Below are 72,089 nucleotides of genomic sequence, written 5' to 3' on the forward strand. Positions count from 1 at the left end.
GCTGAATAAGAGTAGAGGAGGTTGGATAATCTTAATTAATAATGTCACTCAAAGTCAATGTGGGAATCTATTTTTTTCCTTGACTAATACACATTTATTACAATGGTTTTGTTTCTTGTTTGGGGGTTTGTTTTCAATGAGATGGGAAGAGTTAGGGGAGGAGAGTGGAGAGCTAGAGTTAGTTGAACAAAAAAATTACAGGGAAAAAAAAGAAAAATGAGTCATTGAAGGATTTTTAATGCACAGAATAGAAAGGAAATCCGAAGCAAACACACACTAGCAAGACATCTTTGAAAGTTACATGTTGCATTTATTATATCCTTAAAAGGAAATGAAAGTTGTTCAAAATAGCAATTCATGGTTTCATACATAGTCTTTATCTGTTCTACTTTATATATGGAAATGTTCATTTTATTGGGTGTTTATTAAGTTCAAAATGAAAATTAAAAGAAAAGAAAAAAAGATAAAGAATATCACTAACTTATCTCCACTATTGAGACCTACTGGCTAGGGTTCCAGAATGCTCACCTCCATAGTCATAGCTTAAGGTAGGGTGGATGAGTGCACTGACATTTCTGTCCTGGGCTGCATTTCCCAGGGTTCTTAAGGGGATTAGTTAGAACATGGCTGGTATGGACTGGCTGGCTGGCATAACCAATTCTATGGTTTAAGGGCAAAGTGTAGACAAGGAATCAGTCAAGGAGCCAGATGTGTGTCTGAGCAACTGTATAGCTAGGCAGGTCTAAGTCTTCTTGCATGTGTTCCTCTCATCAGCATCTGTTGGCTCTGCTGACCAGCCTACCTTCTAAGGAAGGTAGTCGGGGGAATGTGGTGTCTGGGTTTCCTGGGTATTTTGTCAGTCTATAACACTATGGCATCACTGCCTATGTAATGACCCATATCTCCCATTCAGTGAATGGTTATCTCTGCCTGCAAAACTTGAGCCCCTTGTCCCAAGAAAACTGCCTTGTGTGGGGCCAAGGCAATGACAGCCAGCTCTCCCCAGAACAGTGCTAGAGAAACACTGGCCATTTTTTTTTGGCATGCTTTTTCCTAGGCAATATGCAGAATGCCACCCTTTTGTCTTGACAACATTACCTTAGACATGTTATAATTAATTGCATCACAGCTTATCTTACATTAGTTATATTCCAGTCTCCTTGATTAGGCTAGAGAGACACCTTAGTCTCAACCCATTTACAAACCATCTCTTAGGCTGAGTTATTTTTATAGCTGGCTAATTTTAGCCATTTTATGGAACAGCCTGCTATGAGGAGACTTTGAGGGCACCCTCCAGGAGACCCTGCAGATATTAGATCACTCACTCTTTCCTAAGACCACCAAACACGGTATCTAGACATAACCAGGACAGCTCTGGTTATGCTGTGGTTACCAGACCCCCAGAGCAATCACAGCATAGAACCAATAGCCAACCCTCTTTATCCTAGGCCTGAACCAACTCAGGAAGAGTCACAATCTTCACCAAGCTGGATCTCCATGGGGCATACAACTTAGACTGTATTCACAGAAAGGATGGATGGAAAGTCATACGTTATAGGCAGTTTCATTATATCGTTATCATCTTCGTGTTTTGCAGTGTCCCTCGTCACTTTGAAGTAATTTATTCATTCCTTCTTCTAAGACCTGATAGATTGCTATTTTGATCCCCTGAGGCCATGTGACATAATCAAGTAGGCCATCCATTCCTAGACCACCCCCTAAGTACCATCTCAGTAAGAGGCTGCAGGAGTACCAGTTGGGCAGGAGGGAGATGGCAGACTATTAACCAATTATTAGGTAGGACACAAAGTAGGTGGAATATGTCCTGACACGAAGAATCTCTGTAAGAGATAAAAATATGCATTGGTTCCTGATTTCTACGATGTCTTGTCCCCATGGTTTCTCTCTAATTATTCCTCTCACAGACCTGCTAAAACGTCCCAACGCATCTCCTTCTCCCAAACAGTACAGTTGTATTCAGTTGAGGATATCATTCATGAATAAGAGGAATACGGATAGAGGGGGAAGGCTGCTGCTGCCCAGTCTTTCCTGGCTCAGGCTCTTCTCTCCTTGGTCATCCAATAAGTCTGTGTTCTCCCCTTACTTCCATGCTGCTTATACCCAACCTCTGTCTCTCTCCTGAGCTCCAGTCTCACCGCCTTTTGGACGTCTCACACCGGATGTTCTGTGAGCATCTCAAACTCACCGTATCCAAAACAGAATTCATTATCTTCAACCTCCAAGCCCTCCTCTCTTCCCAATGTTTACATTACTGTAGAATACACCACCATCCTCTAAGTCACCCAAGCTTATTATAACCTTGGCATCATCCTCAGATCCTCACTCTCATTCATACATGTATCAAACTGTTGTCAAATCTTGAAAATTCTACCTCCACAGCATCTCTTACATAGGCTCCTTTCTGCTTTCACACGGCCCCCACCTCAGCAGAGGTCTCTTGCCTGGAAGGGTGCAATGGCCTTCTGATTGGTCTCCTTGCCCCAAGTTTCTCTCCACTCCAATCCATCCTCCATGGGATTTTCCTAAAGCTAAAGACTCACCAGGTCACTCCCTCCCCCCATTCAATAAACTCCAGTGGTTTCCTGTTACCTCCAGTATATAAAGTCCTCTGTTTGGCATTTAAAGTTCTTCATGACTTGGGCCCTTCCTACCTTTCCAATCTTCTTACTCCCCTCTACATGCTCTGATACAGTTACTTTGGCCTACGTGCTGTCCACCTACAAAACACAGTCTCCTGACCCTGTGCCTTTCTGTTGGTTGTCCTCCATGCTTGGAAGACTGTCCCTCTTCATCTCTACTTCCTGGCTTTTCTGTCTTCTTATAAGACTCTGACTAAATCACACCTTCTGCAAGATGTCTTCTCTGGTCCCCTTCCTCTGAGCCCTTCCTCAGGCCTTTCCTTCTGGGAGATTAACTTCCATCTACTCTCTCTCTCTCTCTCTCTCTCTCTCTCTCTCTCTCTCTCTCTCTCTCTCTCTCTCTCTCTCTCTCATATGCCTTACATGTGCAGTTATTCTCACGTTGTCTCCCACTTAGAATGTGAGCTCCTTGTGTGCAGGTACTATCTTTTTGCCTTTCTCTGTAGCCTCATCACTTAATACAGTGTTTGACATATACTATGTGTACTTGTTCATTTACTGACACCCCCACCCCCATATCCCATTTCAATCTCAGATTCCTACAGGCTTTCAGTTTGCTTTAATTGCTTCTTCAAGCCTTTCCCAGTTTATATTCAGCAGTTTTCTAACTTTCTCAGAAGAAACCTCATTCCTAGTCATTAAGGAATACAATCTTTCCCTTTAATGCATAGCAATTTAAGAAGCATTTATTAAGTATATGTTCTATGTAAAGCACCGTGAGAAGGATACAAAGGCCCTGCCTTCAAAGAGCTTATAGTCTTGTGAGGGTGAACTGTGGTGGCAAGATGTATGTACAAATAACTATAACACAGGAAGAGGGAGACACCTGCAAAGAAGTCCAGGCAAAGTGCTCTGAGAAATTGAGGAGAGAGATACCAAGGAGGAAACGAGGAAGTGGTCACTATGTTAGCTATTAAAGAAAGAGAAGAAACTGTATTCTAAAGTGGCAATCATCAAAACTATTAGGTACTGGCTAAGAAATGGAATGGTAGATCAGTGGAAGAGGTTAAGTACACAAGACACAGTAGTCAATGACTGTAGTAATCTACTGTTTGATAAAACCAAAGGCTCCAGCTTCTGGAATAAGAAATCACTACTTAACAAAAACTGCTGGGAAAACTGGAAAATAGTATGGCAGAAACTAGGCATGGACCAACATCTTATACTATATGCCAAGATAAGGTCAAAACGGGTACAAGATTTAGACACAAAAAGTGATAGCATAAGCAATTTATGAGAGCAAGGAATATTTTACCTGTCAGATCTATGGAGAAGGGAAGAATTTATGGCCAAACAGGAGATAGACAACATTATGAAATGCAAAATGGATAATTTTAATTACATTAAATTAAAAAGGTTTTGCACAAGCAAAGCCAAAGCAACCAATATTAGAAGGAAAGCAGAAAGCTGAGAAATAACTTTTACAGCCTGTGTCTCTGATAAAAGTCTCATCTCTAAAATGTATAGAGCTCTGAGTCGAATTTGTAAGATTGCAAGTCATTCCCCAATTGATAAATGGCCAAAGGATATGAACGGGCAGTTTACAGATGAAGAAATTAAGCTATCTATAGGCATATGAAAAAAATGTTTTAAATCACCATTGATTAGAGAAATGCAAGTTAAAAGAACTCTGAGGTACTACCTCACAGCTATCAGATTGGCTAATATGACAAAAAAGGAAAATGATAAATGTTGGAAATGCGGAAAAATCGGAACACTAATGCAGCATTGGTGGAATTGTGAACTAATCCAACCATTCTGGAGAGCAATTTGGAACTATGCCCAAAGGGGTATAAAACTATGCCTACTCTTTGATCCAGCAATAGCACTTCTAGTATCCTAAAGAGATCATAAAAAGGGAGAAGGACCCATATGTACAAAAATACGTATAGCAGTTCTTTTCGTGGTAGCAAAGAATTGGAAGTTGAGGGGATGCCCATCAAGTGGTTATGTAACAGAATATTATTGTTCTATAAGAAATGATAAGAAGGCAGATTTCAGAAAAACCTGTAGAGACTTACAGGAACTGCTGCTGAGTGAAGTGAGCAGAACCAGGAGAACATTGTACTCAGTAACAGCAACATTGTGTGATGACCAACTGTGATAGACTTAGCTCTTCTCAGCAATACAATGATCCAAGACAATTCCAAAAGACTCATGATGGAAAATACTATCCATATCCAGAGAAAGAGCTACAGAGTCTGAATGCAGATCGAAACATACTATTTTCTTTTTTTTTCTTTCCCATGGTTTTTCCCCTTTTGTTCTGATTCTTCTTTCACAACATGACTAATGTATAAATATGTTTAATATGATTGCACTTATAGGACCTATATCATATTGCATGCCATCTTGGGGAGAGGGAGGGGAGGGAAGGAGAAAAAAATTGGAACTCAAAATCTTGTAAAAGTGAATGTTGAAAACTATCTTTACATGTAATTGGAAAAAATGAAATACTACTAAATTGGGAAAAAAAGAAAGGGAAGAACCTGGTGAGCAAGTGATGTGGAGACACAGCATCAAAGCCAGGGATGAGAAACTATTTAAGTGAAGTCACAGAGATGTGACCAGGGCAGGATAAGAATAAAGGAATAATACCAAAATACTTATAGCAGCACTTTTTGTAGAATTGAAATTCTGGGGAAAAGTAAACATCTATGCCCATAGATTCTAACTGACTAAACAAATTGTGGTCTATGCATGTAATGGGATATTATTGTGCAGAAAGAAATAAGTATGAGGAATTTCAAGAAGCGTACTGGAAATGAGGTGAATCAAAGGAAGCAGAATGAAGAGAATAAGATACCCAGTGGCTGGGGTGATGCAAATGAAGATAACAGAATTCAGATCAAGTACAATGACCAATGTTGGTTCCAGATGTCTGATGTTAAAGCACACTTCCTTTTACTCTGTTAAGAAATAGTGAACTACAAGTATAAAATGTTATATGCTCTGTCAGACAATCACTATATCAGACAGTTTTGCTTAACTGTTTTCCTTTATTTATTTGTTTGTTTTGGGGAAAATCAGAAATTGAAGTTATAGGAGAAGAAGAAAGAGACTGTTGTGCAAAAAAAAAAATCTACCAAAATTTTTATAGAGTATGGAAGATGAATGAGGACAGAATTAAGAATTCTGATCTGTGAAACAGTCACAGTGCATTGGTGATGAAGTAAGCTACCCAGCTAGAGAAGAGGTATGCATTTTCAGACAAAGCCAAAGCATAGGACCTCATTGATCAGTTTATTAAGGGCCTACTATGTGCCAGGCACTGTGCTAAGTGCTAGAGGAAATCAACAAAGACAAAAAATAGTCCAGGTCTAAAGGAGCTCCCAGCCTAATGGATTGTCCATGATGCACAATTGAAACAAGTGTTTTGGTTTTCTTTCTTTGAGTTGGAGGAGTGAAATGAGGAAGTTGGTAGGTAAGAAAAAGAGGAGAAAGAGAAGGAGGAGGAAGAGGAGGAGGAGGAGGAGGAGGAGAAGGAAAAGGAAGAAGAAGAAGAAGAAGAAGAAGAAGAAGAAGAAGAAGAAGAAGAAGAAGAAGAAGAAGAAGAAGAAGAAAGCCATTGAAGTATTTTTTTAATCCAGAGACGAGAGCATAAGGAGGTTTAGTAGGAACTGCAGGTAAGCCAGGCAGCCTTGAAAATAATTCATTATGTAACTGAAGAAAGATACAAACAGTTTTTGATAGCAAGAGCAATCCTCTTTTTTTGTTTTGCTTCATATATCAAAATATTCATTCTATGCTAAATTCAGAATTTAAAAAAATTACAATTAATAAAATTAACCAAAAAAGTATGGAAAGTAATCTAGTTTGGCCATAGTACTTGAAGCAGAAATAAGGTTGTAGTCAGACTGTGGATGGTGTTGAATAACAGGATGACGAATTCCACCATTACTCAGTAGAGAATGGGGACCACTGAAAACTTTTGAATAGAGAAGCAGTATGATCAGAACACAGTATTAGAAAGATTACTGGGATAGTATTGTGAAAGGGAGATTGGAAGAAGGAACAGACTGGAAACAGAAAAATCAGCTAGGAGGCTGTTAAAATAGTTCTGAGGTGAGACGATGAGAGCCTGAACTCGTATGGTTATCATGGGAGTGGAAAGGTCGGGGGGGGGGGGGGGGGGGGACAGGTTCAAGAGATCTTACTATGGCAGAATTGACAGGACTTGGCAATTGAATTGATGTAAGAGTGCAGAAAGAGGGGAAAATCAAAAGTGATTGACTCTCAGGTTTCCAGCCTGAGTGTCTGGGAGGGTGATGGAACCACCAAGAGAAGTAAAGAAGTTAGGGGAAGGGTCCCCATTAAAGTCTGACTCTGATAGCTCATCATGTAGTGGAAGTCACTTTGATTCTTGAAGGTTATAACAGGACAGCACAAGCTCCAGCAGGTTCTAACAAGCTTTGAAAATGTTCCTAGTGGTGAACTTTCCATCTTTTGTCTAAGGACCAGACTTCCTAAGTTTGGTGGACTAATAATCACCAGATGGGTGATAGACATGAATTTTTTGGCCCTATCTGCTAAGGCATGGGACAGTTGAGATCTGCTGCAGGGGAGGTAGAACTCACACCATGAAAATCATGAACCCATTGATGTTGGAAATATGAAGGGGGTAGGAACAGGCTCACATGGAGGGGTGTGTGTGATAGGTTCAGTTTTAGACAAGATGAATTTGAGATGTTGCAGGGACATGCACAACGTAGTCTCCCTTCTCTTCTCCCTTTGTTCATTATTTTTCCTTCCAGCTGGGTCCCAATGGGCTTTTCCACTATTGTCAGCTCTGGCCAGAGCCAATGTGCCTGTGTTGCCTATCAACCTTCCTTCTGTTCTCTTTTGTGCATTTTTTTTTGGGCTAGGCAATGGGGTTAAGTGACTTGCCCAGGATCACACAGCTAGTAAATGTTATGTGTCTGAGGACAGATTTGAACTCAGGTCCTCCTGACCCCAGGGCCAGCACTGTACCCACTGTGCCACCTAGCTGCCCCAATCTTCTGTGCATCTTTAAAAATTCTTCAATGACATTTTTTCTTGCTTTTCTTTTTTTTATATCACTAGTTTCCCCTAATTCTCCTCATCAACTGAAAGAAAGAAAAACAAAATCCCTGTATTAAATATAGAATGGAAACAGGAGGAACCTGTTCATAGGGTCTCACAATAGTCTAAGCAAGTAGATGGACTTCCAAGCTTATCACTAAGCTGAAGTGTTCTCTGAAAAGTAGTCTAATTACCAAGACTATTAGCCCCTTTTCCATTATCATCCTCCTCGACCTATTTGCAGGTTTTGACAACATTGACCACCCTCTCTTCCTGAATATTCTCCCCTCTAGGTTATTACCAAACTTTCTCCTGGTTTGCCTCCTACATATCTGACCACTCCTCCTTAGTCTCCTTTGCTAATTCATCACCCATATCTCTCTAACTTCGGGTATCCCCCAAAGACCTGTCTTGAGCCCTTTTCTCTTTTCTCTCTATAGTTACTTGGTGATCTTATCAGCTCTCATTGTTTCAATGATCTCTGTATAGATGACTACCAGATCTGTAAAACCCAGCCCTAACTACCAGCTGATGTCCATTCTGCTTCACCTAGTAGATGTTTCAAAGTAGATGTCCTGATAGCACCTCAAAGTCAATATGTCCAACACAGAATTCATGATTATTCCTCCCAAACCCACCCCTCTTGTGAACCCCCCTTACTGTTGAGGGCATCACCATCCATAACTCAGGTTCATGACCTTGGTGTCATCACCAACAACTCACCCTCACTCACTTCACACATTCAATGAGTTGTCAAATCTTGTCATTTAAATCTCTATAACATCTCTCACATATGTCGTCTCCTTTCCACACACTGAGCTACCACCCTAAATCAGATCCATGTCATCCCTAGCCTGGACAATTTCAACAGCTTCTCACTTAATCTCACTACATCAAGCCTCTTTTCTCCAATCCATCCTCCACAGAGCCACAGATTTTTTTCAAAAGCACAGGTCCAATCACGTCAAGTTCCTATTCAACAAATTTCAGTGACTCCTTATTGTCTAAGGATCAAATATAAACTCTATTTGCAATCAAAGCCTTTCACAATCTGGCCCCTTCCTACCTTTCCAGTCTTCCTACACAATACTGCTCTCCCCATACTCTGGGATTCAGTCATATTGGCATACTCACTGTTCCACACTAAGGCATTCTGTCTCCTATCACCACACTTTTGCACTAACAGTCCCTCGTAACTATAATGCCCTCCTCCTTACCTCTGCTTCTTGGAATCTGTGGTTTTCATCAGGACTCAGCTCAAGTGTCTCCTAGCTGCTAGGTTAGCCATTTCTCCTGTAACCACCTTATGTTTGTGTTTGTGTAATATATATATACATACATATATGTATATATACATACACATATAATATACATATAACTTACCAGCTTGCCTGTCTTCTCCATTAGAATGTAAATGCAGTAAGACACTTTTATTTTTATATCCCCAGCATTTAGCAAATAAACAAAGTAAGTAAATAAGGTAAATAAAGTAAACATTTAATAAGTGTTTATTGATTGACTGACTGGAAGTATAAAGGAAGTGGCAGATACCAAGATGAAAACTGAACCAGATTTAGTTGATTGGATATGAGAACCAAAGGCTTGGGAAAAGTCAAAGATTACCCATGACATGGATGATTGAGTGAATGTTAGCATCATAGACAGAAATACTGACACTAGATAAAGTAGGAAGAAGACTTCGTAACCACTTCAAGGAGTATGTGGATGGATTTCAGAGTTTCTGTGAACTTGGATGGAAAAAAAGAAATTATATCTTTGTTTTCACTAACCTCCAACTGAAATTTAGCATTTCCTTCAATTATGAATTTTTTTAATTACTTAGAAGGGTGATTCCAGTCTACCAGAGGTATCTATGACATTAAAAAAAAAATTAAGAACTCTTTGTTTAGGGAAACGATCATAGGATCAGTTTTAAACTTGGTGAATTTGAGATGCCAGTGGGACACCCAGAAAGAGATGAACTGTAGGGATTTAAAAATGTGTATCTGGAGCTCTTCCAAGGTCAAACCTGGAGATTTGGATTTTGGAGTCATCAGCAAAGAAGGGGCAATTGAAGCCAAGGGAGAGAATGACAGTGTGGATGTGAAAACAGACGAGAGGAGAACCAAAGGCCACTTCCTAGTGAATCTCTACATTGAGGGAATGGGAAAAAGATGAAGAAGAAACCAAAGAAAGAATCCAAGAAGGAAGGTGGTTAGGGAGACAAGAGGAGACTCAGGGAACTACACTATTTCTTTGAATCTTTTTGATCCCAGAACGAACCTTCACAACTCCTTCCCAAGCTCAGAATTGGGATTTCTCTTTATTTCATCTGTCTCCCCTGAGGACAGCCTTTAGAGCATGATATGGTAACTCTCTGAATCCAAGCTACCCAGTGTGAATGACAGCAGAGACCCCAGGAGCAGCTTCCCCTCCCTCCCTTTCCCATTTGTGCCTGGGGCAGAGGCACCATGCATAGGCCACCTCCTAGGTAGTCTTGCACAATCTGAGCTACACACAAAGGAAGCAGTGTGGACCCCCTCTCCTAGGCACTACCCCAACCACAGAATTTCTCAAAGCCTCTTTCTCCAAACATTTGACCTTGAGGTCATTCTTTTCATGTTCTCTTCCCCCAGCCAAAAACCCCTGGGGCATAAAAGGGTATCAATCCTTCTCTTTATTTTCTATTTTTGGTGAGATTCTTCATGCCCCAGGGCATGAATTCTGCACCCAGCTGTGGATAAATATGGATTCTCCCTATACCCCTCCTCACTAGGGAAAGCACACTTAAACCTAAACTGAATGGATTTAACCTACAGGAAACTAGAAACTGTATTGATGACCTAAATTCTGTCCCTCAACAATTCCCTCCCTCTATCAGAAAGTTTGGTTCTGAACCCAAACCATAATTGTGCACTGAAGCCCATTAAACAGAGCAAAAGATAGTGCTACCAACAAAATGCCTTTGAGAATAGAGGAAAAGCCAAGAAAACTCAGTGACACAGTTTTGAAGAGACCATTCCCCACGCCTGGAATACGTTCCTTCTTCACATCCACTTCTTAGAATCCCCAGCTTTCTTCAAGGCTCAGCTCAGTAATCCCTGTTTAATATTCTCTTCCTCTTTAAGTTTTCTTGTAATCATTTACTGGGGTATATCCCCAAAGTTGATTTCAAGTTCCTTGAGGACAGTGGAGGTTTTTTCTTTCATTTTTTCTTTATTATCCCCCATCTAACACAGTGCTTCACACATAACGGTATTTAATACGTATTATGTGTAATCAGATGGGATGAGCTGGAATAGGATAGGAAGATCACAGAAATCTTTTCTCTTGTAACCTTTGTTGGTGTTATTATCCTTCATTTTCAAAGACAACCAATGACATCATCACAAATGAGTGACATCTTGACTTGCTCACGAATCAGATTTAAGTGAGGCGGAGTTGTGCAAATTGTCAGCCTCATTGTCTCTTCCAGAGTCATCAAAGTCAAAAGCCAGGAGGACTGGCAATGGCCTGGATGCAGTGATTCACCTTCTTTTAGCCCTTTTCAGTGAAGAAGGATCCCAGTTTCATCCAGCAGATGACAAAATAGGTAGCTTTGGGGCCTGAGTCCCACTTAGTCAAAGCTTCTGACAAGACCACACCAGAAGAGGTCAAATCCCCTGGGAGTTCCTTCTTTTCTTCTCTTGGAGCCCAATCTCTCCCCTGTCACATTCTGTGTAACATCACCTTTCCTTCCTGTGAGAAACAATTAAAGGAGCTGGCCTGGAACCGAGAAGGCTGAAGGACAACTTAATAACAGCCTTCAGAGGCAGGGTGGTAACAGAGGACAAAAAAGATAAAAGAGACTTGAATTTTCCTGCAATGGGAAGACTTTCAGTTGTAAAGACCTGGCATAAGGTTTATTCATATCTAGAATTAATCATCAGACCTTCATTTCCTAGACACCTTTAAGTTTAATTATCACCTATTTGCCTAGAGGGGCTTCTGTGATGTCTTTCTTGAAAGAAGGGGCATGGAATATAGCTTACCTTTTGAGGAAAGGGGCCATACTCTGCCCTTATGACTCCACGCCCTCTCTTCCATCCTCTACTCCCAAGACTACTCATTACCCTCATCTTCTTACTTCTGCAATTATCCCTTGGCCCTGTATGGCCCTGTAATAGGACATTCCAAAGTACCAGTGAGAACCTCCCTCATCCCTCCTCCCCTCCAATGGCCCCTCATCGCAGAAATAAGAATTCTACCCTTCCTGTAGGATGTGAGTTCTGGCTTCTGGCACACAGTTTGGCATCACAAGAGCAGCTGGGGAAAGGTTTGGAGAGCAAGTGAATTGAGAAGCAGCAAGTGGCAGGGACTGGGGCCCAGAGAAGGAAAACGTATGTCTGCGAACATTTATTATATGACAACAGTGAGTGAGCTAGAAGCTTACAGCCACCATTAGAGTGCAATGAAGCAACCCAGGGTTGATGTGTTTCAGCAATTTAGTATCTACAAAACCCCTCTGCCTGAGGGAAGCCATAATCTCACCAGTCTGTGTGACTGTGTGGTTTTTCAGGCTCTTCTCTCAAAAACTTTGACATCACCATAAACTCACCACTATCCTTTGAAACACCATGTGCCTCATAACCCCAGTGCTGAGCTCACCTGGCAGCCTTTAAAGAACTAGATTATTAAGGCTGTGTTCCTGGTTCCTGAATGTGATTGCTCTCTCCATGTTATCCTTTTGACAAAGGCCCATAGCAGGGGTATGCTGGAGTCAGTTCAGTTGAGCTCTCAGGAGTTGATTGTTAAATTTTGAGTGTAAGCACTTACACCTGAGAAATTGGCAAACACTAAAAATCTTGAGTTTGATTTGTTGCTTTGTTGATTTCTAGACTTAAGAAAATGATGGAAGAAATGTTAATAATTCAGATTAATCTTTAAAGTGTATCATAGATATATTTTTTCCTAGAAAGCTGGTTGTTAAATATTTTACAAGAACACTCCTGCCTGTAAGAGACTGGCACCATAGGAATAGAGAAGTGGAGAGGGCAAAAGCTCACAAAATACAGAGCTAAAAAGGGATGGGAATTTCAAAGTTGAGAACAAGACAGGGGAAGGGGCGCAGAGGAGAGCAGATAAATTCCCAAGCTATAAATATGAGAGAAACAGGGAATTCTTGGGAATAGTCGATGGGAAGGGGAAAGGGGAGTAAAAGAGGACAAGCAGAACACATGTGGAGATACCTAAAAGAGATAATAGAACTCTCCGAAAATTACTAATGCTGCTAACCCTATATTCAAACTCATAGGATCATGGTTGTTTGGTCCAATACCGTAATTATACAGATGAGGATTGGAGAACCAATGATTTATCCAATATCACACAGGTAGTAAATTATAGGATTATAGGAGAATAGATTTAGTCCAGGAAGGGACCTTAGAGGTCTTCAACCCCTTATTTTACAGTTGAGAAAAGTGAGGTCCAAAGAGATAAAGAGAATTTGTCCAAGGTCACATAAGTTGAAAGTGACAAGGCCAGGATTTGAATCCAAGTCCCCTGACCCCAAATTCAGCACTTCCCACTGTATCACATTACTCTGTTTAATTGATTTTTTTGCTTCCTATTTAATGTCTGACCTAGCTGTTGCATGGGCCCTGACCTGTACACAGCTTTAGTGTCCAATTTTAGACTCATACAAAGTTATTTTGATTCTCTTTGGATTAAATAATTAATTTGTGGTAAGCAGATGAGAGATGCTTCTCCTGTTACCAAGGAGAGCTGAATTGGTTTAAAGAACTATTGCCCTCTCCAAACAATGGTCTGAACAACCCTAGTAAAAGATTGCCCCAGGCAGTAGCCAAATCTATGGACCCAAAGGCAAATCAATCAATCAATATTTATTTATTGAACACCTACTATGTGCCTAGCACTGTGGTAAGCAACTTGGGCATACAAGTACAAAAAATGAACCAATCCCTACTTGTACAGGTTCTTGCCTGCAATTTGGGGTCTGATCTTTTACAGATCCCACTAAACTCAAGCTTCTTCTGTAACGGCTATCCCAGGAAAGTAGGTTGACATGTATTCTAAGTAAAGGAATTAATCCTTGGTAATAGCGAGAGAAATATGGTGAAGTGGTATGGAGGAAAGAAGTCAGAACAGCAGTGGTTTAGAAAGAAATATGTCCATTGCACTGTGTGGAAAGGAAAAGGGTCAGAAGTTCCCCCAACAAGCAGGAATATGGTTGTCATTCACGAAACATGAAAGTATCCAAAAACATCAGAGTACAGTGGGTTTAGTTGGGGTCTGGAGAGCCACAACCAGGATGCTTTGGACCCCAGGACAGGTTATGATGAGGTTAGTTTTTCACACCTGCCCCATTAGCCAGATGCTGGTCTGTTAACCAGCTTCAGTTGAGTGCTAACATCTCACTAGCCATCATTCCACTCCTACAGCACAATTCCTGAAGACCCAGTAGTGCCTATGAGATGTCTCAACAAGGGTTTCTTGTGTATCCCTGATTTCAGTAAGAGTGATGATCAAAGGATTTCAGACCAGAAGGGACCTGAAAGTTCACTTAGTCCAGCCCTCTCCCTTTACAGAGAAAGAAACTGAGGCCCAGAGAATGTAGTCACATGGGTAGTATCAGAGGGGGATTTGAACCCAAGTCCTCAGAACCTAGATCTAATATTCTTTTCACTACATTATATTATCACATCTGCAACTCATAAAGAGACCAATCTCAGAGAACAACTTCATTAGTTAATCATCATGACTTGAATAATTATTTCCCTAGAAGTACAATTAGATGATAATCCTCCGGGATTTTCTTTTTTTTTTTTTTAAGTGAATCCTTATAAAATAATTGCATTGTTGGTATGAAGATTTGGCAGAGAGATAGGAAATGAGAAAATATGGGTGAAAGATGGAGGCATGGGGAGAACGAAAAGAGAGAAAGAAATTCCTAGAAAGACACAGAAAAGAGAAAGCAAATTCAGAGCCATGGCCTGGGGTGAAGGGAGCAAATGAAAGGAAGAGAGAAAGAGAGTGAGCAACCAGGGGAAGTAGCCTAAAAAGAAAGAGCAGAGCAGATAGAATTTATGATCCCATGTCCTCCATGCATACACTTTGCACAAAGGAGGTGTTTGGAGAGCTTTTGTTAAAGCCCCTCAAAGCTACTTCCAGCCCTTAGCTATCTTACCCCAAGTTAAAAAAAAAAAGAAGAGGTTAAGTGACTTGGCCAAGATCACACAACTAGTTATCAGCTGCTAGATTTGAACTCAGATCTTTCTGACTCTAGGCTTAGCTCTGAATCCACTGGGCCACCTAGCTACACCCAGGGGTTTATGGGCTATTCAGGGAGGACTTGCACCTTTGATGTGAGGCCCTGTTGAGCCCTTTTCAGGGCTGCTCATCTACCTTTGTTGTCTGTCAGGCAGTCAACTCTCACCTGTGGCTCCAAGATACTGTAGCATGCACAGCCACCACACCACAGTAAACCATCTTAGCAGACAGGCTAAACCAGGCTGAGGGTAACTGACAAGCCTCAGACCCATTGGTGAGTTGGGGGAATGTCTGCCCCAAGCAAGTGGAGACTTCCCCTGGTAGAATGAGCAGATCAGAACAATTTGGTCCAGTGGCCACAAAGGCAACTGAAGCAGACACTGTGGAGCACTTAGAGCTTGGTCAGACATCAGAGATGCCAAAGTCATCCCCTGCATCCTGGGCCATCACCAGTCATCTTGACTTTTGTCATGCCACTGGACTTCGATGACTCTGGAAGAGAGAGTGAAGCTGATCACTTTGGGCTCCTCTGCCTCACTTTAATCCAATTCACTCCCAAGCCAAGACATCACCTGTGATGTCATCGGTCCTCTTCAAAAAAAAAGACAAGCAATATCTTCCCACATCATGGTACCCAATAGCTTCCCTAGGCCCTCGATTATGGAGTCATTCCTGGACAGTGCCCAACATTTCAGATCTTCCCTCAGACCCTTCACCCACTTTGTGTCTCATCGCCAAACACCCTGCTAGGAAATGAAACTAATAAGATAAACTAATTCCTGATGAATCCTTACTACTGCCACAACCACCACCATCCCAGCCCCAGCTTCGGCATTTTACTTTCAAAACTTTAACCCAATGTAAAGTAGGAATTCAGTCATTTCAGTAGAGAAAAAATTAAGAGGCAAAGAGACCTTTCAGATGCCTTCATGTCATTTCCCCATGTTCTCCTTCACCATTACTTGAGTAAAGTTAGTCTTACCCGTAGTTTTGTGGTCTATATAACACATCATCGTCATCATCACAGTCACCACTATTATCATCATCGATGTCATCATAGCGAACATTTCTCTGTCCGTTTAAGATTTTCAAGGTGCTTTACAAATGTTGTTTCTTTTTATCCTTATAACAGCCCTGTAAAGTAGGCATTATCATTATTATCCCCATTTTACAGATAAGGAAACTAAGGTAGGCAGGAGTTAAGTGACTGGCCCAGGGTCAAACAACTAGTAAGTGCCTGGGACTGGATTTGAACTCAGGTTTTTCCAACTCCAGGCCTAGTGGTCTCTCTACCATGCCACCTAGGCACTTTTCTTACACATCGCATTTTATGAGTGGAGCGTGTTAATCTCAAGTGTTAATCTAGGGTCTCTGTCTCTGAGTGCCGGAAGTAAGAAATTAAAATTAAAATTAAAAATAAAAAAGGAGAGGAGAGGGAGGTTGTTGACCAATACTTCCTCTCCCTCCCTTAGAGTGAATTTCCATTCATTGTATTCCTATGGGAACATCTGATCCCTGTTTTCCTTGGGTACCCCCACCGAATTTTAGCCAGTACCCATCATGACTGCCCTGTTTGTTCACATCTGCTCATTGTTTCATTCAAAAAGTATTTATTGAGGGGCATCTAGGTGGCACAGTCATGTGGAGGACCTGAGTTCAAAGCTGGCCTCGGACCAAACACTTGACACTTACTAGCTGTCTGACCTTGGGCAAGTCACTTAACCCCAATTGCCTTTAAAAAAAAAAAGTATTTATTGAGTACCTGTTGCTGTGTTACACAGGCTCTGAGGATTAGCTTTGCCCTTAAGGAACTCACAGTATAGTTAAGGTTGGGAAGGAGGAAGGAGAGGATAAGATAGACCCAGAAGAAGGAACTAGGAAATATAGTATGGTGTGAGCTACTTCAGCAAATAAATAGTACAGGGAGTAAAGGCTATGGGAAGCGTGAGACTATAAAGATGAGTGGGATCAGGGACTAGGATGGCTTCTCCAGCGGGGCTTGGGTAGACCAGAGGCACCTTCAGGTGTCACCTCATTTTCCACCTTGCTGCACCGACTTTGGACTTCTTTAGTTTCTCCATAACCCCCCTGGGCTGAGTACCTCCTCCACCTTTTTCAGCTATCTTTGGTGTGCCTTTCCCTCTTGGATTCCCACCTGCCCCCCCTTGAGGGCAGGCTACCTTTCTTTTTCATATTTGTATCCCCAGCCCTTAGCACAGTGCCTGGCACATAGTAGGCGTTTAATAAATGCTTACTGAAATGTTGAATTTAAATGAGAGGCAAAAGGGAGTAGGGGAAAACAAAATGAACACAGGTGAGGAGGCAAGAAGAAGCAAGGCCTATTTCAGAGGACTATAAGGGTACCTGACATGACTATAACAGAAGGTGTTTAATAGGTAGTAGTAGTATAAGCTAAGACTACGAAGATTGGGTAAGGAAAGGGAGTAAGCGTTTATTAAGCGCTTACTATGTGACAGGCACTGTGCTAAGTGATTTACAAATATTGTCTCATTTGATCCTCACAATAACTATAAGAGGTAGGTACTATTGGTAGCTCCAATTTACAGTTTAGACACACAGAGGTCAAGTGACTTGCCCAGGATCACATTGCTAGTAAGTGTCTGGGACTGGATTTGAATTCAGGTCTTTCTGACTCCAGGTCCACCACATTATCCATTGAGCCACCTAGAAGCCATTTTGTAGAGGGCCTGAGAAGTCAGTTGATGACCTTGGAGTTTTTAACCCTTTTAGAGACGAGGAAAGCTTGGAGGCAGCCATACTGACTTATGAAGCTGTATGACCAGTCTTCATGCCTTTCACTGATTGTCCCCTCCTGTGTTGAAAGTGCATCTTGTTATGGTCCCCCTGACCACCCCACCAGTTAGTATGGTCAGTAGGTATATAAGGTAAAGAAACAATCAATAGGAAACAGGAACTGAAAGTGTCAAGGAGCACATAGAAGCCACTTGCAAAAAACTGTCTCCTAGTCCAGACACCCTGTGCAAAGTTAGGAGAAGCCAGGTAGGCCCCAATAATGGCCCCTCAGTCTCTGAGAGGGGTAAACCAGAGAAACATTATGCTAATAAAGGAACCCTACCTGAAGTTGATAACTCTGAGATGTTGCTGATAAGCTGATGAGCCAGCCCCAAGGGGTTAGAGATGATAGTTTGTCCAACCCCATTCAAACCCAAGAATGGAACCCCAAAACCCTGCCCTTCAGGCGCTCTTCCAAGTGCTAGGTGGGAGCCTCGTTGAGAAGAGCCTTGAATGTCAGTCTAAATGAATGGCGCAATCATATTGGTAATGACCATCAACAAGGCTGCAATTTGATGGCGACCAGGACATTTGCTAGAAATTAATTTCTTGTGGCCCCTGCCCCCTTGATTCTGGCTGTTTCCTCACAACCTGGGGGGAACCATAGCTTTCTTCCACCTGTTCATAATGTTCCACCCTGGGCTAAGAGATGTGGCAGGTAAGAAAATGGCAGGCCTTTTAATTACAGGGAAGATGACAAGGCATGGGGGAGAAATCAGTATTTTTAGCTGAAGCAAGGAAAAAGGAGAACAGGAGAAAGAAATTTCTGACAGAACTTTCCTCCTCTCCCTTTCCTGATCTCAGCAGGATCCCTGGGGTCTTGAGTGTGAAAAGTTTCAGGAAAGGAGGAAGAGATAAAGAAGGGAGAGATGGAAGGAGAGGAAGGGAGAGACAGAGACAGAGACAGAGACGGAGGGAGAGAGAGAGACACAGAGAAAGGCTAAAAGGAGCTGTCAGAATATTTTTTGGAGAACATTGTAAAACAGTGAAATGTGTTTACTGTTCAATGTTGGGAAGCTAACGAGAAATAGATACTTGAGCGGGATGATGCTAACCGTTTTTGACACTGGTGACGGCCCTTTCGTGGGAACACATTCACCCAGTGCCGAAACAGATTATTCCATGTGTCCATTGTCTTGAGATCCACTCTTTGCAAATATTGTAATGCCAGAGTCGGCTCATCTGTCCACTTATTGATTAATTTGGAGGGCAGGTTGGCTTGTAGAGAAATCGGGCATGTTCTGGTTGTGCAGCAGGGAACCTCCCATGGGTACAGCCTGCTGGGGTTAGAAAAGACCTCTGTGTGGCTGGATAGAAATGTTAGGTACGTGGGGTCTCCAGAATTGAGTTGCAAATTGCCCTAATAGAGAGGTCCTGGGGATATTTTTGCAGCTGCTCCTCCTCCATTGTTCAATTCTGATTAAGGGGAGAAAAAACCCTGGGGAAGGATGCCTGAAGGCCTCATTCATTCAGCTTTTCTAATCCTACCTAGATGCTCTTCTTGTCTGGGTTCCAGCACAGTTCATCAGATCCATGAGAACACCATGCCTGGAAAGAGTAGGGGTCAGGCTGAGGGAGGAAAAGAAAGGGATTCAATTAAAGAATGCACAGGTGTCCAAACTAGAGGTATTAATGATGGCCATCACCCCAGTTCAACACTATTATTCAATAGTTTTCAGATCCCCAAAATGGATCCCCAAAACAGTCAAATCAAATTCAAATAAAGATTTATTAAGTGCCTACTATGTTGCTAGGCTTTGTGGCTGGGAATAAGTATAAGACAGAGAGGATCCCTGCCTTCAAGGGCTTACAGTCTAAAGGGGGAAGACAATAGACAAAAGGAAGGGAAAAAGGCTACCTAGGGCTACCTAGCACAGGGAGTGATACAATGTTCAGTAGATTCAAAGCCAAGCAAAGCTGCTAATAGGAAATGTGAGTCCTGTGAGGAAGTAATAATAATCATTCGTGATGTAGCATACTTTAAGATTTACAAAGTGCTTTGGTTACAGAGACCTTAGGAGGTGGGTGGAGCAAGTGCTGTCCAAATTTCACAGACACAATTGAAGAGAAGAAAGGAAATGAGAAGGCAACTAGGTGACACCATAGTACATAGAGAGCTGGGCCTGGAGTCAGGAAGACTCATCTTCCTGGGTTCAAATCTGGCCTCACACACTTACCAGCTGTGTGACCTTGGGCAAGTCACTGTTTGCCTCAGTTTCCTCATCTATAAAATGAGCTGGAGAAGGAAATGGCAAACCACTCCAATATCTTTGTCAAGATAACCCCAGATGGGGTCACAAAGAGTCAGATACAACTGAAAAGGAAATGAGAAGGTGGATTTCCTATCTCCTAATTGACTTTCTAGACCAGATCACCCAGTGGACCACCTCACACATAATAGAAAATTTCCTGCTACTGAGATAATAGAACGTAAGATCCTTGAAGAGAGGGACTTTATTTAGTTCTTTGTATCCCTAGCACCTAACACAGGAGCTAGCATAGAATAAGTTGAAAAATTTATATGTGTATATACATGTGTGTGTGTGTGTGTGTATATATATATATATATATACACACACACACACACACACACACACACACACACACACACATATATATATATATATATATATATACACACACATATATATATGTATATATATATATATATATATATATATATATATATATGTATATATATGAGATCATAGATTGAATATCCTAAGGGACTTTAGGAGCCATCTAGTCTAAATACCTCCTTTTTATGGATGTGGAAACTGAGGCCAAGAGAGGCTAGATGAGACACTCAGGTTTACACAGGTACTAAGTAGGAGAGCTGAGACTCAAATCCAGATCCTTTGAGGTTAGATCTAGGGTTTTTTTCCCCCAGTACACAACACTGTAGGCTTTTAACACCTCCATTAGAACAGAAGGTACTAGTCAGCAAATGAGATAGGGGTAGGGGTCAGCCTGGGACAAGGCTTTCCTGTCCTCAGTCAGGACCTCACTTAGAAACAAGGCAGCTTTGATGTAAAAGACTGAAGGACTGACTGACACCCTCCTACCTGGAACATAGCTGCAGCCAAGGATAGCCATGATGGATAAGTCCTCCAGGAATCATAGAAGTGCTAAGAAGTAGAATGAGAAGAACTACACGGTTAATCAGGAAACCAGGGTTAATTGCCTCCCACCCATCTCTCCATCAAAGCAATGCAAAAAGTTTCCGAAAGCAATCTTCTTTGGGGAGCGATTTTAGGTATAAGATTGAAAACATCCCAGAGGAGGCAAAAAACAATCACTAGTCCCCCAGAGAGAAGAGCAGGGAAGGTGAGAAAAAATGCAGAAGAGGAAAACCAATCTATAAAACAACATCTCCCTCCCCAGTGTATGGTGGTATATTGTGTTGCAAGCCATTTCCCCAAGACACAAAAATATTAGCAGCTCATGTTAATATAGTGCTTTGAGGATTCTGAAGCTCTTTCCCCTTGACAATCCTATGTTGCCTCTACACGTAGGCTTTCCCTCCCTTGGGGAATTATAATCAGCTATACTGAAGTGACCACACCCCACCCCACCCCACACCAGACCCTCTTCAGGCTGATTTCCTGCCTCAGAGGAATGGGTGACCTAAGTTCTAAAATCAATGAATTTTTTCTAGGCTCCTATTTTCTACCGTTAGGACATACCAAAGTATAAAATAGCCAATATGAATAATGAACATCTTCAATTCCTTTATTAATAATAAACATTATGCTAAATCCTTTAGCAGGGGCTTATAATTAAATCTTCCATTTTCAGGCTCTGTGTGCTAATGTTAAATGGGTTCCACATTATTATTCAAACAGACTAACTCCACTTATATATCCTTTCATCAAGATTTTTCCCTCTTTGACCAAGACCTAGGATTATCCATGCATCTCTCTAACATTACATTTGGGGAATGTGGTGTTGGAAATCTGCAAACAAAAGACAAGAAACTTGCTGCTATGATTAACCAATCCATCACTATGTGGTGAAGGGGAAAAAGAGAAGGAGAAGGAGAAGAAGAAGAATTTACATAGTGCTTTTAAGCTTTGTAAAGAGTTTTACTATTATCTTATTTGAGCCTCACAATAACCTTGGGAAGTAGATGTTTTTGTTAACTTCATTTTAGAAAGAAGGAACACTAAGACAGAAAAGTTAAGGTAGGGGCGGAGCCAAGATGGCAGAGTGAAAGCAGTGACTTGCTTGAGCTCTGCCCCAAACCCCTCCAAATACTCATGAAAAATGGCTCTAAACAAATTCTGAAGCAGCAGAACCCACAAAAGACAGAGTGAAACAAATTACCAGCCCAAGACAACCTGGATGATTGATCAGAAAGGTGTGTCGCGCCAGGCTGGGAGTGCAGCACAGCATGGCGTGGGCACGCAGGCCGCAGCAAACCTGGAGCAGGCCTCTGAGGACTGAATCGCGGGCAGCTGTGGAGGTTTCCAGACTCCTCGATCCACAAATGCCAAAGACAATTTAGAAGGTCAGTGGGAAAAGTCTGTTTCTGTCGGTGCTGAGACAGGAAGGTGGGTTTCAGCTCCATTCCCCAAGAGCGGCCCTGGGTGGGGGGGCAGCTGCTTCCCGAGCTTCCGGCCCACAGACTGAGGGGGAATCCAGTGTCTGATCAGAGAAAGACTGCAGCGATCTCTTTGCCAGTGCTGAGGCAGGAATCTCTTGCTTTGCCCCTTTTAGATCTGGGTCACAGTTCTGGGCAGTGCTGGGGTGAGGAGGACACTGGCGGTAGCTTGTAGTGGCTGTGGAGAGAACCCCTCCTCACAGTTACAGGACAGAAAGGAATACTTGTGGTCACAGGCCAGGAAAGGAGTAAACACCTGCCCCTTATCATACCACCTTGGAAGAACTGAAAATTTACAGGTCCCTACAAGTATCTCTGAAAACAGCTATACAAACCCCTGAAGCTTGGGACAGTACATTCTCCACATTGGAAGCAGACTCTTACCTTAACAAAGAGTTTAAAACTCAAGTAATTGGCTGGGATCATGAGCAAGCAGCACAAAAAGAGTCAGACTATAGATCTTACTTTGGTGAAAAAGATCAAAATATACAACCAGAAGAAGACAACAAAGTCAAAGCTCCTACATCCAAAGCCTCCAAGAAAAATATGAATCAGTCCCAGGCCTTGGAAGAGCTCAAAAGGGATTTTGAGAAGCAAGTAAGGGAAGTAGAGGAAAAACTGAAGAGTGAAGCAAGAAAATCATGAAAAACAAGTCAACAGCTTGCTAAAGGAGACCCAAAAAAATACTGAAGAAAATAACACCTTAAAAAATAGCCTAACCCAAATGGCAAAAGAGGTCCAAAAAGCCAATGAGGAGAAAATGCCCTAAAAAAAAAATTGGCCAAATGGAAAAGGAAGTCCAAAAGATTACTGAAGAAAATACTTCCTTAAAAATTAGAATAGAGCAATTGGAAGACAGTGACTTTATGAGAAATCAAGACACAGTAAAAAATCCAAAAGAATGAAAAATTAGAAAACAATGTGAAATATCTCATTGGAAAAACAACTGACCTGGAAAATAGATCCAGGAGAGAGAATTTAAAAATTATTGGACTATCTGAAAGCCATGATCAAAAAAAGAGCCTAGACATCATCTTTCAAGAAATTATCAAGGAAAACTGCCCTGATATATTAGAACCAGAGGGCAAAATAGAAATTGAAAGAATCCACAGATCTCCTGAAAGAGATCCCCAAAGGAAAACTCCTAGGAATATTGTAGCCAAATTCCAGAGTTCCCAGGTCAAGGAGAAAATATTACAAGCTGCCAGAAGGAAACAATTCAAGTACTGTGGAAACACAATCAGGATAACACAAGATTTAGCAGCTTCTACATTAAAGGACCACAGGGCATGGAATATAATATTGTTGAGGGCAAAGGAGATAGGATTACAACCAAGAATCACCTACCCAGCAAAACTGAGTATAATCCTTCAGGGGAAAAAATGGTCATTCAGTGAAATAGAGGACTTTCAAGCATTCTGATGAAAAGACCAGAGCTGAATAGAAAATTTGACTTTCAAATACAGGACTCAAGTGGAACATGAAGAGGTAAACAGGAAAGAGAAATCATAAGAGACTTATTAAGATTGAACTGTTTACATTCCTGCATGGAAAGATGATATTTATAACTCATGAGACCTTTGTCAGTATTAGGGTAGTTGGAGGAAAAAAATTATATGTATGTATATGTAGATAGATAGATAGAGGGCACAGGGTGAGTTGAAGATTAAGGGGTCATATCTGGAGAATAAAATTAAGGGATGAGAGAGGATTATACTCGGAGAAGAAGAAAGGGAGAGGTAGAATGGGGTAAATTATCTCACAAAAAAAAAAACAGAAAAGTCTCTTACAGTGGAGGGGAAAGGGGAAGGTGAGAGGAATGAGTGAATCTTATTCTCATAGGATTTGGCTTAAGGAGGGAATAACATACACATTCAATTGGGTATGGAAATCTGTCTTACCCTACAGGAAAATAGGGGGAGAAGGGGACAAGAGAGCAGGGGGATGATAGAGAGGAGGGCAGATTGGGAAAGGGGTAATCAGAAGTAAATACTTCTGAGGAGGGACAGGGTCAAAAGAAAGAATAGAATAAATGGGAGGGCAGGATAGGATTAAGGGAAATAGAGTTAGCTTTTCACAACATGTCTACTATGTACGTGTTTTGCATAACTGCACATGTACAACCTATATTGAGTTGCTTGCCGTTTCAATGAGGGTGGGTGGGGAGGAAGGAAGAGAGAAAATTTGAAACCTAAAGTTTTAAAAACATATGTTTTTAAAAAATGTTTTCACATGCTACTGGGAAATAAGAAATACAGGAGATGGGGTACAGAAGTCTATCCTGCCCTACAGGAAAATAGAAGGGGAAGTGGATAAGAGAAGGGAGGGGGGAGAGATAGAAGAGAGGACAGACTAGGGGAAGGGATATTCAGAATGCATGCCATCTTGGGGTGGGAGGAGGGGGGAGATGGGGTATAAATTTGGAATTCAAAAACTTGTGGGAGTGAATGTTGAAAGCTAAGAATAAATAAATTTATATTAAAAAAATTTTTTTTAAATTAAAGAAAAAAGATGAACCAAAAAAAAATAGTTAAGGTACTTGCCCATGGTCACACAACTAGTAAATGTTGGAGGCAGGATCTGAACTCGGGCCAGGTACTGTGCTAAGAGCTTGGGATAAAAGGCAAAGGTAAAACAGTATCTACTTACATTTTAATGGGGGTGACAACATGTGCATATGGATGGGGATTGGACCAGTAATTTTAACATCACAGATAGCTCTCATATGAGGAAATTTCTTCTATAATATAGATCAATAGATTTTCTGCAACTGCAAGTCTTAGAGAGTTGCCTGGGACACTGAGGTTCGGTGACTTTCCTCAGGTCACACAGATAATATATGTCAAGGGCTGGACTTGAACCCAGGTCTTTCTGGATCCCAGACCAGTCTCTTTCCATATGCCAAGTCCCACAGTCCATCTTGTAAATGTTTACATAGGCATAAATACATGTATATACCCACAAATACACATATATTTATAAATACATATTGTGTTTCTACCCTAAACCTTATCAACATCTCACAAAATGTGCTAGTTGGCTCAGTGGATATAGTGCCAGGCCTGGAGTCAGGAAGACTCATCTTCCTGAGGACAAATCTGGCCTCAGATACTTACTAGCTATACGAGCCTGGGCAAGTCACTTCACTCTGTGTGCCTCTGTTTCCTTATCTATAAAATGATCTGGAAAAGGAAATGGCAAACCACTTCAATATCTCTGCCAAGAAAGCCCTCAAATGGGGTCACAAAGAGTAGGACATGACTGAACCAAAAAAATTATTTAAAAAACCCAATAATGATGCAATAAGAGACTGCTTTACATATAGGTGGCAATCTCTATTTTTCAGAGTGTTTTCACAACTATTACTTGATCTGACTCTCACAAAACAGATCTTTCCTGTGAGATAAGGGTGAATGAAATCATAGAATCCCAGCAAAGAAAAGACTTTGAGTTTACCAAGGTTACACCTTTGGCTCCAGTCCTGAGACTATTTCAACCATCTCTACCTAAAAGCACCTTACATTGTTTCAGCATCCCTCTGCATCTGCTCTCATCAGTTCTTCTAGGTTTTTATCTCTGAATACACAGTCTTGGAAAGAGCTGCCCCATCCCACGGAAGCTAGGCAGCACAGTAAATAGAGTACTTTGGCTGATGTCAGTAAGACCTGAATTTGAGTTTTACTTTAGACATTTAATTGCTGAATAGACCACCTCCAGAGTACTATACTCAGTCCTAGGAACCACATTTAAGGGAGTTGAGAACAATGTCATACAAGGAACTGGGGGTGTTTAGCCTGGAGAAGAGATAGAAGTTACAAAGAGAGAGATTTCAGCTCCGTATAAGGAAAAAGCACCTAACAATGAGTTGTTCAAAAGCGGAAAGAAATCCTTTAGGAAGTAATGATTTCCCCTAATGGGAGATTTTCAAGCAGTTTGGATGCGGACTCATCAACGATGTTGTCTAGGGAATTGGTCTTCTGGTGGGTGTTGAATCAGGTGACCTATAAGAAGCCCTCTACTCCAGCCTAGCCATAAACCCTGCGGCACACCCCTGCAACCCCATCTAATGGGAGGACTAAGGTGGATGGATCCTTTGGTCTTGAACCTAGGTCTTCCTGACTCCAGGTCCTGCGCTATATCCACTGAGCCACCTCACTGCCTCCTTTTTCAGCAAGGCATTGCTGCTAATTCTGCCCTGTGGGGGCTAAGAAATGTAAATCAAATCCCTATGAAATCCCCTCTAATACTTGAAAACAATAATTATGTCTCCCCAAATCTTCTTTTCTCTAAGTTAAATATCTCTACGTGTGTGTGTGTGTGTGTGTGTGTGAGGCATTTGGGATTAAGTGACTTGTCTAGGATCACACAGTTGGTGTCAAGCTTCTGAGGCTGGATTTGAACTCAGGTCCTCCTAACTCCAGGGCAGTTGCTCTACCTAGCTGCCCCCAAATATCTCTCCTGATCATCATCTGGCCCAAACTTAAGGTCTTTCATCATCATCATGGTCTAGCTTTCTCTATATATTCTCTGCCTTATCAACATTATTCCTAAAATCGGGTGCCCAGCACTGAACAAAATTCCTCGTATATAGTTTGACCAGGACAGAGTTGAAAAGGACTTTTTGCATTAAATCACCCTTTTTAAAATACAGCCTAAGGATACCCTGAGGCAGCTGGATGGTTTAGTAGTGGATAGAGCACTGGACCTGGAGTCAGGAGGACCTGAATTCAAATACAGCCTCAGGTATTTTCTAGCTGTGTGACCCTGAACAAGTCACTTAATTTCTGTTTGCCTTATTCTAACAGAGGAGGAAATGGCAAGGGGTTACAAAGAGTCAGTCGCAGCTAACAGACTAAAAGACAACAAGGATACCTTAGCTTTCTTGCTCACCATATTACACTGTTGATTCATGTTGAGTCTGGAGGTCACCAAACCCTTCAGATCTCATATATGACATTGAGTTTTTAAACTTGAGTGTAAGACTTTACATTTACGTATATTACATTTCATCCTATTTGATGAAGCCTTGTTGTGGTAAGAGCAGCACATGTTGTTATATGGGCTGGGCTGGTTTTCTTTTAAGGTGGCAGAGAAGCCAGCCTTTGGTTTTGGCTGGATTAGGGGCAAAGACGTTAATTGTTGTTTTGATCTTCTTGTTATTTGAAGTGAAAAAAGTACAGGCCATGGGAAGTTGGTGCTCTGGGGGCTTCTCAGAATTCACACTGTTCCGTAAATATACCTTTCTTAGCTATGCTTTTTATACTACTGCTGTAACTTTTATCATGCAGAGACAAGGAAAAGTAGTTTTATCCTGATTCTTAATAAGAAATCATATCCTTTTTAGTCTTATTCTAGGTAAAGTTGTTGCTGTTGCTGTTTTTAATTGTATTTTATGTTCCTCAAGTTTTTCATTATGTTTGAATCTCAAGTCTAAGTCACTGGAGTGGCCTGAGTCAGGCCTGGCCCAAAACTCCAACATTCTAGCCTGGTAAGATATTTTGGCATCTTGAGTCTGCCGCACAGTATGTTAGTTCCTCACAACTTTCTGTCATCTGCAGATTTGCCAAGCACATAAATTTGCAAGGGGTATGATGATGGAAATGTTATGTAACAGAAATAGCACTAGGTGTGGAGTGAGAGAACCTGAGTACAAAGCTTAGCTCTCTGCTTACTACTTGAGTGACCTTGGACAAGGTCATTTCATTTCCCTGGGCTTCAGTTTCCTTATTTATAAAACAAAGGGCTGGACTGGATACTCTCTGGAGTTCCTTCTGGTTTTTATCCTATTAACTAAAACCCCTGTCTCTATATTTGGGTTCTGGTTAATCTGAATGATTGCTAAGAATGTTCAATGGAATTAGGGGCAAGCCCAGACTCCCCAGGGCACTCCTCTGAAGACCTCCTTCTAAGTTGACATTAATAGCTAGCACTTAGTCAGTGTTTTAAAATTTGCAAATCGCTTTATAAATATTGCTTTATTTTATCCTCACAACAAACATGGGAAGTAGGTGCTGTTATTATTTCCATCTTACAGATAAGGAGACTGAGACAAGAAAAGGTTAAGTGACTTGCCTAGGGTCACACGGCTAGTATCTGAGCTGGAATTTGAACTCAGGCCTTCCTGACACCAGATCCAGCATTCTGTCCACTGTGCAACCTAGCTTCGTTGAGCCATTAATGATTGCTCTTTGGGTCTGTCCAATCAGCCAGTCTTGAATTCATACAGCCCACATCTCTCCATCTCATCTACAAGAAAGAATGAGCAACTTGATTAAATGCTTTGTTAAAATCTGGGAACATTCTATCTACAGAATTACCTTGATCTATGCGTTTAAGTACATCTGTCAAAATAGGAAATAAGATGAGGATAACACTGCCTGTTTTGTTGAAGCCATGCTGGCATTATGATCACCACTTCCTCTTCTAGATGTTCGTGAACCATCATTTTAATAATATGTTCCATAATTTTGACAGGGTTTGAAGTCAAGTGCACTGATCTCTCATCTACAAAACCTATTCTTTTCCTTCTTTTGAAAACTGGAACATTTGCCCTCCTCTGATCCTACAGTACCTGCTCCATTTCAAAGGTAACTGACCGGGGCTCAGCTGTGCTGATTCTGCCAGTCCTGAAGGAGGAAGAATCATAGCTTTAGAGCTGAAAGGGGCCTTAGAATTTATCTACTCCAGTCTCCCCCACCTCATTTTATAGATGAGGAAACTGGGGCCCAGAAAAGTTGTGCCTTGTCTAGGGTCATAGAAACAGTAAGTCTTGAGAGTCAGCATTTGAACTCAGGACCTGTGACTCTAAATTCAGAGCTCTTCCATTGTATCTCATCACTAGATGCATTTTATACCAGCCAGATGACTTGAACTTTTCAAGGGCAGCTAGCTGTTCCTTGAATAAGCTGCTAGATGGCACATTTATAGGGGGAATTTTATAAAAGAGGAGAATGAGGCAGGCAAAAGTTAAATGACTTGCCTGGGGTCACACAACTACCATCTGTATGAGGCTTGATTCTAACACAGGTCTTTCTGACTCCAGATCCAGTGTTCTATATACTGTGCCACCTAGGGTATCAGTTCCTAGTTATTGTTTGTTTGGTTTTTTTTAATTCTCTCTTTTCCAGTCCAAAAATCATTGTCCTCAACAAAGAAAGTAGAAGCAAGTTAAAGACTGAGCAGCTCTGTCTTCTTTCTGTTGTGTTATAATGATTTGCCTATCCCAAGTAGTGGTTTTATTGCTCTTTGGCTTTCCTCTTTCCTCCACTGTGGGAGAAGATAAAAAGGGAGGAAGGGGAAGGGGAGGGAGGAGGAGGGAAAGAAGAAAGAGGAGGAAGAGGAGAAAGAGGAAAAGGAAGAGAAAGGGGAAGAGGAAAAAGAACAGGAGGAGGACAAGGAGGAGGAGGGAGAGGAGGGGAAGAGGAAAAGAAGAAAGGGAAGGAGGAAAAGGAGAAAGAAAAGAAAAAGGAGGAGGAGGAGGAAGAAGAAGAAGGCGAGGAATAAACCTTTACTATATACTCACACAAGGAAAAGTGTAAGGGTGCATTGCAGGTGTGATGATACTGTATCAGCAAATCCAGCCCAATACTATTACCTGAATCATATCAAGGGGTCATAGGATTTAGAGCTGGCAAGAACTTTTGAAATTCCCAGTCCAATCCTCATCTTAGAGACACATATCTGAATTCCCAAGATTGTGAAGTGACTTGCCCAGGAATCCACAGTACCTAGGAGTGCTGAGCTTCAAAATTCAAACAAGGTGCTTTGAGTTCAATTACAATGCTCATTCCACCAAACTTCTCAGCATCAATTAAACTTATTCCCAATTCTTCTTCAGAGAGAAGGGCATCTCTGTACTTGTGATGTGACTGGATAACCAAACAGTTACATTAGCAAAGCCATGAAGGTGGCTCTCTGACCTTTGTCTCCTTGAATGGGGAGGTGGAGGAGGTACAGAGATCATAGGAGCAGTTAGAGCCCCTATAAGCACTTACCATAAGAATTATCATTCAGCCAGGCTGCTCAGTGAAAGTGATGCTCATTGACTCACCCTCACTAGTTGTTCCAAAGTCTTTTTTTTTTTTCAGGGATATTGGAATGATCATTGTTATTGTTCAGAAATTTCAGTCATGTCCAACCCTTCCCAACCTCATTTGTGGTTTTCTTGGCAAAGATACTAGAGTGTTTTGCCATTTTCTTCCCTAGTGGATCCATTCTGTAAAGCAATCAGAGTAACTTGCCTAGAGTCACACAGCTAGGAAGTGTCTGAGGCTGGATTTGAACTCAGGCCTTCCTGACTCCAGGCCCAGCTCTCTATCCACTAAGCCACCAGCTTCCCCTGGAGTGATTATAGGGTCACAGATTTAGAGTGAGAAAGGATTTTAGAGGTCATCTCTAACACTCTCATTTTACAAATAAAGAAATTAAGAGTCAGATAAATAAAGTGACTTGATCAAGTTCACACAGATTATGAATGATAGAGGCAAGATTTGAATGCAGGTCTTTGGACTCCAAAATCCAGTGCTCTTTTTAGTGGACCATGTCCTCCTCCTGAGGTGGTGCAGCTGGTGTTTAGCACTCACCCTGCACATTTTAAACTAATGAGGCATGAATAGCCTTTGGAAAGATGAGAAAGGGGCAGATAGGTAGCTCAATGGATAGAGCACCAGCCCTGAAGTCAGGAGGACCTGAGTTCAAATCTGGTCTCAGACCAAACACTTGACACTTACTAGCTGTGTGACCTTGCGCAAGTCACTTAACCCCATTGCCTAAATAAATAAATAAATAATTGATTAATTTTAAAAAGCAAGGTGGGAGTGTCCCTTGCCTAGGCAGTGCCCTTAATGTAGGCCTGTTATCAGAGACCTGCCAAAACTTTGAGGAAAAAGTCCATTCAGTATTTAGTATCTACATAAACCACAGATATGCTAGCATCAATTTTAAGTGCCAGGTGGATGTGAAACCCTTATTTGAATATATGGATGAATTCCACAGGTTAAAAGCCAGATTGGGCTAGGAGACAATGTTTAATTAAGGACTTTTAAGACCACTTAGTACTCCACCCCACCCCACCCTGACTTCTCTCTCTCTCAACAAGCTAATAGAATTAATGGACATGTTTAACACTAGAACTCCAGAGACTTCCTGAACTTGGGCCCAAGGGCAGTGAGACATGTCAATAGAGAACCATGAAAGTCCTGAGCTATACAGCTGAAGGTCAGCCAGCAATCACAGGCATCACAAGGTTTGCTGCCCACAATTCCAGGGCCTATTTTTTCAGGTGCAAATTCCCAGGTAATTTGGCCAGGGGGTGACAATGGTCCCAGCAGTCACAAGAAGGGAAAGAAATCATACACTAGGGATCAATTAGCTTGTAAGCTCTTTGAGGGCAGGGACTGTCTTTTGCCTCTTTTCATATATCCAATGCTTAGCACAGTGCCTGACACATAGTAGATGCTCAATAAATGTTCATTGATTTATTGATTGAAGTAGTGACCTCAATCCCTCATGGCTACAACAATCTTGAGAGGGACCCTGAACTCATTTTACCTTGGAAGGAAGGAGAGGTCACTTCACTGGGTGATTTAGTCAAAGTACCTTCCACAAACCAGTTCAGATGGGGTGAGGGGTCCTAAGACTCCCTCCCAAGATTTCACAATTTTGATTGGAACTGAAGTTCAGAGTCACCTGGGAGAAGGTACTATGAGATGCCCCAAGAATAGATAGGGTTGGGAGAAAGCTGGTCAGAATTCTACCAAGAGAATGTCCGAGAAGCTGTACATACTGGGGCTACATATACAAAGAATGAAAGAATCCCAAAGAAATATAAATTTTGATTATTGAAACCTCACAAGACATTTTGGGGTTTGGGGGCTGGATTTTTTTCTCTTCCCTACTTATTTACTGGATCATTTTTTTTAAAGTGGGACAATTAACTCTTTTGTTCTATGCAGTTTTACTTATAATTTCTCAAAATAGAGCTGTGGAAAGCCAGGCTTTGATGAAGCCCATTGAGATTCAAATGGAGCTACTTGACCATGTTTTAAACCCAAATCACTCTGGCTTTCACTGATTGGCCCAACCCAAGCCTCACTTTGTCATTGTTTGGGTTTTGGTGACTCAGAGTGAGTTTAAATAACAGTTGTTTCAGTTCTGGCCAGAAACCCTGAGGGTCTTCTCCTCCCAGTTTGATTTTTTTTTTTCTGGAGTAGACAAACTAGACCAAATTTTACTTCATTTCTTACCTAGCCTTAAATCACTGAATGGGTGTTGCCTCAGACAGACTGAAACCTGGAAAACACCTTAGCTTACAAAGGCCAAAGTCTCCCACTGAATCTGGGGTCATCTCTAGTCATCCTGACCTATGTATGTCTTGCCACTGGACTCAGAAGACCCTAGAGGTGAGAGTGAGGCTGATGACTTTGCACAGCCTTGTTTCATTTAAATCCAATTCACTTGCAAGTCTAGATGTCATTGGTCCTCTTGAGAACAAAGGACCTACTATGTGCTAGGCACTGTTCTAAGTGCTGAGGATATAAAGAAAGGCAAATAATAATAACAGTCCTTGCCATCAAAAAAAAATCCACAATCTAATGGAGGAGATAAAATGTAAACAAACAAGTAAAACAATTTATATAGAGGATAAATTAGAGATTTAGCCTTCAGGGAGAAGTCTCTAAGATTAAGGAGGACTGAGAAAGAATTCTTGCAGAAGGTGAGATTTAGCTGAGATTTGAAAGAATCTAAGGAAGCCAGGAGTCAGAGATGTGAAGGGAGAGTGTTTCAGGGATGGAAGCGAGCTAAGGAAAATGTGCAGAGACACAGAAAAGAGGGTCTCTGCACCCATGGCATCACTGGCCAAGTTAATTGACATTAATTCCCTGGGGGGGGATTTGAGGTTCCATTTTTTCTAGGTTTCCCAATGCCCCCAAAACACACCATATAAGCAATTCCGTCAATAGGTAAGGCCAGGCTTTGCACTGGAATCTGGAAGATGTAAATACATTCTTTTCCCAGGAAGGGAAATGGAGGGATGCAGTCCAATCTCTAGCAAGAAACAGAAAACAGACTCTTGGGTTCTGTTCTCTGCCCCAGAACTGGCTGAACAGCATGACCTTGGGCTAGCTACTTCATCACTCGACATATCCATTTCTGTAAACAGCAAAGAAGAATGACTGTTCTTATTAGAAACATCCCTTGAAAACTCCCACAGGAAAACAGAAATGATGATAATAGATTTCAATGTAATCTATACGAAGCCAAGTCACCTGGAAAGAAGAGAGATGTCTCTTTTAGTCTTCAAGGAAAGATACTGAAATATACAAGTAGAGAGTTTGCTGCTCCCCTGGCCCGTTGATAAACTTTAGCATTCCAGATGCAACTCAGTTGCTTGATGTGATGCCTGAAGAATGTAATTAAGGATGACAGATTGATTGTTTTTTCCCAAAGTTCCACTTCTCACAGTCAAGCTTTCTTCCTAAGAGCATAAGAACCTAGGCTTTGCTATATTGCATCTGACCCATGGTCCGGTGTTCTGTTACTGACAGCAGCATCAAGGGAGGGGATTTGGAAGGACCTGGGTTAGAACTATAAGGTTTCTCCAGGGGACCCTGACCCTCTTCTTGTCCCGTAAGAAGCCACCAGCACCTACGGATCATGTCCCACTCTGGAAAACAGTGAATATAAGCTAGCTAATATCCACCCTTGGTAAGAAAGCTGCTTAAAACCAGAGCAGAGGAAAGGTGGCTCCTATCCCCAGATTGATGATCATTACTTGGTGGTGCTGTCATGGGGATCTATCCCTCTGCCCCTAGTCTCCCTTCTGGACCCTTATATCTGATTTGAATACCAAACCTATACCTCTACCTGTGTACCAAGTCTTTGTTTTTGACTCACTCTAGATCTCTGAATAGTGACTGCGGCATGGTTCAGGGTAGCATAATGGAAAACACTGGATTTGAAGTTGAGAAGATCTGAGTTCAAATCTCAACTCTGCTATTTACCAACTGTGTAAACATAGGCTTTTTACTTTACTATTCTCAATCTTGATTCCCTCATCTAGAAAATGAGGGTATGTAATTGGATTCCTTTGTAATTTTATTTATTTTATTTTATGCAATTAAAAACATTCTTTTGAGAAGGGTGCCTAACCAGACTGCCAAAGGGATCCATGATACCAAACAGCCTAAAACTCCCTGAATTAAATTATCTCCAAGGTTTCTTGTAGTTCTTGCCCTTGTACTTTACTCCCGCCTATACATTTGGTCTCTGGTACTGCCAATGCTCTACTGACCATTCTGGATTTCTTGACACCAACCCCAGTTCACCTACTTCAACTTATACATTACTATAATCTCTGGACTAGACTGTTTTCTGCTTTACCTATTGGACTCATGGGACCCATAAGTCTCCATATCAACTGATCTTTGTCTGTGAAATCTTGCAAAAATACCTGTCTGCCCCACCACAATGTCTTGACTCCTCTTGTCCTACTCTCTGTTATTGCTACTTGTATTCTAGTCTTAAAAGTATATTTGCCCTTGCTTGACCTTAACCCCAAAAACATCTTCCCTTAGTCTTAGAAGGGGAAAAGTTATTTTGTTCATGCTCGACAAACATATCATGTTGTACAAAAATGTTTTAATTTGGTAGCAAAAATGAGCCAAAGCCTTTTAAAAAGACAACTCTCAAATCTTTCATCAGCTACAATGTGAACAGAAGTTCTAAAGTACATGGGCCAAGAAAGACCCAAAGAAGAGACTAACTCTTGGAAGAAACTCAAAGGGACTATTTGTTCCAACCCAGTAGTCAAGAGATTTGGGTATTATTGGATTTGTTTACTTATGATTAATAAAGTAGAGTAGCTGCCATAAGCTGCATTATTGTGCATAAATATTTGTCTTTCTTCAGTATAAGTGGCTGTGGTGTGGCACTTCCCTGGGGCTCCTTAGGGTCTAGTCCTAAGGTCTATACCTGTCCTGCCACTAACCTGACTAGAAGCAACGACTCTTCATGAGTGGACATGAATAAGGGAAAAGGCATATTTCCAAGAGTACCCTATAGGTTACCTCAGACTTCTCCAAACATGAATGAGACAATCACACTGAAAATAATCTATCATGAATAGGTCTTCTGTAAGTTTTTCTGTGCTATTTTTCGAAGCCATTTATATTTTCTGGGAGTCCTGAATTCTATAAATTTACTCTGCTCTGTGAATTCTAAACTTCTTCCAAGATGTACATGTATATGTGTTTAAGTGTATGTGTTTGAGGGATAGGGATTTTTTCTAATATCTTAGGATTTGATTAAACAAACCCAGAATTCTACAGCGAGCCCTCCTTATGATATGAATATGCTACTGCTCTATTAGTCGTCGGGGAGGTTTGCATTAATTTATCCAAACCTCCTATTCATGACTTCGAATTTATGAGGTAGTTGGCAAAGAGGTCTCTACTGGAGCATCTCAGGGATCTGTGTTTATCCTCATGCCATATAACCTGCTTACCAGTGACTTGGTTATAAAGAGATAAATGGCATCTATATCAAATTTGGAGAGGGAAAAGCTGAAACTACTTTTAGAGCACATTCAGTGAAGGGGATGAGGCAGGAGGGAGGACTTGGAGAAGGAAGAGTTGCAATAAAGAGGACAATTGTATAGTGTGAGTAATTGTGAGAGAAGGGGACTGTCCAGTCTAAAGAGAGTCTTGATCCTTACTTCCATGGGGGACTGAGGGTAAAAAAACAAACAAAACAAAAGCTGTGGGAGAAGGGAATCATGGTGTTTGGAACCTTGGGAGTGGCAGCTGGAGATAGTTGTGCCTCATGCTTCCAGAGAACTGCAAGGCATCCGTATGACAGTCACCATAAGGACCCTCCTTATGTGTGCCCCACTCCCCATATTAGGACTCTAGGACAAAGAACCATGTGCCCTATGCTACTGATAACTCTATAGATGACACAAAGCTAGGACGGATGACACATCGAAAAACAGTGACAATCCAAAAATATCTTAACAGGATAGAATATTGGACCAAATCTCATAAGACGGAATTTAAAATGGATAAATGTGAAGTCTTACACCAGATCAAAAAATAGACTTCATAAGTAAAAGAGAGGACAGGTATAATGAATCAAGAGTTTGTGTAAAAAAAAAATGGGGGAGGGGAGGGTTAGCAAGCTCAGTATGAGTCCAGTGTGTGATAGGATAGCACCAAATACTTGTCCAGTCTCAGCCTGGACATAGTCAAGCCACATCTGAAGTATTGTGTCCAATTCTGGGGACTACATTTGAAGGAGGACCCTGAGTGTCCAGAGGAGGGAAATTCAGATGGTGAAAGTCCTTGAGATCAATGCTTAGAGAAATGTTGGAAGGAACTGTCTAGCCTGATGAAGAAAAGTCTTAATGGCGACATGATAGCTGTATCCAAGTATTTGAAGGTTTATTATGTATTAGAGGGATTAGATCTGGCCCTGGAGGACAGAACCAGAGGGAAGAGGTAGACATTACAAAGGAAGATTTAGGCTTTATGTAAAGAAAAGCTCTCTAATAACAATTAGTGCTGTCCCAGTGGGCTGAGCTGTCTTTAAAAGTAGTCAGTACCTCCTCACTTGTTCAGTCATTTTTGTCCTGTCTGATTTTCTGTGACACCATTTGGCATTTTCTTGACAAAGATACTTGAGTGGTTTGATGTTTCCTTCTCCAGCTCCTTTTTTACAGATGAGGAAGTGAGGCTAATAGGGTTAAGTGACTTGTCCAGGGTCATATAGCTAGTAAGTATCTGAGGCCGGCCGGATTTGAATTCAGGTTCTCCTGACTCCAGGGCTGGCTCTCTATCCACTGTACCACCTAGCTGCCTCCTCACTAGAGGTCTTCAAGCAAAAGCTAGATGACTTCTTGTTGGTTTCTGTGCTGTACATGGAATAAGGAAAACTTTACAAGTCTCCTTTCCTCGACCTTCATTCAGGTCACACCTGATGATGATGTGTGTTCCCCATAGATCTGTACAGGGCCCTCTTCTCTTCTCCCTCTATGCTGTTTCCCTAGGTGATCTCATTAACTCCCATGGATTCAATTATCTTCTCCATGCTGATACCTCTCAGATCTATTTGTCCAACCTTAACCTCTCTCTTAACCCCTAGACTTGCATCTCTTTCTATTGGGCATCACAAACTAGATATCCAGGAGACATCTTAAATTCAGCTTGTCCAAAACAACTCATTATCTTTCCCCTGAAACCTTCCCTTCTTCCTAACTTCCCTATTACTGTTGAAGGCACCATCATCCTCCCAGTCACCTAGGCTCTAAACCTGGGGTCATCCTCAACTCCTCACTCTTTCTCACTCTCATATCCAATCTGTAACCATGTCCTATTATCCCCTCATGCCTGGATATCACAATAGCTTGCTGGTGGGTCTCTCTGCCTCAACTCTCCTTATACCAGTCCATTTTCTATTCGGCTATCAAAGGGATCTTCCTAAAGCACAGTTCTGACTCCGTCACATACATCATCACACACACTCCACCTCCATTCAATAAAATCCAGTGACTCCTTATTACCTCTAGGATCAAATACTGGTATTCAAAACCCTTCAGAATCTTTCCCCTCCTACACTTTAAATCATCTTATACCTTACTCCACTGCCCACCCCCAGCACACTCTGTAATCCAGTGACACAGGCTTCCTTTCTGTCCATCAACAAAGACATTCCATCCTTTGGCTCTAGGCATTTTCACTGGCTGTCTGCCATGCCTAGATTGTTCTCCCTCCTAATCTCTCCCACCTGTCTTCCCTGGCTTCCTTCAAGTCCCAGCTAAAATCCCACCTTCTACAAGAAGCCTTTCCTGACCCTTCCCCCTACCCCTTAATGCTAGTGCCTTCCTCTGTTGACTGTCTCTGATTTATCCTGTATGTATCTTGTTTGTATATAGTTGTTTTCATGTTGTCTCCCCCATTAGACTGTGTGCTCCTTGAAAGCAGGACTTCGGAATGCCTTTCTTCATATTTCCAGAGCTTAGAAAAGTGCCTGACACATAGTAGTACTTAATAAGTGCATGTTTACTAAACTAACTGTATTCGAATTCTGCCCCTGGTGTGTGACCTTAGGCAAATTACTCGATCTCTCTCAGACTCGGACAAATAATAGCTCCAACCCACAAGGTTGTTTTATCAGGTTAAATAATGCATTTCAAAAACCTTTAAATTATGTGTGTGTGTGTGTGTGTGTGTGTGTGTGTGTATACATATATATGATGATATTTATATATAATATATATATATATCTTTATATAGAAATAGAGATATCTATAGATGGGTGATAGATAGACAGATAGATAGATAGATAGATAGATAGATAGATAGATAGATAGATAGATAGATAGATAGATAAAATGAGCCATTATAATGTGAGGGGGACTTTGATCAAGTATAGGTTGAAACAAAGGGTATCTGAAGTTTTCTGATTCTGCGGATCAAGGTACATAAGTATCTAGGACATGATGGGTCTGGCAGTATGGTGTAAGGATCAGGTCACTGATCTACATGTAAAAAGAACTGGGTTCAAATCCTGCCACAGATACTAGCTATGAGTCTGGGAAAGTTTCTTTACCTCTCTGAGTTTCCTCATCTATAAAACAAGGGGAGTCGAATCAATTTCCTTCCAGATCTAATTATCCGATGTCATGATCCCATGACCCTGATGGGGGAGGGGGTCCACAGCTGTTAGAACAGAGCTTTGCTTTTGTTTGTTTCTATTTAAGCATCAAAGCCATCTCCTGAAGCCTGAACTCTAACCTACTGAGTTTACAAGCCAAGACCTAACCAACTGTGCTAAGCAGCTGACAAACCTTGTCCTCACTCAGGATCATAGCATGAAAGCTAGAAGAGACCCCCAATGGCATTTAGTCCAATCCTCCCATTTCATCAACAAAGACACCAAGGAAATCAGTTAAGTGATTTGTTTCAATTATGTTGTGAGCAGCAGAGCCAAAATTTGAACCCAGGACCTCCAACTCCAGATCCAGCATGCTTTCCACTGTATCCTTTGCTTTCTAGACACAGGGGCCTTCCAGCCTTGCTGTTCTTTGCTGGGATCAGATTTGCTCACAGATTACCCCATAAGGCAGAGGCTCTGACTCCAGAGTCCCCCTGCCCTCTCTCCTTCCAACCTCCCCCAAGCCACCCTCACTCTTTCTGGAGATGGATGCCCGTTGCACAGGACCTCAGGGAAAAATGCATGAGCAATAATTCAAGGGCTTTTTTTATTTCATACTTTTCAGGAAGCCTAACCACAGTCATAAATTGCATGCAGAAAGGACACCCGTCACCACAGGAGCAATTACCTTCTTAGAAGTCAAGCAACATAGATTAGAATGGAAATTATTTGGGATCTTCATCAGTAGGGCTAGAAATTGTTCAAGGCTCAGCAATTCCCTGAGACTTGTCGCTGGGTCATTGATTTAGTTATTTCTGTGCCAATTATACCGTGTGTGTATGTGTACATGCATGCACATGTACATATGGGCTCTCCTTTGTGGAGCTTCCCAACCAAAGGACAAAGGAAGAACTGCTTCAAGAGTCAATACACTGGCAAGAGATTAGTCCAGACCCTCTTGGGATGCATGGAATTCTAGCTCTAATTTAGGCCAGCCAGGTCCAAGCAGACCTAAAAGGGAGATCTCCACAGGCGAACAAGAGAAACCAGGGGAGATAAAAGGCCCATTCAAAATGCCTTCTGGGGCTGTGGGGGGAAGCCAAATATGAGGACAGCAAGGATACCAGAGGGAAGCCAAGCAAGATGGAAACAAAGAGCCAACTGGAGAGATGACTCAGGGCCATCTGGAAAATGCCTTCCTGGGAATAGCCTCACCAGCCATTCTGGGCCTTTAGAATACCCTGACTGCCAGCATCTTAGGCAGCCAGCCAAGAGAGAACAGCCTCTCTTGAGCATACTGGCCAAATTCCTAGGATGACAGGCCATAAGATAGAGGGTCCAGGGCACCAGACAGTTATTCTTCCCTTTCACATTCCCACTACTGGCACCAAAAGCACCCTTGGCCACTAGGAGAACCTCCATCTGCTCTCTAGCACCACCTGGCTCTGATCTGAGGATACCACGGCCTTCTTTGGCTCTTCTCCCATGAATGGATGCTTGGACCTTCCCAGGAATCCGTGCTCTCGATTATATGGGCACCTCCTCAATCAGTGTAGATGGCAACCCATTCACTACCTATTCTATGAGAGTCTTAATTATACTTTCTATACACTATAAATTCTTAGTTTATCATAGATTCTTCATAGATTGTGGTATTCATAATTCATAACCATATAGTATTACCTTTCCTCACCCTCCAGAAAAATAAATCCAGTACCTGAGATACTCTAAAGTCTCATACTGCCAACTAAACAATAACAACAACCACAACAATTTAAGGGTTCGCTCTCTTCTCCATACAATAACATACTTGGAGTATAAACCCTAAACCAGAACCTTTGGGGGGAAAGCAAGGACTATGGGATCTCCCTGCGCTCCCTAAAAAGATATCAATGTCAATGGGACACGGGACAGGGGGCATTAGAGAAGGGGAGAAAAGAGACAGAGAGAGAGTATGAGCACGTGGGGGTCCAGAAACAGTCTACAAGAAACAAATGCTTGTAAGTATAGGTGGAGGATGGGAGGAGGGAGAGAAAAAGAAACAGGGACACAGAGAGAGAGACAGAGAGAGAAAGAGAGAGAGAGACAGAGAGAGAGAGACAGAGAGAGAGAGAGAGAGAGAGAGAGAGAGAGAGAGAGAGAGAGAGAGACAGAGTAGGAGAGAGGAAGGAAGAGAAAGAGGGGGCAGGAAGAGATAAGAGAAGATAAAGGGGGAGGGACACATAAAGCTAAAGACCGAAGGACAGAGGGACACAGAGAGAAAATGAAAAAAAGCGAGCTTGAACGCGTGGGGGCCCAGGATACCTAAGGAACAGCCTGTAAGTAGGACATAAAGAGTGTTTGAGCTGTGCATTTCTGATTAGTGCCATTGACTCAAAATAGGTTTTCTCCTCTGAGACCTCCTTACCAGGGTTTGCATCAGTCCCTGATTATCCAAGGTTGCCTCTGTGCTACTGGAAGGCAGAAAACAATGCCCAGAGAGGCCTTGAGAGAACCGTGTCCAGATACCCAGTACCCAGCTGTCCAAGAGGGTCCCTACCCAAGGGCTTCCATGTGATGCAAAAGGCCTACAACTGAGTCCAGCATTAGCAAGCAGATTAGGGGGAAATGAGCTAGGAAGGAGTTAACTCCAGGACCCTCTCAGGTTATAAGTAGAGTAAAATAATTGGTATTACCCCAGGCAATCCCCTAGGGGAATAATGATCAGGAGAATGTCCTGTCTTCAGGATGTCATCAGCATTTATCCTCCAGGTCTGCTGGTCTCTGGAGGGTATTCCTGGAGCCAGCTCTCTCACAGACCTGGCAAGAACAGTTCCCAAAGTGATTAAAGACACACAAGAGCTGTCCTTCATCCGCATGTTCACCCTAAGACTGGGCCTGCTCTGCCAACAATTACTCATCAGCCTCCTTTCAAAATTCTTGTTCAACATCACCACTGGGGAGGGGAGGAGGTAGGGGTGGAGGCAGTTCAGCTCCCAGAATCATAGACTTGAATCATTACCAGGGTGGGTGAGGGACATGGCAACCTTGAAAGCTAACTTAGGTTCCCTGTGAAAGATCATCAGGAGGAGTCAGCTCCTTCAATGTCTTCATTCTCACCAGGTTACATAGAAAATGACAAATCTGCCAGCCCCTGGCATAGCAATGGTTTCAAACACAGGTGATGGGGGGCTATTGGTGGCCTTGGGCCATGCCACTCCTCCAACAGCAGGCAGCCATTGTTTATTGTTGGTGCCGATGATGGCAGTCATAGATCTATCCCCAGTGGAGTATTCATTCTTCCTTCCCAGAACTGCCAATGATAGAATCAACCATGTAATGTCAGCCCGGGAAGGAATCTAATGGATTACCCATTCCAATGCTCTCAACTTTACAGATGAGAAAACTAAGGTTCTGATAAGGGAAGGTCCTTGCCCTCAGTAATGGAACCAACTAATATTCTTCTCCACAAGATGCATTTCCTCATGCTCATTTTTAAAAATTTGCTTCCACATTCTTTGGGAGACTAGAAATACCTACTCATCTTTCATCATCCATCCCAAGTCCTTCCTTCATGAAGCTGCCTTGACTGCTCCAGTCCACAGGGTACCTGCTTTCTTTTAGCATATTTAGCACCAAGAAAAGCCCCATATAAAATGTGGGGGCAGGAAAAGGTGGTCCTTTGAGAGTCTACCTCCTGGTGCCCCCTTTCCTTCCTTGCTACCTCCTCAAATGTAGCCACCCCAAAGCCCTCTACTGCAGCAAGCACTTTCCTCGACGTCCCGTGCTTCAAAAGTACCTGCCCCTCTGATTCCCTTTCTTCATTCTCTGTTCAACCCCTCATTCCCCATCAAAATTTTCATTCTCCCAAGAGACTTTTTTAGTCCTCTCTGGGTTCTGCCCTGTCTTCCCTCAGCTATTAGCAGAAAGCAATGATTACACTAATTCACAATGAGCTGTGAATTACTGATCGTCTTCCCAGAGGAATCTTCACTTTAAAAGCAAGCTAAAATAGATGAATCCCTAATTGATGGGAATCAGGCCCATCACAAAAGAAAATTGAGGATGTTTAGCTATGTAGAGGAGATCTTTAAGGGTAGAGGGGCCTTTCCCATGACCCTTAAATCACACCAATAGGTGTCCACTTGTTCCTAGAAGCAGCTTGGGGAAGTTAGGTGGTGCAATGAATAAAGTGCCCAGCCTGGAGTCAGGAAGTCTCAACTTCCTGAGTTAAAATCTGGCTACAGACACTTACTAGCTGTGTGACCTTAGGCAAGTGACTTAACTTTGTTTGCCTCAGTTTCCTCATCTGTCAAATGTGCTGGAGAAGGAAATGACAAACCACTCTAGTATCTTTGCCAAGAAAACCCCAAATGGGTCATGAAGAGTAGGACATGACTGAAAAACAATTGATCAAAGAAGCAGCTTCATGAAATTGAAAGGAAACGGGATTTGTAGTTAGGAAAGAGTGAGTTCAAATCCTGATTTATTAGCTATATCATGATACAGTGGAAATGGCATCAGCTCTCAGAGAACCTGAGTTCAAATCCTGTCTCTGATGTTTACTCTAACTCTGCAAAGTAGGGGCAAATCACTTAATCTCCTTAGGGCTTAATTTTCTCATCTATGAAGTTATAGTGTTGGACTAAATGCCCTTTCCCACTCTAGATCAATGCCTATGATCCTTAGTCAAGTCATTAAAACTCCTGAAGTTCACTCATCTGTAAAATGAGATGATACTTACCCCCACCTGCCTCAGTGCAGTGTTATAAAGCAAGAACTCTGGCAACTTTAATGGACACTTTTTATGGAAATGTGAGCTATTATTGCTCTAGGTAATGCCAGCCTAGATTAGTATCTGTTTATATATTTTATGCAACTACATATGTAATCTGTATCACTCAAGCATGGTATTTATAATAAAAGTTCCCGCTTATTTTGGTATTTTAAGGTTTGCAAAGTACTTTGCGTACGTTATCTCAATTGGTAATTCATTGGTCTCTAATTATCTCAAAAAATCAACAAATTTATTAATCACTCAACACCAAGTGGGTCTACAAATACCAGAATAAAAAAATGACAGTGCTTCCTTTCAAGCAACTAACACTCTAACGGGGGAAGACAGCACATAACAGTGAGCTAAAAAGGTGGGAAGGGGAAAGGTAGCCCCACAAAGGCATAATGGCAAAGTCCAGAGAGGCAGAGGCAGAGATGGGAAAGGAATGAAGTTCTGAAATGAAGTCATTAATGGGAAGAGGGAGTCACAGGGGTGGTTGGATGAGAAGGTCACAGGGAAAAAGGGAACTTCTAGGGTGAGAAAGTAGCTGAAGTGTAGTCCTAAGTCCAGAAGTCAGAATCAGAGCCAGGAGAGGGAGGAAAGTCTCATTCATGACTCTGAATTCCTTGATTACAGGCACTCTAAAAACATATCCATGGACTGATTCACTAATGAGCTGGGGAGAGTGTCTCCCTCTTTGTCCAGAGATGGGAGTTTTAGGCAAGGCAGCAGATAGACCTAAGCCACAGGACTGAGACTCAGACTGAAGGAACTGAGGGCAAATTCTAGAGCCTATCCTGGTATAGACTTAGGGTAAAGCTAAATGGCCCCCAAATTCCTCTTTCCAACCTCTAGCCACACCAAGTTCCTCCCTCTCTTGTTGGTCTAGAACTAGCAAATGCTAGTCATGGAAGAGAGCTCAGGAGATAAATCAGGAATATCAGAATTGAAAGGTATCTTTAAAATCCTTCTGTTGCACAAATCTGGTGATGTCTCTGCACTCAAAAGCTTTCAGAGACTCCCTGTCACTTAACAAGTAAACTTAACAGTTTCTCTACTTTCACAACCTAATGCCCTTTCCCAGCTTTTTCTCGCATTGATCCCCTCCAAATGCTCTACAATCTGGCCAAACGTTCCAGTTCTTGTCATCTTGCCTAGATGACTGTTCTTTTTTTTGGCCTCTCTCCCTTTCCAATACCAGATAGATATTCCTAAAGCACAAACCCAATCATGTCATTCCCTTGCTCAAAAAAGTTCCAGTGGCTTGCCCTGTTCTTCCTGTTTGGCATTAAAAAATCTGGCTCCAACCTACCCTTCCAGGATATTGCACATTATTTCCCTTCGTGCACTGTATGTCTCAGCCAAGCTAACCTCCTTGACATTCCCCTTACAAGACACTGTCTCCCATTCCCATGTCTTGGTACAGGTTGCTCCTTGACCTTGAACGTGGCTCCAGCTGGCAGAATGCCAAGCTTCCTTTAAGGGTTAGCTCAGAAGTCATATTGTATAGGAGGTCTGGCCTGATCTCTCCGATTGCTAATGCCTTCCCCACCAAAATTACTTTGTATTTCATATTACACATATATACATATACACACACATATATAGTGTGTATATATATATATGCATGTGTGTATATATATGCGTTTATATATAAACACACAGGAATGCTTATATATGTAAACATACATGTGTTTATGTGTATATATACACACACATATGCTTGGTTGATTGTTGTCCATTCTCAAAGAGGACCAAAATGACATCACTATGTTGGAGTTAAGGTAAAATGTGTCAGACTGTGACTGCTCTGACCAGTATGAGCTCAGAAGGTGGTACCATAGGTCAGGCACAAATAGTCCATATGAACCATATGTGTGTGTATATGTATATAACATATATACATATGCATATATGTTTAAAAGGATTGAGGATTAGTATATACATATATATATGGATTAAAGATGAACATATATGTATATATCACCTATATGTTTACATATTTTGAATATACTTATTTGGGTATATGTTTTTTCTCAGCAATAGAATACAAATTCCTTGAGAACAGGAATTGTTTCCTTTTTGTCTTATCTCCAGCACCTAACACAGCTCCTCAAACACAGCAGGTAAGTTCTAAATGCTTGTAAGATAATCAAACGACTTCTCAGCCCCCAAAACATAACCTCTGCTTTCCCACCTCTAGGACTTTGCATTGGCTGTTCCTTCTTTCTGAAATGCCACTCCTCTCCTACCCACCCCATTTGTTGAATTCCTGCACATCCTTTAAATCCCAAATCAAATACTACTTTGTCTCAGGAAAACTTCTCTGATTCCCTCCACCCCTGTCTTTGTCTTTAAGGATCTTCTCCCTCAAACTCCACATGGCACTTTGTTTTATTTGTCATATAAGGCTTACTGCAGTTATCTAGTATTTTATCTTACTACTAGCCCCTAAGCTCTTTGAAGACAGGGAAAGTCTCATATAACTTCATATTTCCCTTAACGCCTAGACCAATGCCCAGACAGAAAGTATTCAGTAAGTATTTGCTGTATTTTTCCCCTAAGATCACACGGTTTTTAGATAAAGCAGGGTCAGAACATGGGTCTCCTAGTTGCCAGCCTAGTGTCCCAACCACTTTACCATGCTTGGAATGAGGTTACATAATCAATGCCTCTCCTTGGCATTTACACTGGGTCTCAGTTTCTTCTTATGTAAAATGAAAAGCATGAGAAGATGATCTCTGAGGTCCATTCTAGCTATAATATTCTCTGGGGTGATGATTTTGTACTCTTTTTCATTTTCCCTTTTTGGGTCCCAGAGAATACTTACAAAAACACCAACAAAGAGATAGGGAGGAGATAGGAGGGGAACTAGATAAGAAAGGGCTGCTCTTAGAAAGTAGCTGGTTCCAGAGATCACCTGCTTGGTCCCACACCCATAACCCCGCATTCTGCCAGGCACAAGAGATGGAAACCTCATCCTCAGTTAGTCAATACATTTATTAGGTGTTTACGATGTTCCAGGCATTGTGCTAAGCACTGAAAATATAAAGAAAGACAAAAAATATTCCCCGCCCTCAGGAAGCTTATATTCTAATAGAGGAGTCAACATGTGAATGACAAGTTCCATAGACAATTTTTCCCAAAAAAAATGTCCTGGCAGGAGTCTAGCTGGCAGTCAACACCTTGGAGACCCCCTAAAAACCTTTTTTAGGCTTTCTTTAGAAGCATCTATCTTCAAACTTCGTTGGAGGGTCCAAGCTTTGGCACCAAAATGCCATAAACTGTTCTTTGCTCTCTGAGGTCCTAGCTGATGAGTCCAGCAGTCTGGCACAGTGAGACGAGCTCAGGGTTGGGAGTCAGGAGACCTGGGTTCTATTGCCACATCTGCCACTAAACTTACTATGTGATCATAAGCAATTTACCTCCCCCCTATGAGGACTACACGAACTTGGAAGCTCAATCCAGAATGAATAGTTTGTGTAGTATCTATTGAATGTCTGCAGCCACCACAACCACAGACCTGAAGCTAAAAAACAATGAGCCAGGGGCAGCTAGGCGTCACAGTGGATAGAGCGCCGGCCCTGGAGTCAGGAGGACCTGAGGTCAAATCCGGCTTCCGACCAGACACTTGACACTTACTAGATGTGTTACCCTGGGCAAGTCACTTAACTCCAATAAAAACAAAAATAAAATAAAATAAAAAAATAAAAAACAAGGAGCCAACTCTACTGTCAACTGAATGAATCCATTTACAGCCCTTTCCATTCTTGCTAACATTCTGTGTGTGTCTCTGTCTTTCTCTGTGTGTTTCTCTCTGTGTCTGTCTCTCTATTCTGTCTGTCTCTATGTTTGTCTCTCTGTATTTCATCTGATTTTCTTCAGGTGCTCATTAGCCATAGAACTCTGTGTTTTTCACATCTGTTTGGTAAGTAAAAATGTGATTCAGACCATTCCAAAGATTTGATCCAAACCAAATTTCATCCCCAAGCCATTTCATCCCTTTCCCAGAATCTAGAAGCTTCACCATGCTCCCAAACTGGCTTCCCCATTGTAATCATCTAGCCCAGCCCTCTCATTTTATAAATCAAGAAGCTGAGGCCCAGAGGGTTTATGTGATCGTCTGAGGTTCACAGAAAGCTCATGGCGGGCCATGACTCAAATCTGGGCCTTCTATGTCTAGTCCATTGTCCTCTCTACCATACAATATAGCTACTCTGGACATTGTGAAAACACAGAGAAAGCCAGTCTGTGCAGAAAACTTCTCTAGTGACCAAGATATCTCAATTAGTGTGAAACTGTGTCCTCTGAGAAGGAACTTCCACAGAATAATGATAACAACCAGGACAATAAATAATCATTGTTTCTGGCAGTGATAGTACCTGGTGGCTAAGTGAGTAAAGTGATGGACTTTCAGACACAAAGGCCTGGATTTGAACACTTAGGCCCTGACCAAGTCATTTAGGCTCATCTGTAAAGTGGGGATAGTAATAGCACCTCATCTCAGAGGGCTGTTGAAAGGATCTAGTGAGATTGTATTTGTAAACTGCTTTGCCCATCTTAAAGCACTATATAAAGGGTAACTATTATTGCTTTTTTTTGAGACCTATGATTTCATTGGTAGAAGGGAATTCCTGGATTAGGAATATCCTTCTACCTATGCCAATCAGGAACTATTCTATAATTTATGGTCTTAGAGAGCTGCCCAGAGCATGGAGACATAAGCAGTCAGCCTCAGGTCACATAGCCAACATGGGTCAGAGGCAGAAATTGAACCCAGGTCCACCCTGACTCTGAGGTCAGTCCTCTACCCACTACATCAGAGATATCAAACTCACAGCCTAACAACTGGAACCAGCAATATCCCCAAGTGGGCCTCAACCAAATTAAAATGTAATTGGAAAATATTTAGCAAAATAAATAAAAATACAATAGAGCATAGATAATGGTAATACGTGGTTTTCTAAGTCAATACGCTGCTTGCAAGTTTCCTTATGTACAGTTTTGATGTTGTTTGTTATTCAGTCTTTTCAGTCTTGTCTGATTTTTTGTGACTCCTTTTGAGGATTTCTTGGCAAAGATACTGGAGTGGTTTTCCATTTCCTTCTTCAGCTCATTTTACAGATGAGGAAACTGAGGCAAATGGGGTTAAGTGACTTGCCCAGGCTCACACAACTAGTAAATGTCTGAGGCCAGATTTGAACTCAAGAAAATGGGACTTCCTGATTCCAGGCCTGATGCTCTGTGTACTATGGCGCCACCTAGCTTACGTACAGTTTAGTGGCCCTATTTTCTATGTGAGTTTGACACCATTGCAGTAACACTTCTCTCAGTGATAATAATAGCTCACCATAATATATCGCTTTACAATTTACACACACAAAAAAAACATCTTCACAATAGCACTATAACATTTAGAGGTACAACTATCTTCATCCCCACTTGCTTGATTAGGAAAAGGAGATTAAGGGACATGTCCAAGGTCACACAGCTAATAATAATTCTCATCTGTCTGAGATGGTTTAGGTGAGGTCCCACCTGGAAGGAGAGGGGTGAATCAGAAAACCCCTTAAGATCTCTTCCAGTCCCGGCATTTGAAAATTCATAGAACTCGGTGGATAAAGTATTAGACTTCATGAACTAAGTTCAAATCCCACCTCAAACATTTACTGGCTGTGTGACCCTAGGCAAGTCACTTAACCTTTGTTTGCCTCAGTTTCATAGTTTGCAAAATTAGGATAATAAAAACCCATCTTTCACAGAGATGTTCTGAGGAGCAAATGAGACAATATACATAAAGCTCTTTACAAACCTAAAAATGCCACATAAATGCTGGCTATTACTGTTTTTAAAATACCTTGTTCCCAGATTCTTATAAGATAAGTCTTTAACTCTATGATTTATAGTGGAAAGATTGGGAGTCAGGCAGAGGTATATTGGGACCAGCTTATATCGGTGCACTAGAGCCAATTGTTAAATTTTCATTGTCACAACTTTTCTGACTCAGTTTTCCTATATTTAAAATGGCAACAACAAAAGCAATAATAATAAATGCCCCTTTAAAAACCAAACCTATCAGTAAGGGGAGTTAGGGAAAGGGTAGATGGGAAGGGGAATGACAAAGTAAGGAAATCTAACAGATAGGATGGTATATGATACAACCTGACCCTACTGAAAAACCATCTTGATGATCAGCTTGACACAGCAGAAAGCAGCGGAAATGGTCCTCCTCCATGTTCTGTTACCACAAGAAGACAATATACATCAGTACAAATCAGAAGCAGCAATAGCCTGCCTGCCAGAAAAGATGCAGCAGTGTCCACTGACTCAGACCACTAAGACAGACAAAGCACCAGTGCCCATAGAATGCACTGGAGATGTGGGTGCTTAATAAAATACTTGTTGACTTCACTTGACTTGATTTGACAAGCTAGGACTACATCAAACAAAATTAGAAATGAATTTGGGTAGTTCGACACAAAGACTTCACACTTCTTTTCAATAACAAGATTCTCAGGATATCCTCAATATCCACATAACATGACAATGTATTGCAGATCAATACAGAACTATCAGAAGAATTAATTTATGTCCTAAAAGATTAGATGAAATAAGAGGGAAATGAGAAAAACTGCAGAATTTGATGTTATTGAAAACAACTGATAGGGTGGTCTGATGATAATGGTGATATCTCAAATGGTTTGGAAAAAGGAGATATGCATACTTAAACTGGAATTTTGAAAAGGCCTTTTTGAGTTTAATAGCAAAAATCTAACTAGTAGTCAACATACATTTGTTAAGCACTTGCTATGTTCTAAGTATTGAGCTTTGTGCTAAGTGCCAGGGATACTATTATAAACGAAAAGAAAAACAATCCCTGCCCTCAAAGAGCTCACATTCTAATAGGGGAAGATAAATTTAAAAAGAGCTGAAAAAAGTTCAGGGGAAGAAGGTAGCCATTCAGGAGTATAGTGGCAAAGTCCAGGACAGAGACACAGTCAGGAAGGGGATGAAATATGGCTGCTCTGGCCTATCCCTAACATGGAGGTCCTCAGGAAGAAACTCACTGATGGGAAAAGAGGGCATGGTGGAGGGGGTTCCAAGTGAGAAGGCCCCAGGCTTTGGACAAAGTTCCAGGATGAGAAAGCAGTTAAGGCATAGTGAACTAACTGTAGACAGAATAATTTTTAAAATCTGGTATGTGCTATAATCATCATGCATGAACATACTCATTCATGATATATAACAGAGAGTTTAAAAACATTTCGGGACCTGAACACAATGGAGTGTGTTGAGGCCTTTGCCATAGTAAGGATCACATGAGGAAAAGTGAAGCTAAGAATATTCCTAAGGATAGACACCAATACCAATATGGCAGAAATGGTTTGAGAAAGCTCTTAAGCATCTCCAGGAAGAGACTGGGAGATTGCATCAAGTCTTCAGTCTCTAACGTCACAGTCCCAGACACGTTTATAGAAGAGACAAGAACAGAACTAAGGAAAACAAACAGAGAAAGCACCTGGATTGGTCGCTCAATAAACATTTATTCACTGTGCTTTCAGCTAACTATGTATGGTATTAGAGGATACGGAAAAATTGGATTAAATGTGATCCTTGGTCTTTAGGGAGCAAAAGGAGAATTCAGTAGATCTTGATAAATGCATAAAAGAATGCCAGGAATAGAGGAGGGAATTTATGACAGCATCGATCAAGATGGACTTCACTGGTGGTGACATTTAAGCTTAGCCTCCAATTAACAGGGGAAAATTGAGTAAGGGCAGGAAGGGTAGAAGTAGATAGTAGGGAAAGCATATGATGCATATGGGGCACCTAAGTGGCTCAGTGGATAGTGTGCTGGGCCTGGATTCAGGAAGACTCATCTTCCTGGGTTCAAATCTAGCCTCAGACACTTACTAACTGGGTGGCCCTGGGCAAGTCGCTTAACCCTGTTTGCCTCAGTTCCTCATCTATAAAATGCGCTGTAGAAGGAAATGACCAAACCACTCCAGTATCTCTGCCAAGAAAACCCCAAATGGGGTCGCAAAGGGTCAAACGGGACTGAACAACAACAGCATGTGTACAGAAGAAATCTCAGACAACCTCCTTGTTCCCTCAAGGCATTCACAGACCCATTGTCTCAAAGAAAAAATCCCTAAGAAAACAAAGATGGTTTGTGGTAGCTATTTTGTTGACTTATGTCCAGCATTTAGACCACTATGAAAACATGATCTTTTTCAATCATTCCTCCCATCAACAAGCACTAGTTTAGCACCTACTATCTACAAAACCCCATGCCAGGGGTTCTGAGGACTATAACAACCTGGAAGACATAGGGTCTTTGCCTTCAAAGCAGTTGGGAAGATTAAAGAAAGACATTTGAAAAGATAAATTCCCCACCTGTCTTTAGCTCATAACTGCCAGCAGATGAGAGAGATGTGGTCAGTACATCCTCTGGATCAGTGGTATTAAATTCACATCAAAATAGGGTCCCTGAACAGGACATAAGGATCCCTGCAAGCTGCATATTGACTTAGAAAACATGTATTAACATGTTTATTTCTATATTTTATTGAATTTATATTTAATTTATTACATATTTCCCAATTACATTGTAATCTAGTTCTGCTCTGCTCTCAAGAGGGTTACAGACTCCATGCCCATGGGCCTCTGCTCTGAATGCAAGGCATAATCCCAGGCAAGCCAAGTCAAATTGCCTCGTGGGGTGTCATGCCCTACACCTTTTACTTCCTAGATTTTCCTGTTCCTGGTGTGGTATCAGTTGCCTGGCTCACAGCTTCCTGTTTGGGTTCTGTCTGTTTTCCCCTTCTCGGGTGATTGTGGGCATGCTTCACAGCGAAAGAACATTGATTTTCAGCATCAACGCCCCCACCCCCAGAATTCAGCCCTATCTTTGCCATTTACAAAATGTGTGACCTCAGGCAGGTCCTTCAAGCTTTCTGACTCTGTTTCCTCTTCTGGAAAATAATGTTAGGTTAGATCATCTCTCGGGCACCTTCCATTTATACCTGCTATGATACCAGCTCTGCTTCAGCCTATGTGACTTTGGGCAAATGACTTAAATCTGTCTGGGATACTTTAACCTCATCTATAAAATAAGGGATTGGACTTATTTACATAGCTCTTTAATGTTTGCAAAGTGCTTTTCCTATAATATCTCACTTGATCCTCCAAACAATCCTGGCAGCTAAGAGCCACTATTCCCATTTTTAATGACTTTACTACAGTCACACAGATAATTAAGTGTCCGAAGCAGAATTCAAACCCAGGTCTTCCTGACTCCGAGTTCAGTCCTCTACTACCCTCAACTAAATGACCTTTAAGGTGTCTTCCAGTTCTAAATTGTTGTTCCTATGATCCTGCGAAGAGGCTTTCTCACTGCGGCCTCGTTGCTTAGACGGGGACTCAGCGAAATAACTCGCCTATGTCTCTGTTATCCCCATCCCCCTTAAAAGGTAGTAGGTGCATACAACTTTGGCTGCAAAACAGTGGGCAATATGCTACGTGAGCTAAATATAGGGACAGTGAGGTCAGTCCGAACTGAGGTGGTCAGCAAAGGCTTCCAAGGGGACTTAAGCCAGGCCAGTCAATGCTGCCAACCTGTGCTTGCCTGGTTGACTCAGCAGTGTGAGTTTGTCCCTCCTGAATCTTGTTTGATGGGTTTCTCACCACCTCTGCAGCCTATCACGGTCATTTTTAATTCTAATCCTATTCTCCAAGGTGCCTCTTCCAACCTCGGTTTGGTGTCATCTATGAAATTAATGAGCGTGGTTTCTATTCCATCATGTAGTTCACTGCGGAAAACATTAAATAACCCAGAGCTTCAGATTTTGAATTACTCCAAATGGTCTCTCACAACAGCCTTCAAGTCTTTTCTGTTTTGAAAGAAAGAAAATAGGAGGCCAGGCTCCCCCTCCCCACTTCCAATTCCATTTCCTTCCCTTCTCCCACCCCCTTCCACCATGGGCATGGTCTTCCTATGAGGAGCAGGATAGACAAAGGGCCTTTTGTTATTGAAACAGAATAAATGTTCCCTGCATTTATTTGCTACTGGTTCTTTCCATTCCCACCCACCAGTGATAGAAGTTTCCAAACTCCTGAATAGAAACTTTCCTTGATGGTGAGATATCCAAATCACCATGCTCAGTCCTATTTTTAAAGTGCAAGTACTCTACTGCAGTGTGAGGGATCTTGGAATACAAACTGAAATAGACAGACAGAGGATAGGAAGGAAACAAGCATTTATTAAGCACCTACTATATGCTAGGCACTGTGTTAAGCACCTTAAAATTATTTCCTTTGATGATCAACAAATACACAGATAGACAGAGATGGATAGATTATAATAGATACAGATAAACATAGAATTGGATAAATAGTAAGTAGATAGATACAGATAGATATTTTCCATCATTATTATTTCCAATATTATTCTCTAACTGTAGGTACACATCACAGTTACAGAGGAAAACTGTCCACTTCAATACACAAATCTGGCTCCACTCAGCTTATTGTCAGGCCAGCTTTCACACTCTGGCCCATGAGGAAAACACATTTATCCATTTCCAAGATAATCCCAAAATTCAGACAAGAATTGTTTTCCACTCAGCCCCTGATACTTCAGTCTAACCTCTCTCTGTCTCCCCTGAATCTCCTGTTCCAGACGTCTTGAATTAGACTCACCACTAAGCAGCTCTTCTAAGTCAGCTGCCATACCCTGATATTCTATTCCAGGCCTTGATCTTCATTGACCCACAGTGCTTCTACTCTTCTTCTTGTCCTGTTCCCAGAAATCTCCTTACTTTCATATATGCCCCTTGCCTAACCAGGACCAACCTTTCTTCCTCTATGAAAGAGCCATGGTGTCTTAGACTGAGAGTCAGAATACTTGGGGTTTGAATCCTGTATGAAATTGGAGAAGTCATTTCCATTCACTGGGCCTCCATTTCCTCATCTGGCTGATCATCATACCATGGTTATCCATAATCAGAGTCTAAATCTAAGCTGAGAGGGAAGAGGGAAGAGAACAGTGAGGTACATACAGTCAGAAACCATTGAACTTCAAGTCAGTGGACCTGGATTCAAAACCCAGCACTGACATTTGATACCTGTGTGATCTTGGGAAAGTCACAACCTCTAGGGACTTCAGTTTCCTTATCTATAAAAGGAGGATATTGTACTGGTTGGCTTCTAAGGTCCCTTTCAGTTTAAATCTATTTTCCTAACCTTATCCCCTGCCCTCAAATAATTGGCTTCTAGCTTTCCCAATACTCTACCTCCTTGGGTAGAACATAGTAAACAGAAGAAAGAAGAATCCAGTCAAAAACTTCAGAACAAGAAGGCCTGTCTCAAAGACCATAAACCCAAGCAGTAAAGACATCTGGCTTTAATTTAGTATCTAGCAAGGAATTTTCTTGGCCTTCTTGCAATATAATATCTTTATTCATTCTCCCCCTCCTTCCTCGTCTCTCTCTCTCTCTCTCTCTCTCTCTCTCTCTCTCTCTCTCTCTCTCTCTCTCCCTCTTTCTATCTGTCTCCGTTGCTCTGTCTCCTTCCCATCTCCCTCTGTCGCTACCCTCTTTGTCTCTGTCTCTGTCTGTCTCTCTCTGTCTGTCTCTGTCTCTCTATCTCTGTTTCTCTGTGTGTGTCTCTCTGTCTCTCTGTGTCTCTTTCTGTCTCTCTCTCTGTTTCTTTCTCTCTCCCCACCTCTCTTCCTCTATCCCTCTGTTACTTTCTCTTTCTCTCTCTGCCCCCCCCACTATCACACCAAACCACCTCACACAGCCCTTAGATTACACCTCTGCTATCATATGTGGATTTATACTGTGGTTATTTGTGTTTCTGTATGTCCCCCTAGAAACAGTAAGCTCCATGAGGGCACCAACCAATTTCATGTCTAAATTCTGCATCTCCCCTAGCATCTAGCTCTATACACAGTAGGAATTTAATAAAAGTTTGTTGAACTGAATTGAATTTGTTGAATTTCTCTCTTACCACCATTTTGCCAATGACCATTAGCAAATGTGCAAAGACAAGGAAGGCTGTAGCCAAGTGCCATGTTGCCATGGCAGCCCCATCCATAGCAAATGTCTGATGTGGAGCAGGGGCTGAGAGCCTAACACCACAGCCAGCTGAGAGAATCTGAGCAGACCTCTATTCCGTGCCCAGAGCAGACGGAGGGCAACGGGCCAGGCATGGCGAATTCAGCAAGGTCCTTAGCTTTGATTTAACAGATCCATTTTACACTCATCCTCATGGGCAATGGACTATGCCTAGCTTTACAAAATAAAAATAAAAGAAGGAAGTGGGAGAACAGTCAATGACCTGACACATTCCTCCATTTCCCCCTTTTCTGCATTTAAACATTCTGTCAGAATTAATGTCTTTATTCCTAAAACCTTCAATTCACGTAGGGCAAGTGCTGTCTGCCTGAGCTGCATAGAGTGTGCACTTCAGTCTTTATATTACCCAGAGGAACAAGCTGCTATTATGAAATCATTAAATTAATAACTCGGTAATATAGGGGATATATAAAACAATCTGTTCATAGAACAAAAGAAATGACTACATTCCAAACATTCATCATTTAATTTAACATCAAATTAAAGTAGCATACATAACTTTAGCCTCAAAATGTCAATAGAATTATGTAAATACAACACCAGGCCCCATACTCTGTGCCTGTGTATGTGCGTGTGTGCATTTGTGTGTATGTAGGCGTGTGCAATTGTGGCTGCAAGGGGGAGAGGGAGGGTGTGGGAATGACATTTTCCTTCTGCCAGCCTCTCTCTTCTTCACTACCAAGAACCAATTGACAGAAACAGATTAGGTGCCCAGCTTTTAATTAAGAATTTATTAAACATTCAAAGTGCTGTGGAGAAAAATAGCAAGCAAGTGTCCCATTTACTGCGGGGGTTGGCTTATGGAGTAAACATAGGGAATCACAGAAGAAGCATCAAAGGCAAAGGGAAACCCAGGCCTAGCTAAGATCAAGAAGCTCCTTTCTCTGGGGAAGCTAGGTGGCACAATGGATAGAGTACCAGCCCTGGATTCAGGAGGACCTGAGTTCAAATCCAGCCTCAGACCCATAACACTTACTAGCTGTGTGACCCTGGGCAAGTCACTTAACCCCATTGCCTGACCAAAAAACAAACAAACAAACAAAGCTCCTTTCTCTTCCAAGATGGGCCATGTCCGTGAAGCCATCAGCCCCTCCCTCATTGCCATCCCCAGTTTCTTAGGCCTTCTGACAGAAGGATTTCCTAAAGATGTAACAAATGATGGAGACAGGGAACTATCTCACTGGCATGATCCCAGTTTTGGACTCAGACCATCCTTTGCATAAGGATGGGGATGGGAAAAAGGGATAAGGCTCAGTGTAAGGGATAAGCACATATGTGCTCTGACCTACTTCAGACCAACTGCTCCAATGCCACCTGGGAATTCAAGGAGGAGAAAACCAGCATGTGGGCAACTGACAGCTTCAGTCAGTGGCTCCGAGTACAGCCTGGCCAGGTCATGCTTGCTGCTACAACAAGAAGTGGGAAGAGGGGGAAGGGGAGAGAATAAGTATATAGTGCCTACTGTATGCTGGGCACTGTGCTAAATGCTTTTGACAAATATTATCTCATATGACTCTCACAACGACCCTGGGAGAGAGGCGCTATTATTATCCCCATTTAGCAGATGAGGAAACTGAGCCAGACAGAGAGAGGTTAAGTGACTTGTCCAGGTTTACACAGCTAGTAAGTGTATAAGGCCTGATTTGAACTCAGGTCTTCCTAACTCCAGGCCCATAACTCTATCTACTGTACTATGAGTTTCCTCTAGAAGAACAAGGCAGATTTCACATCAGCTCAAGCCCTTTTGCCTGGCTTTCACAGAGTCCACAATTTGAATGAGAAAAAAATTCATTTTTATTTTTACTATCCTCTATCTGAAATTTAGCATGTTCTTTGATTATTTAAAAATATGACTCTGAGAAGGAGTCAATAGGCTTCACCAGACTGCCAAAGGGGTCATCACACACACACACACACACACACACACACACACACACCCCTTAAGAAACCCTGCTCTAGGGTATGCACCTATTCCTACTGTCCTGATAGCAGGAATAGATCAAATTTCCCCATCCTGTGACCAGGTAACCACCCCACTTCCCTACCCCTCCACACACACATACATTCACCCCCACAACTTGGACTTTGGAAACAATCTGCCCAGCTTTGGTCTGCTGTTCCATAACCAGAGGCAGAGCTCTAGGACACACAGGTACTAGGGTGGAGAATTGACAACTTCCCCACCCACCCCCACCCACTCTGATCAATCACCAAAAGGTCAGATTCCTCATTGAATTGATTAAGAACAAACTAGGGATGAATAACTCCTTAATCAATTTGAAAGTGTGATAGGGTCTTTGGATCACTGGATAAAGCAGGTGAAACCAAACATGAAACATTTTGTGATTGGTTGAAGAAGATCAAGTTTTGCCTCATTGGTTACATATTTTAAAAAGCAAGCTGGTTCAGGATGTGTCAGGTGAGTGAGAGAGAACTCCAAATCCAGGAGCTGAGAATTCCAGGATCCTGGAAGGAAATCAATCTTGGAGAGAGAGAGCATGCTTCCCTACCTCTCCTCTCCCCTCCCCACTGAACATATTACCAGAGGGATTGCCTATGTGTGTACAGATATAAAAAGTATATATGTATATATGAAAATATAATATATGTATGTGTATATTAAATTAAATTAAAATATGTGTGTGCACATGTATATGTAGATATAAAACATAAATATGTGTATATATTAAATATGTTTATGTGTGTATGTAAAATATGTGTATATATACATATAAAATATGTGTGTATGTATGTGTATGCATAAAAATATAAATATATGTATGTGCATATATTAAATGTTTATGTGTATATATGTAAACTATGTGTATGTGTGCATGTATATACATATAAATGTATATGTATGTGTGTACATGAAAATATAAATGTGTGTGTATATGTTAAATATGTTTACATAAGTATGTATATAAAATATGTGTGTGGACGCATAAATATATATGCATATGTATGTATATAAAAATATAAATATATGTATGTGAATATATTAAACGTGTTTACATGAGTATGTATGTGAAATATGTGTATGTGTGTATACATATAAAATGTATGTATGTGTATATACAAGTATATGTGTGTATATAGTAAATGTGTTGTGTGTGCATGTATGTAAAATTCATGTGTGTATACGTGTGTGAATAAATATGTACACATGTACATGTTAAATGTTTATATGTGTATGTATATAAGTGTAAAATATGTGCATATATTAAAATATATGTGTGTGTATTTATATATAAATATAAAATATGTATATATGTGCATGTATATAAAATTTATGTATATATCTATATATGTATGCATGTGTATGTGTATATATAAAATATGTATACATAAATATATATGTATGTGTGTATGTGTATGTATATGTATGTGTGTATGTGTATGTATATGTATGTGTGTATGTATAAATATGTATGCGTGTATATATAAAACGTATGCATACTGTGTGTGTCCCTGTACCTCCGGTTGGGTGCATTTTCCTCTCTAGTCCGATCTCTCCAGCACATCCATGTGAGACAGAAGCCTATGCAGAGGCCCCTCAGGTATTCGAGCCAGGGTAAGAGCTTTCTCAGGAACGGGCATGCAGGCAGGACTGAGGGCAGACCCCGGTTGGAGTTGTCACCATTACCAGGAGCATTCACCGCCTACTCTGTGTCAAACACTGTGCTGAGCACTGAGGATCCAAAGGTGGAAAGGAAACAGTCCCTCCTTTCCACAAGCAGACATCGTACTAGGGGATATAACATGTAGCTATGTAATGTAGGCGTGACATGTACTAAATGAATACCGAGTAGGTTGAGGAAAGAGGGCGCTAGCAGCTGGAGCAATCAGGGAGAGGCTTCATGTGGAGGCTGGCACTTGAGTCTTGAAGAAAACTAGAGTCTCCCAAAGGCAGAAATAAAGAAGAGGGAACAGCCAGTACAAAGGATGAGACAGGGAACGGTGCAACGTATGTGCCAAACAGAAAATAGACTCTGGCAGCAGAATTGGGGGGGTGGGGGATGGGAGGTAGGCATGAGAATACTGGGAAGACAGAAAGGACCAAATTTTTGCTGTTCTTCTGTCTTGTCTTTGTGATCCCATTTGGAGCTTTCTTGGCAAAGATACTGGGGTGGTTTGCAATTTCCTTGTCCAGCTCATTTTACAGATGAGGAAACTGAGGCAAACAATGTCAAATGACTTGCCCAGCGTCATACAGCTAATAAGTGTCTGAGGTCAGATTTGAACTCAGGAAGATGAGTCTTTGTCACTTCATGTCCAGCACTCTATCCACTAAACCACCTAGCTGCCCAATGGCAAACAGAGACCATGAAGAATCCAACTGGGTTCAAAATCCAGCTCTTCCACTGGCTCATTGAATGTTCTTATCTGAACCACTTAATTTCTCTCTGCTTCCATTTGAGTGCTGGCCGCATTGTAAAGACTGGTGGTGGTGGTGTTGATTCTTCACAGGATCAATGACATCAGGAGGATGATGTCTCGATTTGCAGGTGAACTGAAATTAAGTGAGGCAGGGCTGGGCAAAGTCATCAGCCTCACTCTTTCCTCCAGAGTCATCAGAGTCCAATGGCAAGACAGGTCAAGATATCAGACAGGAGTTTGAATTTGACCTCAGAGGCAATAGGGAGCCACTGGAGTTTATTGAGTAGAGGGGAGAGGATGATGTGATCAGACTTGTACTTAGGGCAATTAGTCTAGTGTCTGTGTGAAGAATGGATTGGAGAAGGGGAGAGGCTTGAGGCAGGGAAGTGAAATAGGAAGTTATTTGAGGAGTACAGCTAAGAAGAGATAGGAAGCTGAACTGGAATAACTACAGGGAGAGAGGAGGGAGGGACATTAGTCAGAAATGTGGTGAAGAGAGAAATAAGATTTGGCAACTGATTAGATGTGTGGGGTGAGCAAGAGAGAGAAGTTGAAGTTAATAGCAAAGTTGCAAGCCTGAGGGATTGGAAGAGAGCAGTCAAGTAGCAGGTCAGAAATGACTGGCAAAGTGACCAGAGGAGACCAGAGGGATGGATACCTCAGGACAGCCCTGCTCTGTCCTCTTAAAAGGCTGCTCTCCTGCTGGCCCTTGAGAGCTCGTTGGAACTTGACATGTTCTGTCTCTGACCACTGGCTTTTATGGCCTCTCTCCTCCCTCCCGATTGCTGGTCGTGATGCTAAGGCTCATTTGTAACCTCCTGCCTGGTTCTCTCAGCCTTGGCTTCCAGCCCAGCATCTTTGATCAAGCTCTGTTCATTGCACAGTCTGGAACCCAATCTGTTCACAAGAAATGAGTGGATGAAAGACTGTTCATTTTTCTTCATTCCCACCGATCTAGACCACCTCTTGCTACGTTGATCTGCACAATCCATGCAAGAATGGATCATGAATTCCTTTTGTCAAAAGATTGGCCATGCCGCAGTCTAGGTCACCTGTCACCTAGATGGAGAGACCACATGTCAAATTCACAAAACAAGGCCAAGATTCATACTGCCCAAAGTTTCTAATTCCTTTTAGCGTTGTCCCCTAAACTCCCAACCTTTTCTTGCCAACTCAACTTCGTGTCTTCTGAGCACATGCATAACAATAATGGACATTTATGAGGTGAATTACAGTTTACAAAGCATAGAAGAACTTGTGCAACATTATCTCATTAAATCTTCACAACCACCCTGTGAGGTAAGTCCTTTGCTTATAGATATTATTATCCCTGAGGCTCAGGGATTCAGATCCAAGTTTTTCAGAATCCAACTACCTGTCCCAGGGCAAATATCATGCTAGGTGGGTGCTCATGCAATATCTGAAGTACTCTGATGGTACAATATTTGTGTCTGAAGCTGTTTGAATTCCTCTGGTGAAAGCAGTATGCCCTAGCAAATAGAGACCATTAAGAAGAAAGCTGGGTTTTGAACACAGCTTTTCCATTGGCTCACTGCATGTTCTTGTCTGGATCACTTAATTTCTCTCTGCCTCCAGTTTTGTGCTGGTCTTACAGTCAGGAAGACCTGGGTTCATATCCTTCCTGAGACACTTTCTAGCTGTGTGACCCTGGCCGATTTCCTCATCTGTAAAATGAGGGTAACAGCACTCACCCGAGAGGATTGTTGTAAGCCTCAAACAAGATAATGTTTGTAAATGCCTTGTAAACTTTGTCGTTGTTTATCCTCTGTTTTCAGAGAGGACCAGTGACATCACAGGGTGATGTCTTGACTTGGGAGTAAATTGGATTTGAGTAAGGCAGAGTTACACAAAGTCCTCAGCCGCATTGTCTCTTCCAGAGTCATTGAAGCACAGTGACAAGACCAAGGTCAGGACAACGGGTGGTGTCTTGGGATGCAAAGGATGACTCTGGGTCTTCCATGTCTGACCGAGCTCTAAGGGCTCCCCAGCACCTGATCCAGCCACCTTCACGGCCATTGGAACAAATTATTCTCATCTACCCATTCTGCAAGGGGAAGTCTGCATGTGTTTAGGGCAGACATCCTCCTAACTCACTGACAGGTTTGAAGCCTGTTACCCTCAGACTGGCTTAGCCCGTTTGCCAAGACAGTTTTGCTGGAGTGCGGCCACTGTACAAAGGTGGGTAAGCAGCCCCAAAAAGGGCTCAGCAAATCCTCACATAAAAGATGCTAGTCCCCCCTGAACGCCCCATACCCTACGTTTTTAGCAAACATTGAAGTACTACATAAAATGCTAGCTATTATTATTATTATTGTTATTAATTGCTATTATACTATATCCCCCTAAAAAGACAATTCTACCAACCATGACCTAAGTCACCAGAAATACGTGGCCTCCTAAATCATACGCAAAGCGCTTGGAATCCCTTCAGAGCAAGGCATAACAAAAACTTAAATTGTTATTGGTCACCAATAACATGCGGCAACACTTTTTTCTACATCGTCACCAGGTGCAGCAACAACCACACTAATAAGTGACTGCTCAAGCAGAGCCCGGCGATTGGTACAGGGTAGGAAAGTTGTTAGGAGGCAGAGTCTTGCCTTTTAGGGCTAGCTGTGAAGATGCTACATATTTATATTCACAAAAATGCTAAGCATACAAGGTGAAGGATGCTGAGGGCCAAATGAGAGGAACAGACTGTATGAGTCTCTGTGGTTTGGAGGAGGAAACCTCAATTGTGGGCTCAAGCAGTCAGAGATTTGAATTGAGTCTAGAAGAAAAGGTCAGGCTTATGCAAGGACAGAGAGAGAGAGAGAGAGAGAGAGAGAGAGAGAGAGAGAGAGAGAGAGAGAGAGAGAGAGAGAGAGAGAGAGAGAGAGAGAGGGAGAGGGAGAGGGAGAGGGACAGAGGGAGAGAGAGAGGGAGAGAGAGAGAGAGGAAGGAGAGAGAGAGGACAGAGGAGAGAGAGAAGAGGGAGAGAGAGAGGGAGAGAGAGAGAGAGAGAGAGGAGAGAGAGAGAGAGAGGGAGAGAGAGAGAGAGGGAGAGGGAGAGAGAGAGGGACAGAGGGAGAAAGAGAGAGAGAGGAGAGAGGAGAGAGGGAGAAGAGAGAGAGAGAGAGAGAGAGAGAGAGAGAGAGAGAGGAGAGAGAGAGAGAGAGAGAGAGAGAGAGGAGGAGAGAGAGAGGGAAGGAGAGGGAGAGGAGAGGGAGGGAGAGGGAGAGGGAGAGGGAGAGGGAGAGGGAGAGAGAGGGCATTCCAATAATGGGTCTAGCTATACCAAAATACTCAGAGCTTCCTTACTTGTAATCACAAAAGACAAGAAAGAGTGGCTGGAGAAGTGAGTGGGGGCAAAGTATTAGAGAAATGTGGGATCTGAAGTCTTGAAGACCTGGGTTGAAATTCCACCTCTAATATTTATTGGCTGTGTAACTATGGGCAAGTCACTTAACTTTTCTAAACCTCAGTTTCCCAGTTTGTAAGGTGAAGATGAAAATGCCTCACAGGGTCGTTAGGAGACTCATACTAGATAGTGTAAGGACTTTTCAAACTTTAAAGTTTAATACAAACATCTGCTATTGTTAGCCAATAGAATATAACTTATACTCCCTGAGAGCAAAGGCTGTCTGGGTTTTTGTCGTGGCATCTCCAATGCCTAGCACAGCACATTATACTTAATGGGAACTTAATAATAGCACACAGAGTTATGCAGAGTTTGTGAGGTGTCTCAGTGCATAGAGCACTAGGCCTGGAGTCAGGAGGACCTGAGTTCAAATCTGGCTTCAGACCCTGACTAGCTGTGTGACCTTGGGCAAGTCCCTCAACCTCTGTTTGCCTTAATCCACTGGAGAAGGAAATGGCAAACCATTCCAATACGTTTGCCAAGAAAACCCTATAAGACAGTATTTGCATGCTATGGTCCATTGGGGTCACAAAGAGTCGGACACGACTGAATCACTGAACAACATATGGAGTTGTATATAACATCATAGGGTGTTATGATGCCATAAAAATGACAAACAGGAAGAATACAGAGACCCAGGCAAACAGCTATGCGAAGTGACAGAAAGCAAAGTCAGTAGAATAAGTACAACATACACATCAGCTGCGATGACATTAAGAACAAAGGCAATAGAACTTTATAAGTGTACAGATGGATTCAGAAGGGAACATGGAGCAAATGTATTAGCATGGTTTTCATTTCATTACAATTTTATTATGCTAATTTAAAATCAAACATAAACAGTTGACGTTTGGGGACTTTATTTTATTTTGAGATTGACTTCATATTTTATCATTTTTTATTAGTATTTGTTCAGGGCATAGAGCTTATCATAATTTTTTAAGAGGTACCAAGGCAAGAATGGGCAAGGTATTTTTAGGGAACATGAGTAAACCAGTTGGGCCGGTTAATGTAAGTGATATAGCGGGAGGCAAAAGCCAGGCTAAGGAGTTTAGACTTTATCCTCTGAGAAATAGGGAGCCATCCAAGGTTTTTGAGCAAGAGAATGATGTGTACAAAATGGTATTTGGATAAGATTAATTTGGCAGTATTTCCACTATGGATTGGAAGGGAAGAGTAGTAGTCAGAGAGATCAAGAGAATTTTTACAGTAGTCCAAGCAAGAGATACCCCAGGCAGCTGGGTGGACTTGGAAGCAGGAAGACTCATCTTCCTGAGTTCAAATCCAGCCTCAGATACTTACTAGCTGTGTAACCTTGGGCAAGTCACTTAACTCTGTTTGCCTCCATTTACTCATCTGTAAAATGAACTGGAGAAGGAAACGGAAAACCACTCCAGCATCTTTCCCAAGAAAACCTCACAATGGGTCACGAAGAGTCAGATATGACTGAACAACAAAGCAAGAGGTAAGGGAGGGGCTGATCTGGAGTGGTAGCAATGGAAGAAGAGAGGGGAGGGAAGGGGAGAGAAGAGGAGAGGGGCCATTTACATATCAGGGGAATTCAGAATGCGTCTCCCAGAAGTTGATACCTGGCATTTCCCACAAGGATGCCTCCATGTTAGGTAATCTGAATGCACAAAGCAAAACCCTGTTACACTAATAACAGTGAGGTAAATATATATAGATACACACACACACACACACGCACACACACACACATATATCTGTCTCTATCTGTATCTATATGTATAGATATATGCATATCTCAAAGCCATTTGATCATGAAGTAGATAAATAGTAAGAGTTGACTTCTTCTTATAAGGATCAGAACACACAAGATATGTGAAGAACATTTGATTGTATCCATTAGCTCATACCCGGTATGGAACCTCACTCTGACAGTGAAAACTCTCTGTGACTTAGGCAAGCCATGGAAAGGTACCTGGGGCATATAGAGGTTTACTGACTTGCTCAGTGTCGCTGGACCTGTAAGTATCAGAAGTGAGGCTGGAACCCAGGTCTCCTTGATTCCAAACCTAGTACTCTATCCATCATAATACCACCACTCCTGATTTAGATATTCTCCAGATCAAATTTTGACCCCTACAATTTCAGTAAAAGCTGGATTCCAGTGTTAGTACTGTCCCTAACATATTGGAATTATAGAGTTCCCACTGTATCATGCAGCTCACATAATGAGATTCATAAGAAAGAAGAATTATGTGTATACTTTTTTTCCTGATTGTTGATGTTTAAGATACTAGACAGCTCCCTCACATTTAATCCCTTGCATTTCTGGAGTACTTTTTTAAAGGTTTTCATGCCCATTCTCACATTTGATCTTTTTTCTCTTATTTCATTTTTTTCTCAATTACATCTAAAAAAAATTTTAACATTTGATTTTTAAAATTTTGAGTTTCAAATTCTCTACTTCCCTCCCTTCCCTCCTCCCTCCTTGAGAAGGCAAGCAATTTGATATAGATTATCACATTCAGTATTTACAACAATCCAGCGACCAGGTAGGATGGGTATTTTCTTATTTGACAGACTGAAGCCCAGAGAAGTCAAATGATTTTCCCAAAGTCATAAAATGCAGTAATAGACCAGAAAAGTCTCCCAGCCCAATACTCCAGCATCCCCTTAACATGACTATACAACAGATTCTAGGTTGACTTGTACTTTTTTTAAAATTATGGCTTCCTTTCTTTGAGTATTTCATTCTGAACTCTCAATCCAACTTTCATGGTTAGGAACTGTAATGTTTTCCATTAGTTTGAAATTAGTTTGCTCTAATTCACACCAGCATATTTTGATTGCTTTTGATTAAGTTTAACAAACTGAAGAAGTCTGCTGAAATTAAACATCAAAGTAAACAATCCCTTTTCTTAGGCCTCCTTGTGCATAATTACCAGCCTTGTCATTCTTGCTAAATATATCCATTATGTGACATCTCAACAGTCTGGGTTGTGGCAATTAATACCCTAGTGCACGGGCCCAAAAACCTTTCTAGAGGAGGACTCTTGCGTGAAAGGAAGCCCATTTCCACAACTTCCAGAACACATGAGTTGTTTTGACGTCTGGAGGTAGGGGGTCTTTTACGGGTCATGTTTTCTTTAAGAAAAGAAAAAAGAACACAGCATATTTAATACTAAGTACATGCAAAAGGAGGTAGGGCTTCAGATGTAATGTAGCAAAAACAGGCTCTTTGAAAAGCATCATTTTCAAGAAATGCTCAAAAAAATTAATGGCTAATAATTAACCTACCCAAGTGATTAATGACTGGAGGGAAGTTTATAGGCAGCCTTATAACCTTGCGGAAAATGATCAAAGTGTTAAAGTATTTTTTTTTGTTAAAAACTAAAAAAAAATCAATTTGAACACTGTAGGGTTCATTGGTTTTTAGTTGGTGTTGTTGGGGGGAGAGGTTTTATGGGGGGAAGTGTACATTCATGTGACCACTTACACATTTATAGCCAGTGAAATATGGAAACTGACAACTGGGAAGACCCAACCAGAGATGATCAAGCCTGTCTCCCCCCCCCCCCCCCGTTCCTGCCAACCACAAAGCCCCTGGGATGCTGATCGACTCTGGAGTTTGGCAGAGAGAAGGCAGCCTCAGCAGCACCTCAGAGCCCATTGTACAAGTACTCAATCCATCAGGACATGGCCAACCTTGCCCAGGATTATGAAGTCAGCAAAGTATGTCTTTGGCATTGTCCCATTGGCTGGGCACTCCTTTCCTTTTCCCTAGGATCCTCCTCCACTTTCCTTCAAGTGCCCTAGTTTCTTTGTTTCTCCCATCTTCAACTAAAGTGTTAATGATCATTAGTGTAATAATTGCTGATAATGGGCTGTTTGCATTTTTAATTAGACTCTGGAAAATCCCTCCCCCCAAAATTACGCAGTGTGCTATCATTTTTGACTGTCACTGGACCACTCTCATGAATTAACATCACCTAGGGAGATGATTTGTAAAGTCTACAATGTTACTTGTTCATCCTTTCTTTTCAAAGAGGACCAATGACATCACAGGGTGATATCTTAACTTGGGAGTGAATTGGATTTCAGAACTTTTGAAGTCCAATGGCAAGTCAAAAATCAGGTCAACTGGTGACACCCCATGTTGCAGTGGATGACCTTGGCATCTTCCATGTCTGACCAAGCTCTAAGCACTCCATAGCACCTGCTTCAGCACCTTCATGGCCAGTGGAACAAATTATTCTCATCCACTCATTCTGGCCAGGGGAAGTCTTCACATGCTAGACATCCTCATAACCCACTGTTGGATTTGGGGCCTATCACTTACTTTCAACCTAGTTTAGCCCATCTGTAGAGTTGGTTTTTCTGGAGTGTGCCTGCTGCACATGCTACAGCATCTTGGAGCCACGGGTGAGAGTTGGGTGCCAGGTGGACACAAAAGGTGGATGAGCAGCCCTGAAAAGGGGTCAGCAAGCCCTCACAATGGAGGTGCTAATCCTCCCTGAATACCCCCTCTACCTCACAGTTTTAAAGTTAGTCCAGTGAGCACAGCAGAAGTTGGATTCAAAAAAGGCAATCAACCAAAGTGAATTTACAGCTTTAGTGCTAGACCAGTCAGACTACTAAATAGATAGGCTGATAGAACTGGACAAAATATTAACATTAATCTGGAGAAAAAAGATCTAGCATTTCATGGGAAATAATAAAAAGATAGGAATGCAGGAGAAATAGTACTTCTAGATCTCAAACTATTTAGTAAAGCAGTGGTCATCAAGACCATTTTATTCTGTTTTAAAAAGAGAAAAGTAGATCAGTGGAACATAGTAACCAAGAAAGAATAAGAAATAATTGAACTGAATAACCTAGGGTTTGATAAGTCCCAGAACATAAACTACCTGGGGAAAAATTCTCCATTTGTTAAGAAATACTGGGGAAACTAGAAGAGGTTTATTCTAACATCTCATGCTGCCATATTCTATAATAAATTCCAAATGGACACATGACCTGACTATTAAAAATCATACCATTAAAAAATTAGGAGAGAAGTAATATGCCTTTCAGAATGATGTGTAAGATATAAATTCTTAACCAAAGAAGGGTTAAAGGCAATTGTAAAAGATAAAATAGATCATTTTGGGTACACAAAATTAGGCAGCTAGGGTAAGCAGTCAACTGGGAAAAGTCTTCGTTATCAAATATCTCTAATAAGAATTTGGTATTCAAGATATATAGAGAACTATATAAAACCAAAAGCTGATTCCCAATAGAGAAATAGAATTTGAACAGCTCTTAAAAAGAATTGCCAACTATTTCTTAACAGCCATGTGATGTCATCACTAGTAATAAGAGAAATGTACATCAAAACAACCCTGAGGTTTGAATTCAAACCCAACGAATTTGCAAAGATGACCAAAAAATAGGAATCACCATTGTTGAAGGAGCTGTGGAAAGCTAGTCACATAAATGAATTGTTGGTGGAACTATGAATTGATACAGCCATTCTAGAAATCAATTTCAAATTAGCCCCTTCCCCCCCAAAAAAAACTCAAATGTTCATACCCTTTCATCTAGAGATTAACTGCGCTGCTAGGCATATGCCCCAAACTGATAACTGACCAACAGAAAGGATCCATAAAGACTAAAATGTTTACAGCAGAACTTTTTGTCATAGGAAAGAACTGGAAACAAAGTAGATGCCCATCAATTGGATAATGGCTAAACCAAAAGTGGTACGTGAAGATAATGGAATATTACTGTGTCATAAGAAATGCTGGAGATGAGTATGCATAAATGTGGAAAGACTTACATAAACTATTTTTTTTTCAAAATGAAGTAAGCAGAGCCAGCAAAACAATATCTGTAATCATTATAACAATGTAAATGGAAAGAACAATAGTAGGGCAATTGAAACCAAATGTTGGGAAACCATTGTGACCAAGCTCAGTCCCAAAGAAGAAATATGAGATCTCTGCTTTGCAGAAGTGGGGATCCGTGGGTATGGAACATTGCATAGAACTTCAGACTTTTTAATGTGTTCGTTGTTTTTGCTGGATTTTTTTTTTATTTCCTCTTTTTGTTTTTTGTTATGGTGGATGGTTTTCTGGGAGGGGAGAGGAAGGATACACGGGAAATGAAAGTATATAGAAACAAAAGATACTAATAAAAGTCTCTGGTTTTTATAAGTTGGATTCTTTTCCTCCTGCTCTGGTTTGGTCTATAAACAAATGATTAAGATTTGCAAGTGGCAGAGGGAAATCATGAGGCAGCTGGGTGTCAGAGCAGACAGAGTGCTGGACTTGGAGACAGTATGACAATTCAAATCCTACCTCAGACACTATGTGTGTGATCCTGGGCAGGTCACTTAGGCCCCCAGTTTCAGTTTCTTCCCCTATAAAATGGGCATAATAATACCTATTTCACACGGTTATTGTGAAGATCAAATGAAGTAATATATGTAAAGTGTCTTACAAACCTTAAAGCACTACAGAAATGTTCATTGCTATCATTATTATTCCTTTTAGTCTTCTTGCAGGGACCAAGGCTCTCTTTCTCTTCCTCATCCCTATTTCTCCTCCACCTCAGCCTAACAAGGAGGCAGTTCCCCAGAATTCTTTTCTCTCTTCTTCTCTCCATGAGGAGGGGGAGGAGCAGATGACTGACATGGAAAAAATATTAATGATACAAGACAGTGTATGGAAAGAGTCATGGAAGTGGCACAGAGTGTGTGCTCTAGGATCATGATTTCTGAGCATTTAAGTATGGGAGTCCTTATTTTAAAATTTTACTGATGACTTTTTTTTCCTTAGAGATTCCTCATTTAGAATTCCACCCTGTGGCTTCCCCTCCCTCCCCCACATGTCAATGAAATGACAAGTCCCATTCTTCTCCCTTTTGTTTTTACATTTTACACAGACATTTTCAGATATTATTCCTCCCTGACTTGGAGACTTTCCTGATAATAAAGAAAAGCCACCCAAGCAAAATCCGGCCCAGTGATCAAGTCTGACATAGTGTGCAATATTCCACACCCATAGATCCCCACCTCTCTAACCAAAGGAGAAGAGTGATATAAAAACTCCTGTTCAACATCACTTTTTTTTCTCCAACCCTCATATGATAGTAGTTACACTATAAATATCAATTATGAACAGTGCTGCTGCTATCTACTGATTGAGAATAAGCAATAACTCCCTTCCCTCACAGCAACCCTGTGAGGTGATTGTTATAAGTATTACTATCTCTATTTTACAGATAAAGAAACTGAGCCTCTTAGAAGTTAGGTGACTTGTCCATTCAATCCAATAAGGATCTAGGATAGGACTAGAAAGCACATCTCCTGACTCGAAGTCCAGCTCTCTGTCTGTCCCATCAACCTGTCCCTCAAATATACAGCAACAAAACGGCCGTGCTTGCGACCCATGGTAAACGCTGTTATTTGAATAGTGCTTTAAGGTTTGCAAAACGCTTTACCTATATTCCCTTACTTAACCCTCACCACAGTCCTATGAGAGAGGTTGAATGCATTGACCAGGGTCTGCACCAGGCACTGGGCTAAGTCTCAGGGATACAAAAATGGGAAATAACGTCTTCCTGCCCTCAAGAAGTCCGTGTTCTAACGTGAGCTCCTTGCAATGTGCAAACAGACATGAACCTAAAAAATAAGTATATGCAGTATAAATGCAAAAAAGATCTCAGAGGGAGAAGGGGAATGGAAAAGAGAGAGATCAGTTCAGACAGACGGGGACAGAGAGATTGAAAAGCCTTCTGAAAAAGATGAGATTTGAGCTGAATTTTGAAAGGAAGCAGAGGAGCCAGGAGGCCAAGGTAAGACAAGAGAGTATTTCAGGCAAGGGAGCCAGTGAAGAGGAGCAGAGAAAGGATACTGAGTGTCCTCTTTATGGAACAGCAGCTAGCAAATGCCTGAGACAGGATCTGAATCCAGGTTTTCCTGATTCTGAGTCAAGGGTACTTATTACTATATTATTTTATCATATTATAATAATTATTATAGTAGTAATAATAATATATAACATTTATGTAGTACTTTGAGATCTGCAAAGAGCCTCACAAATATTCTTTCATCTGATCCTCCTAACAATCCTGGGAAGCAAATGCTATTATTATCACTCCCATTTTACAGATGAGGAAACTGAGATAGAGGTTAAGTGACTCACTCAGTAAGTGTCTGAGAGTGAATTTGAACGCAGGTCTTCCTAACTCTAGGTCCAGAATTCTATTCCCTAACCTACCCAGTTGCCTCTATCCATGATGCTATACCATCTTCTAATATATAGATTCAGAATGTCTTGCAAAAACTCAGGGGTCCCTGAACCCCTAGCTCATGTGATTGGGACCACTAACCCAGAAGCTCAGA

Source organism: Phascolarctos cinereus, unplaced genomic scaffold (genome assembly GCF_003287225.1).
Source record: "Phascolarctos cinereus isolate Bilbo 61053 unplaced genomic scaffold, phaCin_HiC Scaffold_2;HRSCAF=192, whole genome shotgun sequence".
Lineage (NCBI taxonomy): Eukaryota > Metazoa > Chordata > Mammalia > Diprotodontia > Phascolarctidae > Phascolarctos > Phascolarctos cinereus.